This window comes from Pyrus communis, chromosome 13, assembly GCF_041283825.1.
Source record: "Pyrus communis isolate YQ-2024b chromosome 13, ASM4128382v1, whole genome shotgun sequence".
Classification (NCBI taxonomy): Eukaryota; Viridiplantae; Streptophyta; class Magnoliopsida; order Rosales; family Rosaceae; genus Pyrus; species Pyrus communis.
In genome coordinates, this window is record NC_142577.1 from 15217464 (window position 1) to 15289552 (window position 72089).

At 35.8% G+C, this 72089-nt stretch overlaps 2 protein-coding genes, 2 long non-coding RNA genes and 1 pseudogene across 4 annotated transcripts; 3 read left to right on the forward strand and 2 right to left on the reverse strand.

Annotated features, from left to right (window-relative positions):
• Positions 1 to 1374: 1374 nt before the first annotated feature.
• Positions 1375 to 1968, forward strand: LOC137735918 (S-protein homolog 21-like). Its single transcript, XM_068475271.2, has one exon. The coding sequence runs from the start codon at positions 1447 to 1449 to the stop codon at positions 1870 to 1872; it is 426 nt and encodes a 141-aa protein (XP_068331372.1). The 5' UTR covers positions 1375 to 1446; the 3' UTR covers positions 1873 to 1968.
• Positions 1969 to 8947: 6979 nt separating this feature from the next.
• LOC148691824 (uncharacterized) lies at positions 8948 to 9684 on the forward strand. The gene is made up of 2 exons (XR_015954679.1): positions 8948 to 9082; positions 9239 to 9684. It is a non-coding gene; the product is annotated as an uncharacterized LOC148691824 (long non-coding RNA).
• LOC148691825 (uncharacterized) lies at positions 9086 to 11154 on the reverse strand. The gene is made up of 2 exons (XR_015954678.1): positions 10402 to 11154; positions 9086 to 10045 (listed from the first exon to the last, which is right to left on the reverse strand). It is a non-coding gene; the product is annotated as an uncharacterized LOC148691825 (long non-coding RNA).
• Positions 11155 to 18450: 7296 nt separating this feature from the next.
• LOC137742973 (uncharacterized) lies at positions 18451 to 22471 on the reverse strand. Its single transcript, XM_068482899.2, has 2 exons — positions 18615 to 22471; positions 18451 to 18502 (listed from the first exon to the last, which is right to left on the reverse strand). Exons 1-2 carry the CDS (start codon positions 22469 to 22471, stop codon positions 18451 to 18453), a joined length of 3909 nt encoding a protein of 1302 aa, XP_068339000.2.
• Positions 22472 to 26665: 4194 nt separating this feature from the next.
• LOC148691826 (uncharacterized) lies at positions 26666 to 29241 on the forward strand (annotated as a pseudogene).
• The last annotated feature ends 42848 nt before the right edge of the window (positions 29242 to 72089 follow it).

Here is a 72089-nt window from a genome sequence, read left to right on the forward strand (position 1 = left end):
AAAGTGTATACTAGTTATCTTAAATTACAGTCATTTTCTTTCTAATGAATATAATTTCTCCTGGTCCATTGTTATTATCAAACTGGTGCGTACCAATCTTTCATTAAATAATTACTTTATGTAGTGTATATTCATGCAAAAGTTAATTAAAAAAAAAAAGTTGTTTTATTAACACCCCACATCTTTATGAACACACCCCACATCTAAAATGTGCCTTTAAAATTCCAGCTTTGTCCTCCATTTTTCTGAAGCCACCCCATCCCCATAAACAAATGACGGCAGAAAAACTAGCTTGATGGCCATAGGCCACTCATATAAGAGGTATCCGTCATCAATATCAGCATAGCCAAAGACCCCCCATGTCGCGGAAGTTGACAGCCAAGACCGACTCTCTAACAGACCGAGAATTGCCCATCACTCTTGATTCACACACCTCATCTCCCAATTCCCTATTACCTACCGACGAGTGGCTGGTGATTCGATATATATATATATATATACATATATGGAGAGAGAGAGAGAGAGAGAGAGAGAGAGCATGGCGAGTGGGTGGGATTTTTGCCCAGACACTGTGGTGGTTGAAAGCCGGCATAAGGGTGTGGATGGGGTTTATTTTGGATTTCAAAATTTAATTCAAATCAAGGTAAAAACTGAAATTTAATTGAAAAATAAAATAAAATTATGGGGTGTATTCATATGATTGTAGGGTGTTAATAGAATTACCCATAAAAAAATGTATACTCATGCTACTGCAAGTTAATTATATCTACATTAAGTGTATATTCATGCACCAATTATTGTAAGAAAACAAAAATAAGAAACTAAAAGAACAGCATAAAGGTGAGGTGATGAAGGTGGGTGGTAGTGGCGAAAAGGTGGCGGCAACCACTGTATGTGGTGGCTGTGATGATGTTATATGGTGGTTGTGGTGGTGGTCATGGTGGCAACGGTGACAAGGATATGTGGTGGTAACATGTGTTGGTGATTGCCACACATGGTTGAGTTTTTTTTTTTTTTTTTTTTTTTTTTTTTTTTTTTTTTTAATTCTCACACATGTTTCATGTAAATTTGAAAATAACACGTATTTACATGAAATTTAAACTTGGGAACTGGAGGTTCCAAATTCCAATTTTTTTTTTTCATGCGAAAATCTCAAATTTTATGTGTATATATGAATCCAAACAAGAAAATTATGCATGACAATTTATAAATTCTGATTTTTATCTAAATTCTAAGTTTATTTCTCTTATTCAAACATAATTATGGCAGTAAAAAAATTCTCGTCTATCTGTATATATGGTAATAACTATAAAGTAGGTTAGGCATACCATTATAACGTTACCATTCCACGGTAGTGAAAAGTATTTTTTTTTGGTTTAAGGCCACCTTTTAAAGACTGGTTTCGATTTCATTCTATAATTTCCATCATACCTGCACACTCAAGACATGAAGACCCTCACTAGCATTCTGCTTCTTTGTGTTCTTGCATTCTTCGTAATCTGCATGTCAATAGAACCCCATAACTTCTACGGTACCGAATACAACGTTCGAGTCATCAACGGCTTCACGAACAACTCGTCCCTGCCGTTGGTGATTTGGTGTGCATCACAGCACAGTGACCTTGGTGGACGTGCACTTCAGGAGCATGAAGATTTTAGCTGGAGCCTGAGGACCAATCTCTGGGGCACTACTGACCGTTTCAAATGTACCATGAAATGGGACCGAATAAGGAGGAGTTTTGAGGCGTTTAAGGCCCCGAGGGATTTTCAGAGGTGCGGTCCTTTTAGGAAGTGTTCTTGGTTAGTCAGAGAAGACGGGTTTTATTTCAGCAATGATGAAGTAAGTTGGAAAAAAGATTTTTCATGGTTGTAAGGTATTATTTGTATTTGAGAGCAGTAATTTTTATAATTAACAAACTGCATGGAGCTAGTACTTCAATAATATAAAGGGTATTTGTTTCTGGGTTTCTTTTATCTTATTCTCTTCGATATTTACATGTTACTTTGCCAAGACACAGAGGAAACCTCGTTTGCTTTGTGTAAGTTTGGAGCCCTAGAATGCCAGAATCAGTAATCTGGGTCTTTTGCTAATCTCGGAAATGATTTTGCACAGAGTTTTTTCCCCCGTACACGACTTTTTTTTTTTTTTTTTTGGAAGGACGACTTTTCTTTATCCATTAATTCTTCTTTCCTTATTTAATCCAAAAAATATAATTAAAAAAAAAACTTGTATACAAAGAAAAAATGTGTATGCGAAAATTGTTAGAAGTTTTCATGTAATTGATTTTATACTTACTATCGTAATTCCTAGATTGACGGATTCCTTATTGTGCAACAATAACTCTTGTATATATCGTTAGCATATCAATAGAATTATTCAGTTGTGCCAAATACAATTTCTACAAAAATCACTTCCTTAATTATATGTTAGCTAGGGAGGAGTTGAATTATTTTGTGTTTGAAATGATTAGTGGAAATTTGGTTCGATTATAAGTTTATTTTTCTTAAGAGTAATGTAAAAAAAATAGTACTCTTTTTCGCACAAAATTGCAATTAAAGATGGAGTATGATTCACTTCCTCCTAAATCCATCATCCTTCCAATCTTCTCCTATTTGAATGGTCACGATTAAACATCAACATCTGGTGTTTGTTTATTTATAGAAAGAGAAAGAAAAAAAGGGAAAGTGAAAGAGGAGGGGACTAGAGTGAAAGGAATTTGGAAGGGAAAAAATTCCACTACGTCTTTTTGGGACTAGAAAGTACTTCTAGTCGTAAGCGCTCAGTCTATTGGTGTTATTAATTATTAAAAAAAATCCATTTTTTTAATTAAGAATCCAAATTCATCTTCTTCTACTCTTTATATTCCCCTATAAAACATTTTTAAAACCAGAAACATTTTTAAACTTTTCTACCAAATATAGTCAGAAGCATTTTTCTCTGTTAGAAATTGTTTTTAATCTTTCAAGAAACAATCCCAAACAAGTCATTGAAATATAAACTAATCGTCCTCTTATAATCACTGCAAGTGTTAGCAGCGCAACTCCAGTTGTTGATTTTCATTGCACGTGAACTCTCAGTCATATAAGCAAGAAATAATTTTGTACAATATACTATGGTACTGCTGGATTAATGAGCGTCATCATCATATGGCTATGTATCGATTCAAAACCGTGTGGCCTGGCTTTAGTGGTAGAATAGACTATCTCTAACCGAAGAGTCCAGAGGGCCAAAAATAGTTTAAAAATCGTCTCCAATCGAGAGTTGGGGCAAATGGCTTGTGGACCCCACTAGACAAAAAAGGGCCAACTGATTAGGCCAAGAGAGCCAGCCATATAGCCCCGGACTGGGCCATAAATTTGAAACCAACGGCTAGCTAATGTCAGCGTGATGCCAGCTAAAAACGGTTAGCTAACGTCAATTATCGTTATTTGAATTTTTTTTTTTTTGGCCAAAATTTTTTGAAAAATATATTTAATTATAGGCTCAGAAAGTATGTTTGGATGTTCTTTTTATAGGCCTTAGAGCTTGCTCAAATCTCTTTCACAGTCGATGTGGAACTCCCACCACTTCTATTTTTTTTTTTTATACTTCCTCTCCCACAGCTGATGTGGGACATGCCCACCCATTTCCATTTTTTTTTTCTACTTCCTCTCCTACAGCGGTGGGACTCTCCCATCCCCTTCCTTTTTTATTTTTTTATTTTTTTATACTCTATATTCACATTTGACTTGAAATATATAAGTTGTATTTTTTAAAATTTACTTGAAGTTATTAAATTTAAGTTGTATTTTTTAAATTTAAGTTGTAGTTTTTAAATTTAAATAATAAATCATGTTTGGTCTTATGGCTCCTTGGCCCTCCGTTGGAGACAGTTTTTTATGATAAAGCTAAAACGAGCCCTATGGCCATTTGGCCATCGGTTGGAGATGGTAAGAAATATGACACTGCACTATTCATTAAAATCTTAATTTCTTAGAGGACCAGAGGATTAAAACGAACCATTTGACCCTCCTTCAGATGAAGATGGTCTAAGTCTATCCGCCCCTCCCACCAAATTGCATGCATCACTTATCAGTGCAATAATACAAGTAACTACAAACATTTGGCATCTTCGATCCCAATGACGTATCTTTCAAAGATATGATGTACACAGTTCATGTCTTGCACTATATAAAATATATCAGTTGTTCCCTTCACAGTATATTTCCACTCCCATAACATAATTCGAGTTGATTTTCTTGCATGCTTGGGATATAGGATGAGATATTAAGTTCCGGTATCGAATCGAAATATTAAAAACCTTATCGATTGAGTACTCATCTCAATAATACAGGCTTCTTCTCCCAAAAAAAGTATAATAATATAGATATATACGTATGATATTATCCAGTATTGAAGTAATCATCAACCCATAATCGATTGTGATGGTTCCAAAAATTGAACGAGGTCCTATTTTGTCAATACGTGAGAGAAAGAAGCTTGTAGGCGTGTCATTTTAGAGGCTGTCAACAAACAGTATTTGTGCAGTAATTTTGAGGTGTTTCGCGAGATCGGACTTCTAAACAACAAAATTGAGCATCAAATAAGACTCCCGTTTTTAGATTCTTTTAATACCTTGATGACCGAGGACATTTAAATTTTTTTTTGGTTAGCGCGCTTGCCTAAAACATAACAATGAAAGGAATGAATCAAAAAATGTTTCAATTAATTCTTCCATAACTGAAGGAAGAGTACAGTACACTTGAAATGTAAAGAAAAGTATAAAACTAGCAAGATTCTGAGAGGAAAGATAATGCTAAATCAGACCAGTTATATATGGAATCAAATTAGATCAGTAAAGAAACGTTGGACCTCGGGGCTGGCAACTTAGTTGGAATTAACATAAACTATAATCATACTAAAAGGTAAGTTAAAGAGCTTTTGGGTTGAGATGAATGGCTGTTTCTAAGTTAGAACTTAAATTTTTAGCCCGTAACCTCAACCATTGGAATTGGCCTTAGTAGGCCTGAGTTTAATTTACGCTCCAAAACAGATTGGTTACTCTTAATAAGCTCAAAGATAGATGTGATAACACAATAGTACCTTTCCAAAAATAGAATGATAATTATATTGCTTAGAGATAATTTAAAAGAATTTATACAAGGCTTATTATATTAATACCTCACAAATTGTTGAATAAACCTCACATATTTAATACAATCCACATTTACTTTTTCACTTAAAAATTATCTTAATACACCCTACGTACTTTCCAATAATACCCCACACCCTACATTCTCAATATACACCTTATATTTTGTACATGCATCCCGCATCTGATCTAGCAGACCCTTCGACAACACTTTACTGACTGCGCATTCATTACTATTGTGCATCGTATAACATCTGTTATTGATAGTGACATGGTTCTGCTTCTAAGTCACAGTTAGTATTGCCATATGAATCCATTCAACTTTCCTAATGATCCTCATAGTTCTTTACTATGATGTATTTTTTATCGTGTTGCAAGTCTTATTGAGGAATATGATTCTCTTGCAAGATTGCTAGAAAACAAATCATATGTGGGTTTGTTTTCAATTCCACCATTAAAACTCATCTCGTCTGTTTTTAATATTTGGTGTGGTAATTTAGGTGTTTAAATCTTTATGTAATCTTTGTGATCCCTAAAAGATAACTATGAATATAGATGTTTAAATAATGCAACAAACGCAAGATTAAATAATTATCGATGTTGTCGAAATCACTAAAACAAGGAAAAATACAAAGTCTTACCTCATGTGAAGCTTACGAAACATCAATTTCATGTTCCATTCGTCAAAAACATTTTTTCTCAATCAACATGTTTGTAGTTTCGTTGGTTGGGATTTTGTTCAACAATAGATGGTGGGAGGGTTTTGATAATTGAGAAGATAAATAATATGCTAAAACTTATTTAGAATTAAAAAACAAAAAAAAAAAAAAAAAAAAAAAACCTAATAAGGTCAAAATTGTTGTTGCATAGTGGGGTAAATAAGTAATTTAATATTAAATTTTAATGTGGGGTGCTAGTATAAAAAACCGTATACAAGATTTTAGATTTTTTGTTTTATTTTCGTTTAGTTAGAAGATTTTTGCAGTGTTTATTTCCTGTTATTTTGTTTTACATCAATATTCAAATAGTTTCTGTAGATTTAGACATATACTATTAATATCAGTAACATGACATGTCCTCAATAAAAGTTAAAGGAAAACATAAACAAGCGAAATATAGTACTTCAAAAACAAAAAGGAAATAACATAGAAAGGAATATGATTGAAAAGCTAAGCACCTAAACCACATGCAGTTTAGGTGCAACATGACTGCCTTCAACATGATTGTTCAAGAGGTGAAAGACATCCTCAATAGTAAGCAAATTGATTTGCGAAATAAAACTCTATTTTGGCCCTTAATAAAGCCATTCTGTGAGGGACATTTGAAAATGAAAGTATAATTCAAAGGTAAGAATTGAATTAGGAAAGAAACACTTCAACGCACTGTTTGAATCCAAAGGCAAAAAGAAAGCACAAAAGGGAAATTGCGTTATAGGGTTAGCATTCAAATGGTAAAAATAGAACAAGTATTAGATGTGGCTAATCAAAATAGACATTTGAAAAGCAAAGTATAATTCAAAGGTAAGAATTGAATCAAGTACAGACACTTCAACTCAGTGTCTGAATCGAAAGGCAAAAACAGAAGCACAAAATGGAAACTGCATTACAGTGTCTGCATTCACATGGTAAAACATAACCAATATTAGATGTGGCTAATCAAATAAACATTTGAAAAGTAAAGTATAATTCAAAGGTAAGAATTGAATTAGGAAATAGACACTTCAATGCAGTGTCTAAATGATGACTCTTAAAGAACTTTTTTCTCTCAACCCTAGCCGTTCCCTTTTCTTGCACAGAACCCCCCAAAGCTAATTGCTCGCCGCTGACTCCTTCTTCTTTGGTTGGGGTCGGTAGGCAACCTTCTCTCTTCCTCCTTTTCCTTTTTCCCTCTAGCCCACTAATTCATCCCTCAAATCATTTCCTTCCATTCGTCCTGGTGTGTGTATATATATATCTCTCTTTCTCTCTCTCTATCTCTCTCTCTCTCTCTCTCTCTCTCTCTCTCTCTCTCTCTCTCTCTCTTTTTTCCTTTCCTTCCAATTTTGTTTCTTTCCCTTGTCTCCAGTAGCATCTATTATCCTTTGGTGGTGTGCTCTGAGCTTTTGTCTCAGTTTGAGATTTTGTCTAAATTTTGCTCTGAGTTTATTATGCATCTTTCCTCCCTAGTTGTTGTTCCTCTTCACGAATCCTCTAACATCACCCTTGGTAACTTGTTTCATTGGATGGCTCTTTCAAGTTTCTCATTTGGAGGAGTACTCTGGCGTTTGGTGGCTTTTAAAATGCTTTTTACACTATTTGGTAGGATTATAGGAGTACTCACTGCGCGGGTGGCTTGGCCACCCTTATTTTCCGTTCATCCATTTGGTTCCTTGGTTCGTCTTTTTATGGTGTTGGCGTTGTGAAGATGCTGCAACTAGCTTGGAAGATGCAACATATTTCCTTTTTTTAGATCTAGGGTTACAATTGGAGTTTTCTCTTGTTTGGCCTATCTTCTTTCTTTTCTTATCGTTGTATTTTCTATTATGTTGGATTGTGCTTTTACTTGTTTGTTTTGGGCTGCCTTTCTTTTGTGCTATCCATCTCTTGTACTAGCCTTCTTTATTAATGAATTTTATAATGTTTGACCCAAAAAAAAAAAAAAAATTGTAGTGTCTAAATCCAAAAGCAAAAACAGAAGCACAAAACGAAAACTGCATTACATTGTCAGCATTCAAATGGTAAAAACAGAACTAACATTAGATGTGGTGTGGCTAATCAAAATAGACATTTGAAGAGCAAAGTCTAACTCAAAGGTAAGAATTGAATCAGGAAATAGACACTTCAATGCAATGTCTGAATCCAAAGGCAAAAATTGAAGCACAAAGCAAAAACTGCATTATAGTGTCTGCATTCAAATGGTAAAAACAGAACCACTTTTGTTTTTGGTTTGGATGATGTTGAATCGGGAGAGAATGAAGTACGTAAGGATGAAAGAAGAGATAAGATAAGGAATGAAATAAAATGAAGAGAGAAGGGTATAATAGTTATTATTTAACAAGCTTAAACCCATGTGACATGATTTATTGGCCTATGTATAATTATTATAAATATTTCATTGATTATGTCAAAAAAAAAAATGACGATTGATGTATGGGTAATTAATAAAGATTTTATTGACCTTTGACTAAATATCCTTAATTATATTGGAGGTTTAAAGTCTACTTTGGGCTTTGAAATGCTTTTGGGATAAACCGGGACATTGGGCCCAAGACAAATTAAACTAATTAAGTAGTGGCCCAAAAGGCCCATATGATTGCTATGGCCGGTTGGGTTGGACCTAGTGTTAGTGGGTTTTGTTCTTATTTTATTTTCACAAATGGAGTGCAAAACAAACTCATGTGACAGTGCAAGTCAAAAGATTTAAAGTGAAGGTTCTCTTGGAAGTTTAAGGATGTAATCTTCTTTCACTTCACTTTCTTTGCATTTAATAGTTCTCTTCATTCTGTTTTCTCCCCGTGTATTGGTACTCAAAAGAAACAACTTGTACAGAAACATAAAGAGAAAAAGGAAGAAAGAGAGAAAGAGAGAAACACCATCGCCACCACCAAACCTTCCACCTATCCCTCCCTATAATAGGATAAATTTTTCATTGTGACCGGAACACAAGTGGTACGTCATGTATTTTTATTTAAGTGGTGGTAAATTTTATTTTTAAAGTTATTAACTTTTTAATACACATGTCCCACCATTCGTGTGGGGACAAGTGATGATCACACTGAAAAATCTCTCCTATAATAAAGCAAGTGGGTACTAGCATGTCACACTTGCTCTATCCTACACTCACCACACACAAGGAGGTGTCGAAATATTAAGGGGTATCGACTTTGGTGCATAAAGGAGAAGCTACACAAGCTGGAGCAAGGAGAAAGAAGTTGGAGGAGTTAAATGCTTAGCTTCAAAGCTAGATGCAAAGGTATAACTTATAATCTGCCATTTAATATTAAAGTAAATGAATATACCAACCATAGGACCAAGATCTTGAAGAGGGTTTTGTAGCGCTTTAGTTTGCTTCCGCCCTTTTTGTTTACGTGCATGTTAATCTACTTGAATTTTATCTTATGCATGCCAGTTAGATTCACTCCTACAAACCCTTTACAAGCCAACTTCTTGTGTTGGTTTCCGTGGTGGCTGGGCACTCCTTGGCCGTTTTGGTTGAGCCACCTCGTATGCTCAATTGCAAGGCAAATTCGATCCGTCTTGATTCGGCGGTGGTGTGGAACTATTGCGGACCTATAGCTTGATCTGTGGCCAATAAGCCTTCCATGGTTGCAGTTGCAGCGGGTCTCCTTACTCAGGTTGAGGTACTGCAGATCGTTCGAGGGTACGGTGACGCTGTTGTTGATCAGAAGGAGCTGCCCTGTTTTTTGTAGTGGTGATGAGCCGTCGGTGGTTTTCTTATTGGCTTTGTTGTAATTTGCTTCGTTTGTGCCACCTAGAAGTTGTGTGTTCTCACTTTTGTGATGGCTCTGCATGTTGCTCGGTCTAGGATTTGTCATTACTAATCTATTGTGGTAGGTTTGCACTGCTGGTTTTTGTGTGCTATATTGGTGTGGTGGGTAATGGCGGAACCAGTGCAGAGGCATTGGGCTCCCTTGAGCCCAATAGATTTATAAGTTATCCCTTTAAAAAAATATTTGACCCCTTTAATAAAAAAATATTTGACCCTTTTAATAAACTTTCAATTTTCCAGTCCTACCCTCTTTTATCAGAAAAGTGACTTTTCCCAGAACCCATTTCTCACGCTATTAGAAAAGTGACTTTTCTTATAACCCAGTCCACACCAAAACCCAACGCACACTAGAACCCAACGATCTCTCTTGTTCTCCAGGTTGCATTCTTTCGGCTTGACGTCCTTCCTCTAGTAAGTTTCTCTAATCTGAAATTTCATTATTTATTTGTTTGAGTTTTTAAATTTGGAGATGGGAGAATTTGAGTGAAAGAGGGGTGGGAAATTTGAAACCATCATAAGAAAAATTGAATCAATTCACTCGTGTTAATTAATACCTGTATTGTAATTCTAAACCAAAATGAATGATAACAATATAAGATTTTAACATACGATGATGAGGTTGCAGCAGGAGAAAGATAAGGCAATCAAATGGAAAATAAAGGAATAAGACAAATTCAATCACATGTAAAATGAAATCTGAATTGCACAATAGAATGGATTGGGGAAGGAGGAGGTCTGGGTATTAGACGTAATATATTTCATAAACAACTGAAAATACTAACCTGAAAAAATCCATAAATTATGCTCAATTGATATGGTACTTGAAGTCAACATGGCATGTAGGAAACTGATTCTGCAAAGTGATGCCGCAAACTGATTCTACAGAGTGATGCTGCAAACTATCTGATGGACCTTTATCCTTAACAGCCTTATCTTAATGGCTGTCAACTAACTCCATTTCCTAACAACCTTATCTTAATGGCTAAGCTAACAATCTTATTTTAATAGCTAAGTTAAGATTTAATCTGGTAGACCTTCTTTATCCTTAACAGCCTCCTTCCGTGCGGATAGAGAAAGACTCTTTCGGGTTGACAGAAGCTCTTGGTAGGGGTGGTGGGCGATTGTATTGACGGTAAAAGTGGTCGTGGTGGAGGAAAGGACGAATACTAGAGAAGTGTTGGTAATCAAGACGGAGAATTGTTGATCCCCTCGCAAGGCCAAATGGGCCCTTTTTAGTGTACCGCACGCATCGAGTGTTTCCAGCCCGTCTTAGTCTTAGCCTTAGGGGATGCAAACTTGTCTGGTCTGGCTAGGGATTAATTAAGCAAGACATATCCATCACATATTACATCGGTGCTGCTACTAAGGTTAATGTTAATTTCTAATGGCCCCCGGTTTATGGGATGGCTTTTGCTTGAATAAGTTTTCTAATAACCTAGCTTATGGGGGGAAATGAAAATGACGGTCATCAGTGTTTTTGTGGATTAATTTAACAGAAAACTAGATTTTAATCCTTAAATAAAATAAAATTTTAAAATATGTCTTATACAAGATTAAAAATTAATTTATTTTACTCCATAAAATCTTTTAATTAATGTCACCATACGCAATCAATGGTTTTTTTTTTTTTTGTTTACATATTTTGTTATTTATTTATTTTATAATTATATGGTGTCCATGAATTAAATTTTGTAAAAAATCTTTATACATTTTAATACTCATTTGAAATTAAAATGAATTAGCTTTATTTCTTGAGATTTTACATCACCAATTTAGGGTAAGTATCTCGTATAAGAAAATATTTTGTTATGAACTCTTCGATACACTTACATTTTTGCATATTTTCTTAAGTCGAGTCATACCTAGTTGCAAGATCCAAAACTTCAAAATCAGTATCCATCGATAGTAAAACTTGTTTTTCTCTATAAAGCTATTAGGGTTTTAACCAGAATGAACGTAGAATATACAAGGAGTCATGGTAGGGTTTAATCATAGTGTGTGGTTTATTGATAAATTTTAGTTTTATTATTAGTTTTAAAATTTAAGTTGGGTGTAGAAAGATGTTACATGGTTTTAAATAAACTTTCTCATTCTAAGTTCGAATGACCCTCGTGGCTTTTGGTTTAATGAGTTTTGTAATGAACTAGATTATGGAAGAAAATGGAATTGACGGTCATCATTGTTTTTGTGAATTAATTTAATATTTATGCCTTGAATATATTTGTCGCCGATAAATTAGATTTAGAATTCATTCTTTGATTCCCTAGTGTTCTCCTTAATTACGACATGCATGGTACTTGCCCTTAATAGTCTCTTTACGGTTTATTTGTTTGATTTTGACAAGTATAGCACCATCCCTCATTCCCTCTTAAATTAAGGTAATGAATGACAGGAAAAATGATCTCACTCTCTCTACTGTAGGAATAGGAGTAGGCGAATGATATATATATATATATATATATATATATATATATATATATATATATTGTGCGATGATAATTCACAAATATTGCTCGGGATTCTGGAGGCAGACGAAATGAATTACAGAAGTGACATGAAATGAGATACATCACAGAGGAATGTTTCTGACGTATTGAAGATTTAAGTCGAAACGGGCAGCAATAATAAAGCTTTGCAGATTTGAGCTCATGATCCACCGTTTTGAAGATAACATCGACATAGCCGTGACTTCTGGAATTTTCAACCAAATTTCACCTTTACAATGTTTTATCAGGGTTTTAATGTTTAAGGACTCTTTTGGTATTTTATTTATTTGTTTACTTCTTTTATTTGAACTCCTAGATTTTCTAGGGCTCAAAGACATAATTATAAATAGGACTTTAAAGTGTTTGTTATATTATCAATAATTTTTCAGGTTTTTTCATACCTTCACGTGCATTATAGTTAACTTGTTTTTTCGGATTTATCTTTTGATCTTATTCTCTTTGTCACGTTAACATTGAATTAAAGTGTGATTATGTAAATCTTAGATTATATTTGATACTAGTTATTCTTCGCTGTGCTGTTAAGACTTATATTTCTTGGAGGAGCAAGATTCTTCCCTCCCTTATTAGTATATAAATAAATGCATTGTGTAGGGAATAACACATCCTTTACACAACCTTGCAAACACATCTCTCTCTACTCTGTCTTTGCCGTGCCTCCTCTCTCCCCCTTGTTAGATTAAATAAGCCACAACATGTGCACGTTATTAGCATGCTCCTCTGCTGCGCAAAGGAATCTGATGTGGAAATCATTCATCTTCAATGATGGGTGTATTACATTTCAATTATTCTTAATTGATTAAATTTCGATTTTTTTAAAATTGATTTATATACTTTTATTGATTCGATTTTATTTTATTTTATTTTTGTGTTGAACATGATACAAGCTTTCGACATGGAAAGCGAAAATTGAAGATAGAACCCAATTCACAATATTCATCATGCAATCTAGGTTCTTCCAAAACAACGGTGTTTATCTCGATATTTTTTCAACCTTGATTGTGAACCTTCACCATAATGTATGACCTAACTTTATGTTTTACGAATTTTAGATATTACATAAATTGTATATACATTATAGTTATAATATTGCTAGTATGTGAATTAAATATGTGTGAATAAAGAAAAGAAAAAGAAAGAAAAAAAGGATGTTGAAACCCTAGAACTCGTAATGGGCTTAGATGCCCTAATCTACTTTAGACTGGGCCTGATCTACAAATCCCCAGCTTGAGCATGCAGCTCGCATTGGAGCCGCTAAGCCGAAGCTTGCGCTAACCCAGACAAAAGGGTCCTAAATTACTTCTTGTTCATGTCGTCTTCTTCGTCCACCTTGTCGCCTTTGGGCGATTTTTCGTCGAGATATATCATCTCCGTCCACGTCGACTACTATATGAATTAAAATTGTGTGAATAAAGAAAAAGAAAGAAAAAAGAGAAAGTTAGTTAGTGCAACCACGCACACTGTTTTGTGTAAACGCATCTATTTTACTAAATTCATACCTAAGAATGTACATTTAACAACCCTCTCAGGTCCACCCAACCTGATTGAAGGAGATGGAAAGACTCGTATAATATTGCCCAATGGCGCTATTTTGACCATTCAAGAGGCACTTTATTCTCCACGTTCCGGAAAAACGTCCGTTCATGTATTTAGTGAATTCTTTTTATTTTATTTTTTATAAATGTTAGTGAATAAATGGGCAGGAGTCGGAGAACTCAGAGTCCCATTTGAAGGCACGCCTAGTGCCTTCAAATTCTCAAGGCTAGTTGCATGAAATGGTACTCTGCGAATCTGAAAGTCCTAGGATGGGTACTAATTTTAATCTAAAAATGTAACTAAATTTCAACTTAAAGCTAAAGCAATTTAAGGTTTAAGTTAATCAGTTATGTAAACTAATCCCTACACAAATAGTCAAAATAAATATAACAAGTACGCACATGATGTAGGATTTAACGAGGCAAAACCCACCACTGGGAAAATCCTCGGGCTACCAAGCCAGGAAACACTAAGAAAGAAAGAATACATAAAGACTTACAAGAACTCAACAACTAGACAATCATACTAGTTGGCAGCTTTGTCTTCGCGCTTTGCTACTCGATCTTTCTTCAGTCTTCGATTTGAAGTAGCACGACACTAACACGATCGTCAATCACCTTTTCCTCGAACTTTGCAAGATACTAACTCGATCATGCATAATGTTTATATGATGAAGTGTTTGGTTGAAAAAATCAATCAATTATGAAAATCACAAGGCACATTTTCATAATTGATATTCAATAAAAACCGAATGAAAATCAGCATGAAAAAAAATATTTTCTCTTTAAAAACACATGCTATTCAAACCACAAGATGGTAGCCACTGAAAAGTTAATTTAAGATTAATGCACTGAAAGTAATGTTTTCTCTTTTAAAAACCCAAAGTTGCTGCCAATCTATCTTCCAAGAAAAACATGCATATGCGGCATCTCTTTGAAACAATTTCAAAGCTTCCTTATAAATTCTCAATGCACGGGAACCAATTTGAACTGATAAGATTTCATAACTAATCATAGGTTTTAGCTAAATTGACAATCCTTTTAAAACCACAAATCCTAGATACACACGGCAACAACTTTTTCTTTTTAAAACAATGACAACCATGCAATCCATTTAGTTGGATGCAATCAGATAAGTCTTTTAAAAATACAATCAATTTATCTTGAAAGTAGTTTTAATAAAAGACCTATCTCAAATACAATATCATGAGATATAGATGAATGTAATTGGATGCATGCATGCAAACATACCTGAATGTGTATCTTGTTCACGTAACATCTTCTCATCAAAAGAGTAAGAGACCTCCTAGACTTAAACAATTACAATTGAAAATATATAACAAGTCTAAGCTATTACAGACTCATGCATTTTGTCAAGAATTGCCAATATTGGTCTAACAATCTCCCGCTTTGGCATTTCCTTGACAAAACCCTCAAATACAATATTTTAAAAATTTAAAACTTATGCATTGAAGTCTGTAATTTGCACACATTAAACAAAACACCCGTGACGTACAAAAGATAGATGTTGCATGTTTATTAAGAAATAAGGATAATCATTCAACTATCTTTCATCGTCCAAAAGAGAAAAATAAAAAGAAGCTTTATTATGAAATAATGAAATAAAGATAATCATTCAAACATGATGTATCATCCAAATAATAAACTAAAAGAAACCCTCACTAACTAAAACATTATTCTAGCAAAAAAAAAAAAATCACTCCCCTTAACTACTAACTAAAATCTCTCCCCCTAACTATAGTCTCTCCCCCTTTTTGTCATAGGAAAAGCCAAATTAATCATGCTTAGGCAACGATTCGTCATCGGTAACCCAGTAGAGATCTTCCTCAGGATCTTCCTCTATATCATCGTCTGAAGTAGGAGTTGGCAGCGGTGTGCGTTCCAGAATTAGTGGACATGGAGTATGAGAAGGTGGTGGAACACTAGCAGGACGGAAGTCAGACTCATCATCAGAGGATGAAATATGAATGAGAGGAGTAAGCATGTGATTGGGGATACGATGGATACATTGCTCCAATTGAGAAAGTCGATGACTAAGATCCATGATAGAAATCTTAATGAATTGCTCCAACTGAGAGAACTGTTTGCTGAGATCAAGAAGACGCTTGAAACCCTCAGTGGGACAATCAGCAGAAAAAGTTGAAGAAGCAGGTGGGGACGAAAACAATCTGCGAGTCACATACCGTGTGCGGGGAGAAGAGAAGGAAGGAATAATGCTCGGAGTTGTGCCTTTCAAAGCAGGAGAACGTGCAGACTTGCGTGATGAAACCATGATGAAAAAATTGTATGGAAAACAAAAGTAAGGACGACAGCAAAGGAAGATGGAGGCCACGTTATAAATAACAAACGAGGAGGAGATGTTCGACTGACAATGAACAAAGGAAAAGCACGGGAATAAAAAGACCAAACCAAAATAGAAGTCCAAGTTCAACCCAACTTAAAAGACCAAAGAGATAAGCGGAAAAAAAATAAATAAATAAAATAATAGAAAGATGAAAACGACTCATTATTTAGAAATCAAAGGGGATAAAGCAAAGAAAGAGAAAAAATAAAAACAAACAAAACGTCAGACTCATGCTAAATCCTAAAGAACATTATCTAGAAGTCAAAAGGAAAAAAGCAAACAAAAAACGTTTTTTTTTTTTTTTTTTTTTTTTTGTAATGTCCACTGAAACATAATACAAACGAAAGAAAGCCAAAATAGTCAGGACTATAGAGATGCAATATGATTAAACAAGCCAACTCAAGAGCAACCCCTAACCTCACAAGGAATATTCTCAATGTTCACTCAAGGTGTTTGGGGTGAAGTGTTTACAGTCAAAAAAAATCATTATGTGAATACCCTACCATAGGCTTGCAGAGCAATCTCATCTCCACACATCAACAAATTACCCTCAAGAGATGAAAATAGGTTCTTACGAAGGGTGATAGCAGGGTGTAGGTACGGGATTAAGAAAAAAAATAGGGAGGAGATAAGTCCAAGAAGCTATAGAATCCTGTCGAAATAAAACGGAAGAGAGGTGGAGACAGAGAGAACCACTAGAGCAATAGAGAGTGCTTTGCACATTTAATATATTTGTGGTCTTCAAGTACAAGAATACCTTTGAGTGGCTTCAGAGATAAACAATTGCCAAATGTGTTATACACACGAATCTTGATTTTTCACCCTTTTTTTTTTTTTTTTTTTTTTTTTTTGAGATAGCTTTTCTTGACTTGGAAAGATTCTGCCAGCACAAGTTTTGCTCTGCAATGGGAAACAGTCTTGGACTCTCGCCTAAAAAATTTATTCAACTGGCTTGGATTGTGGGGAGACCAAGGGTATAAGAAGTGAAGCAGGGAAGATAAACTGAAGGAGAAATCCAATAATGCGGAAAAATAATAAAGCACTGGGGCATAAGAAAAAAATCGTAATGCTTATTTTCATCTCAAAAGAAGAGTAAAGAGCGATGCAAAGCCTCGAGAGATCGCAAAGCAAGTTCTAGAGAGTTAAAAATCACATAAGATAGAGCACACAGAAACGAGTAAAAGTGTATGAAAAATGCATACACGAACTAGAGGCTCAAAAGCTCACAGGGTGCAGAGGTGCAGGTAAGAAGTCAAGTTTAATCAGAAAACATACATATAGTATCAACCACCAAAGCAAAAACATATTATGTATAGCACAAAGCAGAGAATGCAGTGGACAAAAGTTTGGTAGACTAACAAGACTTGGACTTCTTTTACTTTGATGTTTAAGAAAAAATTAATAACTAAGGGAGAAAAAGAAAAAAAGGAAAAAAAAAAATGGAAACCAATGAAGTTTAGAGAATACGACATATTCCCAATGCCTTTCGAAGAGTTTCAAAACGATGAGTGTCGAGAGGCTTAGTAAACAAGTCTGCAAGTTGATGTTCAGTGGCAATGAACTCCAATATTAAAACCTTCTCTTCAACCAGAACACGAATAAAATGGTGACGAATTTCAATATGTTTGGTATGAGAATGTTGAACTGGATTCTTGGAAATGTTTATAGCACTAGTATTGTCACAGAAAATAGAGAAGGTGCCTTGATTAATGCCATAATCACAAATCATTTGCTTCATCCAAAGTAGTTGGGTACAACAGCTACCAGCAGCGATGTATTCAGCTTCGGCAGTGGATAAGGAAACGCAATTTTGTTTCTTACTATGCCAAGCGACCAGATTGTTTCCAACATAGAAACATCCTCCAGAAGTACTTTTCCGATCATCAACATTTCCAGCCCAATCGGCGTCTGAAAATCCAGCAATTTCAGAATTGGTTTCAAAAGAATAATGTAAACCAAAATCAACCGTGCCACGTACATACCTGATGATTCTTTTGACAGCTTCCAAATGCGATTCTTTTGGATCAGCTTGATATCGTGCACAGGCACCAACACTATAAGAGATATCAGGCCTACTAGCAGTAAGATACAACAAACTTCCAATCATACTCCTATAGAGGGATTGATCAACACTTTTTCCATTTGGATCCTTGTGAAGTTTTGTGGTTGTTGCCATGGGATTGGAGACTGGTTTTGCTGAATCTAAACCAAACTTCTTAACCAGCTCACTTGCATATTTTGTCTGAAAGACAAGAATACCGTTTTCAACTTGTTTGACCTGTAATCCTAAGAAAAAATTCAATTCCCCACACATACTCATTTCGAATTCGTTCTGCATAACTTCATTGAATTCTTTGACAAGTATGTCAGATGTTGAGCCAAATACTATGTCATCCACATACACTTGAGCTATCATCACATCCTTGTTTATTCTTTTAACGAACAAGGTTTTGTCAACAGCTCCTCTTGTATATCCTTTCTTTAACAAATGGGTTGAGAGTTTTTCATACCATGCTCTAGGAGCTTGTTTCAAACCGTACAAAGCTTTCTTCAATCGATACACATGATCAGGATGTTTTGGGTCAACAAACCCCTTTGGTTGCTCCACGTATACTTCTTCTTGAAGTACTCTGTTTAAAAAGGCACTCTTGACATCCATTTGATATAATTTAAAACGCAAATGACATGCAAAAGCAAGTAACAACCTAATGGACTCCAATCTCGCAACGGGAGCAAATGTCTCGTCAAAATCCAAACCTTCTACCTGAGTGTATCCTTGAGCAACTAGACGAGCTTTATTTCTCGTTATAATACCATGTTCATCGGTTTTGTTTCGAAAAACCCATTTTGTTCCTATAACATTTGTTTCTTTGGGTCTGGAAACAAGATACCATACATCATTTCTAACAAATTGATTGAGTTCCTCCTGCATGGCCATTATCCAATCATCATCTAAAAGAGCTTCCTTGGCATTTTTTGGCTCAATCTTTGATATGTAGCACGTGAAGTTTACTACAGCAGTAGTTTTGCTTCTTGTTAGTATGGTATCTTCCACGTTGCCAATAATGTCGGACTTGGAGTGATATTTTTGCACTTGCTTGTGTCCTTTTCTCAACGCTTTTGTTGAGTCAACATTTTGGTGCACTTCAACCTGAGTAGTGGATGACTCATCGATTAATTTACTTTGAAGGAATTCTTCATCTGAAGTAGGTTGTTCAATACTTAAGGAGGAGTCATTCACAACAACATTAATGGACTCCATGACATTTTTAGTTCTTTTGTTGAACACTCTATATGCTCTACTAGTGAGAGAGTATCCTAGAAAAATTCCAATATCACTTCGTGAATCGAATTTTGCTAACATTTCCCTATCTCTATAAATGTAGCATATACTTCCAAACACTCTCAAATGCTTCACATTTGGTTTCTTTCCTTTCCAAATCTCATATGGTGTGCACTTTGTACCAGGTCGAAGATAGACTCTATTTACAGTATAGCAAGCGGTGCTGACTGCTTCAGCCCAAAAATGACTTGTCAAACGAGCGCTAGTCAGCATGACACGACTCATGTCAAGCAACACACGATTTTTCCGTTCAACAACTCCGTTTTGTTGAGGAGTGATTGGAGCAGAAAAATTATGAGCAATTCCTTTTTCATCACAAAACTCAGAAAATGATGTGTTTTCAAATTCAGTTCCGTGATCGGTTCTGAGTTTTATCACACGATCATTTGAAGCAACTCTATCATTTTGAATTCTATTCAACAAGCCACAAAATGCTTTGAACGCATCAGATTTCTCACGCAAGAATGCAACCCAAGTAAAACGTGAGAAATCATCCACCAAGACAAGAATATATTTCTTTCCCCCAATACTTTCGGTCTGTACCGGTCCAACCAAGTCCATGTGCATCAGCTCCAAAGGTCGTGAGGTTGAGATGTAGTTTGTTGACTTGTGTGAACTCTTTGTTTGCTTTCCCACTTGACATTCTCCACAAATTCCAAGTTCTCCAGCCAACATTGGTAAACCTCTCACATATTCCTTCTTGGAAAGCTTGATCATATCCTTACAATTCATATGGCCTAATCTTTTATGCCATAAATCCAAAACATCATCAGTTGCTTTGTTGCATATATTTGGCACATGTGATTCATTTGCATTCACACAATAACAATTGTCTTTAGACCTTTTTCCTTCAAAAATGTCTATCCCGCTAGCAACTTTCACACAACATTTCAATTTATTGAACAATACTTCAACATCATCATCATCACAAATTTGACTGATGCTAATTAGGTTAGCTTTAAGTCCATCAACTAACATGACATCTTTTAAGCATGGAATTCCTAGAGTTTTGATTTCTCCTTTTCCAACAATCCTTGCTCTTTTTCCATCTCCGAAAGTGATTGCTCCATTTTTACAATCCTCGGTGAAGGTTGTGAACCATCCTTTGTGTCCAGTCATATGCCTCGAGCAGCCACTGTCGAGATACCAAGTATCAGACTGACAAGTTGAGAGGGCAGTAAAAGCCACCAAACATGTAAGATTGTCTTCATCAGATGATGGTGACATCTTATCCAATAAGCAAACTTGAGTCTCCTTTCTTCTCCATACTTGTTTTAAGTTTGGAGTGATGGAATTGAGCATTCTTTTTGAAATCCTATTCATTCGCTTCGGATTAGCAACAAATCTCATTTTGAGATTTGATTTTCTAGACATCCAATGGGTGGTGTGCTTAGTTCGATCTTCCTTTCGAAGTTTGTTACATCTAGGTCTGATATGTCCTATTTTTCCACAGAAGTGGCAAGTAGGAATGAAGGTTTTTGACCTAATGAAATTTCTTGGATCAACAAAAGTGCTCACAGAATTTGGCTTATTTGTAGTGGTACACGAATTTCCAAAGGGTTCATCACTACTTTCTTTTCTGCTTGGTTCTTGTAAAGCTTTGACAAATTTAGTAACAGAGGAGGAAGAACTTCCAGTCACATTAAAATCAAAACCTAAACCACTTCTATCACCTGAATTTTTTCCATAGCTTAACATTTTGTCAATTTTTCTTGATCCAATACTAAACTCTTCGACCTTCTTTTTCATGCCTCTTAATTCATTTTCAAGAATTTCATTGTCAGATACGAGCATATGTAGTTTTTCCAACATTGACTCTCGTAGCTTCTCTGCATGCTCCATTTGAGATTGATGCTCAATCTCTACTTCCTTCTTCTCGCTTTCAAGTTGCACAAGTTTATTTTTCAGTTCATCATTTTCTTTCTTCACTTTCATGGTGATATCATAAAGTGCAGTATACTTTTGTAAGACTTCTATGGAATCAGGTTCTTCAACTACCGAGTCATCAGTCTCATATCCATCCAAGATTCCAACAAACGCAACCACTTCATCATCATCTTCAGATGCCGTGTCCTTCTCTGAATCGCTGTCACTCCAAGTGGAGGTTAACGCCTTGTTCTTTTCATCCTTCAGCTTTTTAAGAGTATTAGCACATTCATGAGCATGATGTCCATACCCTTGACATTCAAAACACTTGTCTCTGTCATTTGAACTTTTCTTTTCACCAAGTTTGACAAACTTAGAAGAATTTCCATGAGAAAAATCTCGAGAACGAGGAACTTTGGAATTTGAATCAAAATTATTTCGATTTTCACGTCCTCTGGAACTTCTAAGTTTCAAAAATTTTCTAGCTTGTTTGGTGAGAAGAGCAAATTCATCTTGAGTCAGGTTTTCAAATGAATCCTCATTCACTTTTTCATTATTGACTTTGAAGGCTACATTTTTTCCTTTCTTGACTTCGGTAAAGTCAGACTCATATGTTTGTAATGACCCAATCAATTGTTCCAACTTGTAGGTGTTTAAATCTTTCGATTCTTCTATAGCTGTCCTTTTCGCATGAAACCTAGAAGGAAGAGACCTTAGAATTTTCTTAACAACTCTATGTTCTGGAATGCTGTCACCAAGATTGTGACAACCATTGACAATTACACTAAGTTTAGCATAAAAGTCAGAAAAACTCTCATCATCTAGCATTTTGATATTTTCAAATTGTGTGATGAGATTTTGAAGCTTGGATTCTTTGACAGTGGAGTTACCTTCATGAGTAACTTCAAGAATATCCCAAGCTTCTTTCGCCGTTGAGCATTTACTGATGTAGTTAAATTGCTCAGGCGAAACGGCAGTGAACAACGCATTCAATGCTCTTTGATTGAATGTGCTAGAGTTGCGTTCATCTTCACGCCATACCTTTCTAGGCTTAAGCATAGAAATAGTAACAGAAGACTGTCCTTCGCCTTTGGTTTCTTCAACTGTTGGAGGTTCCCAGTCTTCTTCAACCACAAGCCACACTCTATTGTCAAGCGCCCAGAGAAATGATTTCATCTTTGCCTTCCATGCAGCGTAGTTGTCGCCATCAAAATGTGGCGGGTAAGAAACTGAACCCATAGACCGATTCATCCTAGACTACCCACGGATCTCACTAGATATTTTTAGTGACCTGGTCTGGTGCCAATTGAAAGTCCTAGGATGGGTACTAATTTTAATCTAAAAATGTAACTAAATTTCAACTTAAAGCTAAAGCAATTTAAGGTTTAAGTTAATCAGTTATGTAAACTAATCCCTACACAAATAGTCAAAATAAATATAACAAGTACGCACATGATGTAGGATTTAACGAGGCAAAACCCACCACTGGGAAAATCCTCAGGCTACCAAGCCAGGAAACACTAAGAAAGAAAGAATACATAAAGACTTACAAGAACTCATCAACTAGACAATCATACTAGTTGGCAGCTTTGTCTTCGCGCTTTGCTACTCGATCTTTCTTCAGTCTTCGATTTGAAGTGGCACGACACTAACACAATCGTCAATCACCTTTTCCTCGAACTTTGCAAGATACTAACTCGATCATGCATAATGTTTATATGATGAAGTGTTTGGTTGAAAAAATCAATCAATTACGAAAATCACAAGACACATTTTCATAATTGATATTCAATAAAAACCGAATGAAAATCAGCATGAAAAAAAATATTTTCTCTTTAAAAACACATGCTATTCAAACCACAAGATGGCAGCCACTGAAAAGTTAATTTAAGATTAATGCACTGGAAGTAATGTTTTCTCTTTTAAAAACCCAAAGTTGCTGCCAATCTATCTTCCAAGAAAAACATGCATATGCGGCATCTCTTTGAAACAATTTCAAAGCTTCCTTATAAATCCTCAATGCACGGGAACCAATTTGAACTGATAAGATTTCATAACTAATCATAGGTTTTAGCTAAATTGACAATCCTTTTAAAACCACAAATCCTAGATACACACGGCAACAACTTTTTCTTTTTAAAACAATGACAACCATGCAATCCATTTAGTTGGATGCAATCAGATAAGTCTTTTGAAAATGCAATCAATTTATCTTGAAAGTAGTTTTAATAAAAGACCTATTTCAAATACAATATCATGAGATATAGATGAATGTAATTGGATGCATGCATGCAAACATACCTGAATGTGTATCTTGTTCACATAACATCTTCTCATCAAAAGAGTAAGAGACCTCCTAGACTTAAACAATTACAATTGAAAATATATAACAAGTCTAAGCTATTACAGACTCATGCATTTTGTCAAGAATTGCCAATATTGGTCTAACAGAATCTGATAAGGACTATAGAGATACTTTCAGTTGCTCTATTAAAAGAAAAAAAAAATGAAGAGAGCTCTATGTGCTATTTTCTTCAGCTTCTTGTTCTTCTTGGCACTCCATGGAATGGAAAATAGATGCTAGCTAGAGTGCAGAGAGATCATCTTTCTATACACAAATTTTCATAACATTCGGGTTCAATTAAAGTTTGACAACAAAAAATACAATTAAAGTGAATTTTTTCATCAACCAGGGGACATAATTAAAAATTAAAACTTGAAACCTAGTCCGATATTGGAAATTGAATTTGCAATATTTTGTTATTGAAAACTTGGAATAATTTCTAGCTTTATATTTCAGTCACTTTTGGTATGGTTTCAAAGTTGGAAACTCATTTTACACGTCCAACCTGTGCATGACAAATGCTGCCTTCTTAGTATTGCCCAATCCTTCAATTTCTTAGAGACTACTAATCCTATTTAATAACCATGATTGATGCATGGGCACGTGAACGGCAAACTTTAGAGCGTCTCTATTAGGCTCTTCAAATGAGTTTGCAAATAGAATTTAAGGTAAAGTACAAAAAGCTACCTTAATTATTGGTGTCACAACATTTTCATACCTCATCTTACGAATTTGTGCCAATGTTATACCTTCCGTTAGCTTGGCGTGAATTTCTCAGTTAAATGCTGACGTGGCTTGATTCAAAGCCCACTTTCTATTAAAAAAATTACTAAAATACTATTAAAAACTAAAAAAAAAATCATTTAATATTTTTAAAATATTAAAATAATAAAAAAAATAAAAAACAAAAAACAAAACATTTCGTCCCTTTCCCTCCCTCCATCCCTCCCCCATCTACCTACTGCAAGCCTGCAACCCAGAGGAAAAAAAAAAAAAAAAAAAAAAAAACTTCATCCCTTCCCACCCCCTCCCCTCCTTCCCTCCCTCATCTACCTGCTGCAAGCCTGCAACCCAGAAAACAAAAGGAAAAAAAAAAAAAAAAAAAAAACTTCATCCCTTCCCCCCATCCCCCCTGCGTCCTTCCTTCTTCTTCCCCATCCCCCCACCCCCTCTTTTCCCCCTCCCCCACCCGAGCCCCTACTTGCAACCAAAAAAAAAAAAAAAAAAAAAATCCTAGTTCGTCTTCCCCTCGCATCCACCTTCCGCACCCACCCTTGAACTGGGTTGGGTTTTTTTATTTTTATTTTTTTCTTCTTCTTCTTCTCCTCCTTCCTTTTTCTTCTTTGAGGGGTTGGTGGTTGATGGGTTTTCAAATATATATATATATATATATATTTTTTTTTGGTTGAATCACACAGGGAAGAAGATGGGGAGAGAGAGAGAGAAGGAGGGAGGGGGATGGATGGGACGAAAGGTTTTGATTTTTTTGATTTTTTGATTTTTTTTGTTTTTTAACTTTTCTTTATTATTTAAATATTTAAATATATTAAATGATTTTTTAAATATTTTTTTAATTTTTTAATAGAAAGTGGGGTCTGGATCAAACCACGTCAGCATTTAACTAACAAATTAACGGCAGGCTAACGGAAGGTATAACATTGGCACAAATTCGTAAGATGAGGTATGACATTGTCAATTTTAAAAGATGAGGTATGAAAGTGTTGTGACACCAATAGTTGAGGTAGTTTTTTGTATTTTATCCTAGAATTTAAGGAGGATTTCAAAAAAGAGAGTTTTAACGAAAAGCCTACGGTATTGTTCAATTTAACGAAAAATCACATTTTTACACTAAAAAGTCAATCCTGGTACTATTCACTTTACCCTTTATTTTGTCCTTATCATTAAAACTCAAAGTTCTCAAGCCATTTTCATTAGTTTTCCTTTCAAAAAATCAACTCCAATCATACTCCTTGTCCATCTCTTACGGATTCGTTCAGGAGCTCTTTCTAGATATAAGGAGAAAGGAGTATAGTAACTCAAGTCTCTCGCACACTATTTTATAATATTCGCTTGATAATTATGCCAAAAACATGATGTGATGGAAAGTCTATGAGAGCTTCACTTTTGAAAGTCTTCCTAGCAATACATAGTTAGTCAATAAAAAGTATCCATACTAAAATACAAACGAGTAGCACAAATTCGGCTCCATCCATTTCAGTTAGTCAATAGTGCTAATTGATCTAATCATACTCCCAATACAATTGTGCAACTATGGAGCATGCCATGTCGAATAATCTACTCAAGCTAAGCTCTAAACAGTCCGAAGTAAAATACAACATTAAATAAATCTTTGGTTTGAGCAGTAAATGTAACAGAAAAAGGGACAAATCTTAGCAGATGGTGCTACTGTTACGGTTGATAAAGTAACCCATGCCACTGTCCTAAGAAAAGCTGCAACTACCTTGAACAGAAGCCGAGTTGAGTGGCTTCTCACTCACTCATCTTTCAAATGGCATCAATAAATCGGATGTCAAAAGAAAGGGAATTGATCTGCCACACATTTATGTTTGCGTATTCCTCCAAACATTGTTTCCGTTGGGCTTCGCTATATCCCTGTTCCAATTAAACATTCCACATGGCTTGAGACGAAATAGATAGAATTTTGGACAGGAATACCAAGATTTTTCATTTTTTGATATATATATTTTGAATTTCTACTACTCTGATTTATATGATTATGTTCTTATCACTTCGAAGTTTGTACTAGTGGTTTGACATGATAAGCAGTGCAGTTATTTTCACTTATATAGGTTGGCATTCAGTCATTTATCTGAACATCGACCACAAGATGCTTGGCAAAGTTGGGTTGCAAAAACTCATCGATCACAAGATGCACAAGATGCTTGGCAAACCAAGTTGGATTGCATAAACTCATCGATCACAAGATGCTTGGCAAAGTTGAGTTGCAAACACTAACCTTCCTAGAAATCAAGGTTAGTGAATGTGCATAGCTCACATCCTGCTTGCCAGTTGTCTCAGACTCATCTCGCAACAGTGAATAGAGATCACCGATAGTACTTGAAGTCAACATGGCATGTAGGAAACTGATTCTGTAGAGTGATGCAGCAAACTGATTCTGTAGAGTGATGCTGCAAACTGATGCTGCGGATTGATATTGCAAACTGATTATGCAGATTAATTGTGGGGTTTATCTTAAGGTTTGTCGGGTTTGTATTGGTCTACGATTATATGAACTTTGCTTCTGTTAATTTGATCAAATTTATATTATGTTGTTGACTCTTTTTGGTATTATTTAAAACAGTTATGGAGAGGTATTTTAAGAGAAAATCAACCGAAGATAACCTCTCACCCTCTACAACGGATATTCCTGAAAGTTTAAATGAAAATAACATAAAAAGTATACTGGCAAATCGTCCAAGAGATCCTGGGCTTCAACTTCGAATATTAGAGATCAAGTCTGAAGAGCTTATTTACAAAGTGAATTGGTTTAACCTCGAACCCATCAATTTCCATATACATCATTTGTAGGAGTACAACGCCGTTTCAATCCGAAATGGTTCGATGATTTTTCTACTTGGTTGGAGTATAGCATATCCAAAAATAATGTTTTTTTGTCGAAGCTGTTATTTCTTCAAGCTAGAGATTCTGGAGCAAGCCGGCAATGACAATTTTACTAGCAAAGGGTTTCATAGTTGGAAGAAAAAATGTCCACTTTGAGTTCATGTTGGAGGTCCTAATAATGCTCACAACCAAGCTTTACTTCATTGTGAAGCTTTAATGAATCAGAATCAACATATTAAAACAATTGTCCACAAGCAGTCGGATCAAGCATGTATTGATTATCGCACTCGTTTGAATGCATCAATTGATTGCATTCACATTTTATTGCGACAAGGTCTTGCTTTTCACGGTCAAGATGAAAGTGAAGATTCAAGCAATAAGGGTAATTTTCTTGAGCTTTTGAAGTTTCTTGCAGATCATAATGAGGGTATTAAAGATGTGGTGTTTAAAAATGCTCCCGAAAATCTCAAGTTAACATCACCTGAAATTCAAAAAGATCTTGTGTATGCAGCAACATGTGAAACCACTAATGCTATCATGTTTGATATTGGTGATGATGTTTTCTTTTTTGTTTTGGTTGATGAATCGCGTGATATATCAGTCAAGGAGCAAATGGTAGTTGTACTTCGCTATGTGAATACCAACGGACAAGTAGTTGAAAGATTTATGGGCATAAAGCATGTTCGTAATACCATTGTTTTTTCACTTAAAGAGGCAATTGATCAGTTTTTCTCTATAAATGGATTAAGCATATCTAGATTGCAAGGACAAGATTATGATGGGGCTGGCAATATGCAAGGGGAGTTTAATGGCCTTAAGACACTTATTTTGAAAGAAAATGAAAGCGCATTTTATATTCATTGCTTTGCACATCAACTTCAACTTGCTCTTGTAGCCGTGGCAAAAAATCATACTCAAATTGGCTCTTTTTTCTGCTTGGTTAATAATGTTGTTACTATTGTTGGAGCATCATGTAAACGTCAAGACATGGTTAGAGAAAGACAACAAGCCAAAGTTATGGAAGCTATTCAAAATTATGAGCTTCCAAGTGGGCAAGGCTTGAACCAAGAAACTTGTCTTAAACGTGCAAGTGATACACGTTGGGGCTCACACTATAGTACCTTGGTAAGCTTGATTAATATGTTCTCTTTTGTAATTGAGGTGCTTGAGATGATTGTAGATGATGGTGTAAGTCTTGATCAAAGAGGTGAAGCAGATATTTTGTTGAATCTTTTGCAATGATTTTGTCTCTAGTCTTTTTCTGATGAAAGAAATATTGGGAATCACAAATGTGTTGTCATATGCATTGCAAAAGAAAGATCTTGATATAGTGAGTGCTATGGCTTTAGTCAAAGCATGTAAGCAACAACTACAAGTAATGAGGGATAATGGATGGGATGCTTGGCTTGATAAAGTTTCTTCTTTTTGTGGCAAGTATGATATTGATATTCCTGATATGAATGATATCTTTGTAGCTTGAGGGAGGTCACGGCGTAGAGTTGAAAATTTGACAAACCTTCATCACTACCATGTTGATCTCTTTATTGATGTTATTGACAAGCAACTTCAAGAGTTGAACAGTCGTTTTAATGAGACAAGTACAAAGTTGCTTCTTTGTGTAGCATGCTTAAGCCCAGATGACACATTCTCAGCTTTTGACATTGAAAAGTTAGTTTGACTTGCTCAATTTGATCCAAAAGATTTTTCTGATATGGAGCTCACACTTCTTGAAGATGAATTGAAGAATTATATTTTTGATATGCGTTTGCATAATGAATTTTCAGCATTGAAAGGAATTAATAGCCTTGCACCAAAGGTGGTGGAGACAAAGAGGGATAGACAATATCCCTTGGTGTACTTGCTAGTGAAATTAGCATTGATTTTACCTGTTGCAATTGCTTTAGTTGAAAGATCTTTTTCGGTGATGAAAATTATGAAGAATCTACATCGTAATAGGATGGGTGATCAATGGTTGAATGATAGTTTGGTTGTGTAGATTGAGAAAGAGGTATATGATTCTATTAATAATGATGTTGTAATACGATGTTTCCAAAATATGAGAACATGTCGTGGACAATTATAAATGAAAGTGCATCGATTTTTGAAAGCTATTTTTTGATCCCATTGTCTTAAATTCCTGGCTCCGCCATTGGTGGTGGCTATACAGGGAATTTACTAGTTTGTTGTGCTTTACTCTCTCAAGATCAAGGTTTTGGTCAATGGACAAATACACCTAGTTTGGCACCATTTCTGTAATTGTGTTGTAACCATGTCTTAAATTTTAATGGGATAGCACTATCCCTTCGGGTCAAAAAACAAAAAGAATATTTTTGTATTGTAAACATTCATTACTAAATTTCTGGTATTGGCATAAAATTAATCCGAGAATAATGTCTAATACAGTTAGGGTAATGCTAAAGAGACCATCTATTTGAACCATATTTTGTATATGACATGATATAGCAGTTGTTGGTTGAATTCATTATTTAAATCATTAAAAAAAAAGTATTCAACCATCAACCACCATATTATGTGCTTCATAAAATATGGTTTGAAAATATGGTCTCCTAATATTTTCTACACAGTTAATTTGGCTAGTTGGTTTTGTTGTTGTAATTAACTTTTGAGTAATGATAAGAGACTACATTATTCTTGTTTGCTAAAAAGAAAAACACACTAAGCTACCAAAAAAGACAGAAGCAGTTATAAGAAAAAACCCGGACGTTGCAGATAATGCTCTTTCAATAAAAGCATCTTATCTTTTTCTTTATATCACAATTTATTACCATTGTCTTCATTATTAGACTTTTTTCTTTGTTTTTGTTTGCCAGAGTTTATTAGATTTAAAATACGAGGATGCTCCATGCATCGGTTAATCCGAAGAATCCAGTAGAACATGGCTCTATTTCGCAATTCAGCCTTGTTGCTTACTGCCTTGTTCATTGCTACATGGGAGGGACCTGCAATTGTGATTAGCACAAAAGCGAGCTTGGGAACATTAAGAGAACCTCATGACGGCATACATCTGGAGAAAACAGTGGTCTGGATTTACAACAACTTAGGTCCAGGGCTAGACCTTACTATCCACTGCAAATCCAAGAATGACGATCTTGGAACTCATGTCATACCGTACCAGAGTAACTACCAGTCGAGCTTCCACGTTAATTTCTGGGAAACAACACTTTTCTTCTGCGGATTGAGTTGGCAAGAAGGATCGGAGCTTTTGACATATTTGTAGCCATGCGGGATGAGTATACATGTCCGTACCAGTGCAATTGGATAGCTTACACAGACGGCATGCATGGCTTAAAAGAAGGAACTCAAAAGGACCGTGACATAGTGTATACCTGGGAAAAACCACCAAAGTTATGCCCAAACATATTCATGAAAACTGAAAGCTACATATGCTTACCCAAGCTCAAATCTTCTTGTACTTGATGCAATTATACATATGTAATCAGGGACAAGTTAAAAACAACATATATGGCCTGGGTTCATTTGACCTCAAAGTTTTGCAGACTGAACTTAGTTTGGCTTTTCTTTTTTCATTATTTTCCTTTAAATTTTCTTAAAAAAATAAAATTTATATTTGTAATGAGTTGATAGGTCACTATGGCTAGTCAATTCAAGAAGAATATCATCAAATTGATAATACAAATCCTAATAAGGACATCAATTTTTCTTTCAATTTCTTTCATTACTTAATTTAGTGTAGGTAAATAAACAATTACATATTTTCCCTAGATCAAAGATCATTTCTTTGTCTAGCATTACATAAATTGAAGTAATCCTCCTCTTCAACTGAAGTCAACAAAATAATTTTCTTCTCTTCAACAAAACTCAATGTCGCTAAGATATTCTTCACTGACCTCTTCTTAAAAGTACAAAACGTCAATTTTAATTTTCAAAATATTTTATGACCTCAAAGTTCTAATGTGTTTATCCCTTATTTCATCATAATATGCATGTCATGTATTATGGCTATATATAATATATGCTTGTATGTGCTAAATATAATAGTATTTGTCTTCCTCTTCACAACAGTAACTTTACAAAAAAACCCCGAATCTGGAAAGTGAAGTCTCCCACCAAATTTGATGCCCCGTTGAAATGCCACCACCACCAAAAAGTAGGGCCGTGTTTTGGTGAATAGAAACCTATGGCCCAATTATATAGTTTTTCCAATTTTTTAATCGCAATTTTTACCATGCAGACTGGTCGTGTTGTGGTCAATAGTTAATATTGTATTGTGATTGAGATGTGCAGGTGTGGGTATACGAAAAAAATTCCACAATTAGAGAAGTCCTTACGTTATGCTAAGATGACTGATCCGGAAGTCAGCCCGCAAATTCTCTGGTCGAAAACAACCAAGAAGCAGCCCACCTTTTGGCAGCTCAAGATGTACATCATCGAGAGCAGGGAGGTATGTCTATGCGGTGGAAAACAAACAAGAAGCAGCCCATTTTTGAGCAGCTCAAGATGTATTTCACCGAGAGCAGGGAGGTATGACTCTGTATGAAGGTGTATGAGTGGTTTATGAATGTTTAAGTACGATTATGAGTGGAGAGATTATATTCTGATGGCTTTTATATTAACTGAAAACATGTGAGAATTCGGCACATTTTGCCAACTGAGGTGAAGAAGAAGCAAGCCTAATGGACGCGTAGAATGACGGGAATATTCTTATGCACGACAAACTAACCCCCAACACGAATGATGTTGGTCAGTTAAAACTGGAGATAAATCAGTTGAAGATTTCTTTGGCACGAATGGCACATGAGGACAAATAGGAGAGGAAAATGTGGAGAAAGATCGATGAGTTGTCTGTGTTAAAGCAATCAACCCCATCTCATTAAAAGACCTACACAAATCTAGAATAAAGAATTCTAGAACATTCACTAAGGTTGGTTAGCTAGATTATCCAAGTTAAAGTAGTACTTTGTAGAAATGACTAGAATGTTGTTTCTTAAGTTGGTGGAAGAGTCTAGAAGAATGGTGAGGTTTCCACCAACATGCAAGATTAGTGTAGATAATTCTAGCTAAGGAAGTTAGTGGAATTATCTAGATATCTCTAGCATAGTGTGTCCATGCTTCTCCAAGGTTCCATCCATGCCTATAAAAGGAGAAGGCATCCACACTATTTGTATCAACAAAACAAAACAAATAAAAAAAAAAAAAAAACAAACTGAGCAAGCTTGTAAGCAAGCAAGCAAGTGAGAGTGAGAAGAAAGAATAGTCTTGTAAGAGTGTGAGTGTTCCAGAGTTTGTCTCTAAAAAGTGAGTGAGTGTCATAGCTTCTCAAGAGTGTCTTTGATAGTTTGTGTTGTAATATTTTGTTTGTGTAATACAAGTAATTTGTTTACTTGTATTGTCTCTCCAACACTTGTGCTAGAGTTGTGTACTCCAAGTTTTTTTATCCCAACAGTCTGCTGTCGTGGAAGAAGTAAGAAAAGGAGGTAAGACAAAAGCGATTAAGAAGTGCATGGAAAAAGAAGAAGAAGCGAGGATGAAGGTTAGTAAGAAAGGAGGCATGTTGAAAGTATGGAAGTGAACAAGGGAGAAAGTGAGGAATAAACAGAGGCATAAGCAGAGGAGGAAGAAAGGAATGATTAAGATTCCGAAGGAAGAAAGTCAGGAAGTGGGAGAGAAAGATGGTGAGGTCAGAGAGAAGGGCATTGATTTGGTGAATCCGAAAATGGAAGAAAAAGTAAAGGGTTTGGAGTTGGGGGATGAGACAATTGATTGGGGCATTCCTATAGTTATTTGTACAGCATCTTGATTTGTTGGGAGAATCACTGTCGAAGGGGTATGAAGAAGATGGTTCTGATGATGATAATGACGAAGTGGTATTCACTTCTTAGGGGAGCATTTGGGAACGAAAAGGAATGTCTATTTGACAAGGGCGATGGCCAAAGCTTAGACACAGGGAAATAATAAAAAAAAGAAACGCGAAGTGACTATAGATTACACGGTAACCTCACCAAATGTTAGAAGCTTGATGTTGATCAGCCCTTGGAGGACATGGTGCAAGAAGATGGCCCCAGCAAAAATCTAGATCAACAATGCGTGGTTGAAGTAATGGAGTTCTTCTATAATTTCAGTAAGGAGATGGAGAATGAGATCGAGTTTTTCTATCATTTCAGCCCTTGGAGTTTTTCTATCTGTTTAAAGAAAAGTTAAAAATATTTGTTAAAAAAAAAAAAGTTAAAAAAATTTAAAACTTGAAAACGAAATATCAAACAACTCAATGAACACACAAAATTGGTATATTTAACATACACACTTTCTAATATAAGTGCGACTACATATAATCGTAGGTCTTACCATTATTAAAGATCGTCAACAAGTGTATTAGTTTTGTGTTTACATAATTTTTATGGTTAAATTTTTATTTGATAATTAATTTTGTGTTTACATAATTTTATGGTTTAATTTTTATTTGATAATTACCCCAGGACGCATGAGTCATGCCTGCATGGACGCCATTTTTCATCCAAAACATGACAACCATTCAATGTGGCTGGCTAAAAGCATTGCTTCTGATACAAATTAATTAAGAATGAACGTACAAAAATTCATACGTCAATATGCGTGGGTAAAATTAATATATGGGATGATGAATTGCCTTTAGCAAACACCGTACCCAGATCTTCACTTACCAAAGAAATTCCCAAACATGATGAGCCATCTCAGAAGGTATCTCTTCCTGCAACTGCTGCTGCTCCTTGTCCTCCTCAGTGCTACGATTGAGGCCGGGGTTCTACCGAGGGCGCATGTACGTATCATCAACAATTTACGCCCTGACCTGAACCTCACAATTCATTGTAAATCCAAAAACGCAGATTTAGGCACCCATTTAATCTTGTACGAACAAAATTTCGAGTTCGACTTTAGCCTCAACTTCTGGGGGACTACCCTATACTTTTGTAGTATGGCTTGGAAATATTCACTCTAGTATTTCGATATTTATATACAGGACAGGGATCAGATACTATGTAAAGTATGCGTCTGGAGCATAAGGGCGACTGGGCCGTGTATGTGCAATTACAAGACTGGTAAGTATGACAACTGCTTTGGATGGAATCCACCCTTGACGTTGAATTAAACATAATTATGTGTCTCTGTTATGTTGCCTTCAAGTTGTAGTTCTAAGATAGGGTTTTATGGAGAGGTTTAATTCACAATAATTACCTTCCCCTTCTTGGATATGATTTGGAATAATTAATAAAGTCTCCAATTATATTATGGTCTTTTCATTCACTTATTTAATTCTTACTTATTTCACTTTCCTTTGATTTTTTATGTGGAAGAGTAGCACCAACAGAAATGTGCTATAGGCCCTCGGATACTACTTGCATCCCAATGTAAAGAATGTATCAATCTCAACTCGCTTGTAGACAATGCATCTCGTTCTGTAAACTTTGGGTAATGCTAAGGAGATCAGATTCTTATACCAAATTGTGCAAACCAAATGATGTGATTGTTGATAATTGAATTATTAATTAAGTGTCGATTAACGTACTTATTTCCTATTGATGACAAATCATTTGGTCTGCAAATTTGATTTAAAATTTTGATATTCTTAATATTACTCTATATTTTATAATTTGAACCGTTCAATATATTAATCTTCATTTAGCAACAATTCGTTTAAAATTTATTCGAACAGAGATCCTTTATGTTTCCACTACCACCCTAAAAGATTAACATATATTTGTAGGAATCGTCTTCATATGAAGATTGTGGGACCAAATTAATCCTTAACAAATCAGTCCACTACCACCCTAAACTTGGGAAACTAGAGCTACAATCATGCAAGCAAGATGTTGCATTATGCAGTTATCATGTCATAGTCCAATAATCATGTTGTGTTATCCAACATTTCACATACAAATGTTGCGTTATCCAACATTTCACATACAAAGATATACGGAGGAGAGGTACAGAGTCACTTCAAATTATACTGTAATAATCTCAAACACTTACTAACTTGAGTGTTAAGAGTATTTTTTGCAAGTAGAACCTCATTGATACTAAGCAAGGATGGTCACATGTGTGATTCTAAGCGTGGTTACAAATTTACTTGTTGGAAATTGGAGGATCTAAAATTTTTTCGTCCAACAAAAATTAAAAAATTGAACGGTTATCTAAAGCTCCCTTTTAATTATATGAGACTCCCCATCCTTACCAGTAACTTGTGTTTATCCCAATTCAATATTAATATTTGGTGTGCAGTCAGTTAGACTACTATAATCAAGGCTAAGCATCCAATGCAGTTAAGGAACTTATTTTTTGGAAAGCCTATTCAACTTCAAGTTTCCATACCTCCTGCACCTCCTAGCGCAGCAAAGCATGTAATAACTCATCCCTGATTTTATAGTTTTATAAATTTTAAAGGTGTGATTTTATGAAAATGTTCCTAGATGTGAGATTGTTGATTTTTGTTGACCGTCATTTTGTGACATGTATGAGCTATTATTTTACCGTATTCTCGAAGTGCTCAACAGTACGAAAGTGTAGGCGCAAGCGGAATTGAATTTGGAGTTACGGCGAAAATTCTACGAAACTACGAATGTGATGGGCATTTCAGTAATTTCATGTCGCGAGAGATATTTTTTGGTTTTTGTCTTTTATGGGATTGGAGTGTGAGCCGAGTAGGACTAGGGATGGTAATTTAATCCGTCAAATCCGATCCCCGCAAGTAACCGATCCGAATGGTTTGGTTTCGGGCATAAAATTTCGGGTATTTTACAGTTATGGATAACCACCAAGTAAATTTTTCGGTTTCGGATTCGGTTATGGTTATTGGGGTATCCAGCCCAAACCCATACTCGAAACCCAACCGTTTGATCTATGAATAAAAATATATAAATATTTATTATATGAAAAGCGGTTGTTAATAATCATGCATTATTAAATATGAAATGAATTATTTACTTTTATATCATTAATAATAGGAATTATATGCTTATAATTTTCAAGAGTGTAAATGTTTTCTTAGTAATTTAAATTTTTAATATTACTTTCTAGATGCATTGTATCAATTGTATTAATAATAGCAATTTATTTAATATCGTTTATTTAATACTCTTCATTTAGTTAATAATATAAATAAATATACAAATATCATAATGGGGAAAACCGTTCCCCGATAAAAAATCCATCACTCGACAGGTTCTGTTATGGGGAAAACTCGTTCGGGGACTCTACGGGTTTGGGTTTGAATTCGGGAAAAATAAACAGGATCGGGTATGGGGATGGCACATCCGAACCCAATCCGCCCCGTTGCCATCCCTAAATGGGACCCACACCCCACTTTTTTCCCTCACTCCCATGTCCCTTTCAGATGTTCTCGACCTCTCCCTTGCTGCCACCTTAGTTCTCTCTCTTTAAGTCTTTCTATTTTCTCTATCTTCTCTCTCACTCTAAAACTCTCTTCCTCTGCAACCATCAGTGCTGAGACCCAAAAAGCACCTTGCTTTGCCACTCCAACAAGCACTGCCACCACAACCCAACTCACCACCTCGTCCTATCTTTATCCCTTAACCCATAACTAAAGACAAAACCGTGGAAAACCGTCAAATCGAATTGAGGAGCTCCGACATTAAACGAGATGTTCGACGAATTCATGATGTTATTCCGACTTAGGTAAGGATCAAGAATGCTCAAAACCCTTATTTACTAACTTTTTGGTATGAGTTATGAGTTCCCTGTGTGTTTTGACGATGAATTGATACAAAGACACCTCAGGGAAATATTCCTCAGTTTTCTATCTAACCATCTGAGCCTTTGCAGGCCATTTTCGGCCAACTCCAGTCACGGCTCAACACCATCTTGGTATACTCTTGTTCCTTATCTCTCTATCTTCATTTTGGCTTTTGAATTGTAGAAAATGGTTGAGTTACACGTTATAGCCCCTTGAAAGTTTTCGGCCTCCTCCTACAAATTATGGCCTTCTTCTTCGTTGGGTCTGGTGGGTTCAACCAGCGAGCCTAAATGGGTCGACCCGACCCAATACATAAAAAAAAAAATTTGACTTGGCCCATTTTCGAAATGGATTCAGAGTATTCTCTAGAATTCCTTGCGTTGACTTTTTCGAAATCTTCTTGGGACCCTCCAAGGCTAATTTTGACACTCCGAATCCGTTTTTGGCATTCATTTAGTGAAATTCCAAAGTTCTAACGTAGTTGACCAGCTTGGTGGCTTAGTTGACTTTTTGGTTGATCGTTGGCTTTTTACAAAAATTATCCTGGACCTTTCTTAGGGTATTTCGACGGGTTGATTTCGAATCCGCCGTCCATTTCTTTAAATTCAAACATTTTAATTGAGTTTTACTAATGGGTCTCTATTATGCTTAGGTACGATTATTAGCATTTACAATTCGTATTTTCTCGTTCGAATGGCTGCGATCTCACAAGTATCTATGAGTGGATCTTTTCTTTTAGGGAAGTGTTATTGGTACTCCAAAAATCTGATTCTACCCTCCTCACAAGTGTATTTTTCTTTCCAAATATGAAAAGTTTGTAGTGTAGAATGAGATTTTTGGAGTGCCAATAACAATTCTTCTTTTATATAGTATAAATATTTGTTTAGTTTCCATATATATAATTGTTAATGAATTTTCTACGTGACGCCATAATTAATTTAACATTTATAAGAAATGTTGTAATGATAAGAATTAGGAGATCATTATAAATCCTACAGGATGCCTTAATTATAGTTACGGTTATGAATAGTATTATATTGATTGGAATTATCAAATTAATGTGGCATGATCATATATACATTATTTGCTAATATGTGCTACACTAGTGTTGGTACTCACCTGGGCTAGGGCCAGACTTCACATGTATGTTCACATCGCACCGTGCGCTCACTTTGGATCCATTGTAGGTGTCAGTCCTATCTTAGATTGACATAGGTAGTTAGGACTCGTATGTGATGCGCCAGTCTTCACGTGACTGTACTATTAGAGCGTAAATCATTATTACATCCATACCTGTTCATATTAGAATATCTCTGCATGAACTTGTGTGTCAGCATGTGTTGATAAGCACATGATATGATATGTTTGTTTATACGAGATTATGTGACTATTGAATGTTATATGTTTATTTACAAAATGTTGTGAAGTTTTGCATTCTCGAGATATTGCCGTTTACGGTAAGAATTTCCATGTTATACGTAGTATGCTACTTTTTAGAAACTATACTTGTTTTATGGCGAGGGGTTGTTACATTTTCGAAAAGTTTTTACAAAGTTTTATTTTTAGACACACTCACCCTTGTTTTTCACCCCTTCAGGTTTTAGTGGCAGAGCTTCTATGTCTACGAGGATTCTGGGCAAATGTTAGAATAGGAGATTATCTTCGATTGTATAATTCTCATTCTACTTTTATTGTACTTTACTTATGCTTTGACATCACGTGTGAAATGAGTTCATTACTTTTATTGTACTTTACTTGTGTTCTGACATCGTGTGTGAAATTGGTTCATTCCCGCTCACATGCTCACTCTTGCAATTTAGGCACTTTTAGGTTTAAATTTATTCACATTTTTCACCTCACTACACTTTATAGCTTCGTCACCTTCCGGGTGTCAATCAGCACAGTTCAATTAGGAGTCCAGGTGGACATACTGGGTTAGGGTGTGTCACAGTAGGTGTGGGGTCATTTGTGGATAACCTAGAGCTGGCACGTGAACTTTTCTTCGCCATTGACGAGACGCCTCCTGAGAGATAAAATAAACCTTTTATACCATTCTTCTGGCGATGATTAGACGCCTTTTGATGAAAGTACCGCGTATTTCTATCCCCATCCCAAAACCAGACTACTTTGGAGCGTTGTTTCTAGTGAGACTCCTCCTGAGAGATAAAGATTCAAGTTTCCTATGAAGAGTACTGCCACGATCCCATTCCACAAAATCCGAGGGGTGTTGGAAAACATAAATAGATCCCATGCCTGTTTATAAGCAAGGGACTTACAAATCTAATTACATATTGGACCTAAGTGGATAGCCAAACTACTATAGTATTTACAACATTTTTCTTTTTGTTTTCTTATTTACTAGAGTGAGAATAAAATTTTAGTTGGATGTAAAGAGATAATTTTTTTGTTTAATTCAAAATTTCCTTACATGGCGACAAATGTATAGTAACATATTTAATATATCGTCGTTTTATAAGAATAATGTCTTATGTGTTGTAGTCCTATTAGATTAGGAATGTGATTATGTAAATCCTAGAATATCTTGGAATATCTCTTATATTCCTATTAAGAGTTGTATTTCTAAAAGGATAAGGAATTAACCTTCCCTTCTAGTATAAATAAAGGCACAATGGGGTGGAATAGAACACACCCACAATTACACATCTCTCTCTTCTTCTCTCTATGACACACCTTTCTCTCTCTATATGGCCTCCATAATTATTCAGTAAATTATGTCTCCAACACATTGACGCTGCGCTAAAGAGAGTTTATTCTTCAATCAGGGGAGTATTGCGTTTTAATTATTCTTTTTATGATTAATTTATTATTTTATTGAATTGATATACGTGCTATTGATTCAATTTAATTTTTCTATGTTGAACGTGATACAACGCATTGGAGATGCAATTCTGGCATTCCGAGAAGGATCTTCTACAAATTCAAAGGTTTTTATTGTTTTCTGCCAATCAGGTACACTTAAAATAAAGTAAGATATTTGAAACGACCTTGAAGCATGAAAACATTCCCTATGATGCATGAACCCCCCTATTTTTATATTTTCCTTCCGATATATATATATATATATATCGTATTTGTTTCATATATTTTGTCAATATATATATTTGTTCATACAATACGCAATTGTACTATGTGGAATTTATGAATCAAAGAATCAATATAAATTAAAAGCAATTAGGGTTTTTCAAACCCTAAGAATTTAGGGAAAAAATTCGTAATCTAATAGGACCACAACACATAAGACATTGGCAACCTGAAACTGGGTTGGTTTTACCCTTATGCCTACTTGGGCTTCCTTTTTGCTTTAGCCCGCATACCAGCCCGTCCTGGGTTGCACAACATGCAGCTTGCTTTGAATGTTATTGGGCTGCCAATTGCAGCTTACCCAAACCCAATTTAGGCTTAATTTGTTTGTGTGGCCTGCAGCCAACATTAAATAATTAATGGGCCTTGACAAATTTTATTTTTCTTCTACGATTGACCCCGGTTGGGCCGATTTATTGAATTAATTAAAAGTGACTTGCAGTCCATTAATCTGATAATGAATCTAAAATTATTGACCTGAAGATCACTTTTGGACATTAACGATTCAATAATTTATTTTTACACTTTCAACCGTTGACATACTTTTGTGGTCCCGAAGCTCTCACACTTGAGTTCCTGAAGAACCTCAAATCCACTACACTTAAATCAACATATTGCATTATGTGTTCTTGTAGGAACCTCTCTTTTATGAACTAAATGTTCATAAACTAAATTGAACCTATAGTTTCAAATTTAGTGCCTTTGAAACCCGAAGTTTTCATAAAACAATACACCCATGAAAACTCAACGTTTTTCATGAAAACCATGTCTTAGAACTCAAAAGTTCTAACTTTGATGCTTATGGATGATTCATTCCCATAGCACCAATCACAATCTTGTTCCCTCCAAATTCAATGGATTGTCAAACCGTCACAAGTTCGATTTCCCTTATTTGGACATTTCTAACGTAAACCACTCTATGTGGGGTACAAGACGTGAATCTCCACTTGACTATCAAGAAGCTGAGAAACCATTGTAACCAACAATGGCATGGAAAAGATGAATAAGCCTTTGCATGATCTTCATTCGAAGACTTATACTCGAAGCATTATAAACGGAAATACCTCTCGAACGAGGATTCCATGGCTCTTAAGCTTGCTCTTATGGAGCTCATGAAAAGCATTACCTGAAGCACACCATGATTACATCCATGAATGAGTACAAATATGAAGTTTATAAATCTAATCAAATTTTAACTAGAGAATACTTTTCTCATCCTTCCATGTTTCTAACTCGCCCCTGAAGCAGTAGTGTAGAAAGCGGAAGTTTACCAAATTCTTGGATCTAATTACTACCATAACATACGGTAGAATCAGGGCCTGCCAAGGTGTGGCATTATGCCCAAAGCATGATCCTTGGCACCTAAGACCTAAAACTTCAAGAATAAGGGATAGTATTCCTAAACCTTAGCCTTGCAAAATCTACTTCCGTCTTGATGGAATAGATCATTGGTTATGCACTTGTTCATACCCCTACCAATGTTGCTAAGGAGTACCATTCTAGTATTCAATACGCGAGACAAATTTTGCTCCACCGAACACCGTTGGAAGAGAAGAATTTTGAAATGAATGGCCTTGTTGGCCGAATCCACCCTAGTAACTTTGGTTTACTTTGTGAACATTTTTCCATTTTCTTGGATTCAAGTTTGGTGCATGTTTTACATATGGATAATCTTATTGATACTGTTCTTGAATATGAGTTAATTGAATCATGTTTCTTAATACATGTGACCAATTCAATTAAACGCGTGATTAGGTAAGAATGTGGAAAAGTTAGTTGTCTGGACGTACCACGCACACTAACTTTACACCTAAATCACATCTCTAACAACGACTTTAGGTCTATCCAACCTAATTAAGAACATTGGAACGCTCCTCGTTGTATAAATGGTACTGCATCACCATTTAAAGGACCTAAATTCTCCCTGTCGTTGAGTTTTCAAGGATATTCAAGATGACAATGATCATCAATGAAACGACTGAAGAAAATAGAGTGAAATATCTTTGCACCACCTCCAAAAATGAGTCACACCATATGTGGTCGGCCTGGAACCTGGTGATTGAGCAGTTACTTGCTTTAGCACGACCTTTTAAGACACTTAGGTCAAACAATGATGCTACAACGCATCTTCTTACCCGAAGTAAGGATCTTGTGCGTACAAGAACACTTTGCCAAAACTCGCTCGTTTTGAGAAATTTATTTTTTATATCATCCTTTGCAAAGATACGAAACGACTCCATTTTCATAGTGGATTCAAGGGAATATATGTGGACTAATCCAACCAAAATGCGGACCATATAAATACTTATGGCTTTGGTTGATGAATCGACAAACTGGTCACATGTTTGTCTACACATTGCTGCTAAACCTCATGGCCGATTAAGTGCTCACCACCCTACTTATCCCTTAAGGTCCGGGAGACTGGATAATGTCGGAGAGTTTATATCGACGGTTTTCGATAAAGTATTGCATGTGTTTTGGGTTTATAATTAAACATTGAATTCCCATGTTTACCCCAAATAGCCTCGCCTAGTGATCATAAAGCGCAATTTCAATGATGGCCCGGATTTTGGTAAACGTAACAAGTTTTTGGTTTCTGCCTAGGGCTATGCAATCTTATACGCAACTATGTTGGTCCACTTTGAGGCCCATTTCCACCCAACCTATTTGACATTACAGTTGGTTACTGGGTACGAACTTGATGATTTTCGTATTTACGCATTTGGGTGTGCATTTCATGTGCCAAGTTGTGCCGTCGCAACATACCAATATGGGTCCTCAAAGAAGGATATGAATCTTTGTCGATTATGATTCTCCTTCACACTAGCTCTCTTCGAGCCCTTGCATGCGATCTTTTTACCAATTATTTGCGGGTTGTCACTTTAATGAGAAAGTCTTCCAGCCGTTAGGGGGAGATAAGGATGTCAACTTTCCTATAGAACGGCGCGAATTTGCGTGGACGTTGCCCACTATGTCTCATCTCGATCCCTGTACTGTACAAGTGTGATAAGCAAATGCGATGAATTCTAACTTTCAGAATGTTGCCCCAGATGCATTCCTCTGATCTAGCTAAAGTGACGAGATCATATACCAACTGCAAACATGCTTGTAAGGATAGACGTACGTAACGGACGTCGAGTCAACATCCCTAGAGGGTGTGCCATCTCTATCGGACGGTTTGGACGGCCTGTTAGACAGTTCGGTACACCGGCGGATAGCCAATGAATCTGTCTTGGCCTGGAGGATGATAGATCACTTAGTTCATAGGATTCACTTCCCTAGAAGAGGAAGGCACGACACAACAATGAATCTATACTTGATCGTTGTCTCAAATCATTTCCATCTCATGAGATTAATCCAGATTACTCCTGAGACTTGAAGTTTTTCGTCCAGTATACTAGTTTGGATGAGCTAAATAGAATTGAAATGAGATTACCATCGATGATGTTTTCACTTATATGGTAGCTACCAACATAAATGAAAAGCGATGATATCAAATTGTGTTTCGTTAATTAAGTGACAACATAGAACTGATTGGACAACTAAAGTTACAATCCAGGTCAAATTTCTTACCAAAGTGTGTTTAGACCTGTCATTCCTACACTACTCAAGGTAACCCCGTTGTGTTACAAGTGGGAAAGGAAGCGTTATAAGATGAATGAAATAGTGCAATTTGATGCACGCCTTACGGCGCAAGGTTTCTCTTAAAACGTTCTGTGACGTATAGCAGCATTATGAAATGTGGTCAGTGTTTTCTCCATAGGGATATAGATACGGAGATTGACATGTAAGTTCCCACAGAATTACATGGACTAGTTCAAATAGTTCAAAAACCATGGAACACCATTTTAACTTGTTTGAGGCATTCACTTACAATCCAAAGGATGTGGTATACCCGTCTAAGTGATTATTTTATCAGTCATGGATGAATTATGCCCTTGCGTGTTATACTATGAAGTCTTATTCCGAATTGCTAGAGTTACAGTTTATGTCGTTGACATGCATCTCACTAAGACTCTGGAAGAGCTTGAGAAAACTGGCTCGCACTTGAAGATGGAATTTGAGATGAAGGATCTTGGAAAAACTCAATTATGACTTGACCTGAAATTGAAGCATTGTTTTAACGATATTTTGGTACACCAATCAAACTACACCCCGAATGTGTCACCTTTGAGTATACCTTTGATCGTCCATACGTTATATGCAAATGAGACCCTTGAAGAGGTTATGGAATCTAAAATGCCATACCTAAAGTTCAACTTTGCGCTTCGTTGTAGTTAGCTCATCGTACTTAGACAAGACATCTCCTTTGTTGTTGATCTGTTGGCAAAGATGCAGCACCATGTCTACACGCAACCACTAAATTGGTATTAAAGACATATCCTGAAGGTACCACGAGGGCAAATCCCAACGTATCTTGAGCGGATCCAACCCCCTGATCCTTGAAATGATGCCATCTTGTTTGTTATGTTGATGCTAGTTACTTATGAAACCCGCATAAGGCAAAATCCCCAAATGGTTATGTCTTTACCATTAGGGATATCGCAATATCTTGGAGGTCCACGATATAACCTTAGTTGCAAAATCTTCGAATCATTCCATGACTCACCTCACTTCATTACGCCATAAGTGAGACATGGTTAAGAGTTCTTATTAAGCATATTCGACGTACTTGCTATTTTTCATCCATTGTTGATTCCCAACAACGATCCATGAAGATTATGCTGCATGTATCCACCCGACCAAGACATGATACATCAACGAAGTCAACGCCAAGATATATTACGTCTACATCTACATCAGCAAAGCATGAGGAGATTGAAGTCATGCAAGTCGATCCCAGACAATCTTGCCAACCTCTACACGACGTCACTGCCAAAGTCAACCTTCCAAAAGCTTGTCCGAGGAATTGGTATGCCTAACTATCATGTGCAATACTTGTAGTTCTCATTTGAAAGTTATGTCAAACTTAGGGGGAATATCAAGAAGTATACTCACTTGATCTTAATGTACTATTTTTCCCTACGATTAAGAGCATTTTTTCCACTGTATGTTTGCTACCTAACTAGGTTTTAACGAGGCACCCATCCTGGGCTGATCATACCTTTGTAAGCTTTTCAACTTGCGTCCAAAAGACGTATAGTTTGACTTAATGCAACTTCTCACTTTTCTCCTTAATCTATGGGTTTTATCCTATAAGGAGGTTTTGTGAGTTTTACCTTTTTATGCATTCTTTCGTTGATCTGAGACTCACATTCGCTCATTATGCCAACGACTTCATCGCTGAAGACCTGATGCGCCATTTACCTGAGTATTTACACACTCAAGGGGAAGTGTTGCAGTACTATTAGATTAGGAATGTGATTGTGTAAATCCTAGTATATCTTGGAATATCTCTTATATTCCAATTAAGAGTTGATTACCTATTAAGAGTTCTAATCCTAAAAGGGTAAGGAATTAACCTTCCCTACTACTATAAATAAAGGCACAATGGGGTGGAATAGAACACACCTCAATTACACATCTCTCTCTTCTTCTCTCTATGCCTCACTTTTCTCTCTCTATATGGCTGCCATAATTATTCAGTAAATTATGCCTACAACATTATGTATATTGTCTTATGTATTTTGAATACCTAATAATTGCAAGTCAAAAAATTCAAAGTGATATTGCCAAAGGAGTCTCACTTAGCCCAGTCCATAGTATTTAATTAGCAGCTTGGGAGGCTCAAGCCGTATTAAGCGCGATTACGATAGACGGGCTACGGATACGTGGACATGGCCCCCTGAACTAGAAGTCCAATGCACCATCAAGCCTCTGGAAAGTTTACGCAATCTAAAGATTTTAGAATATAACATTCAAACTTGGGCTTTGCATCATTCTTAGGAATAATCGAAGGGCGGTTTGAAAATTGTCCGAGAGGTAGCTTTGAATTCCGACCTTAAGTACAATTACTTCTATCCCAGATTAGCATACTAAGTCAATTACGTTCTGCAACATCAAATGCCTAAGCAAGTCCTAAAGAGGCATCCAAGCTAGGAAATCCTCAAGAAGAATTTAATTCCAAAGGGGATATCATACATGGAAGCGACTTAGCCAAGGCAGCTAAGTGTAGTTCGATTGAAAATGCTCAGATCCAACACATATAGTCTAATAAAAGGATTCCAAAGGTGTTTCCAACGCACATGTAAGCGACCAAGTTTTTGACGAACTTTTCTCTAAGATTCACTAGAGACAGACATGTAAATCAGACTAGAAAAGAAGCCCCTTCTTGGTAGCACATTGCAATCTATAAAATCCTTTGACCCAGAATGGGGCAAGGTGAACAAACATATAGACATAAGGTCATGATCTAACAAATCCAACAAAAGAATCAAGAAATCTGGAAGACATTACAGGTACGATTAGATGATAGTCTGATCAATGCAACATTAAAAGCATGGGGCAAAAGATTTTTCACGAGCTTAATACCTGGTGTTGGAGTAAGGTTGTACTCAGACTATTGCACTGAAAAACTTTATAAACACTAAGATTGGGAGGTGATGTCTTTTTGAATCAACGTCACCTAGGAGTACTCGAGCTCTATCCCGAGCCTAAAAACTTATCCATGTTTTGCTTCAGTACTCATCACTCTGAGGTTTGCTTACTTCAGAAAGATTGACGGACTAAAGTACAATCCAAAACGTCAAGCAAATGATGAAAAGTCCTAAGTACTACCCTAACAAGCTTAAAGATATAAGAACTAGTTCATCAGAAGCACACTCAACATGTAAAAGTATTAATTCGTCCTGAAGGAAAAACCAAGAAAACCCAAGTCCACAACCGGGGCAAATTTTTCAGAGTATAGAAGCAACAAGTCCCCTTCCTGGCCAAATAGACCATAAAAGTAAATCTACAATTACATCAAAAGTAGTTACGACATCAGCAAACTTACCTTCTTCTGCAGCGCACGAACCTTCACGGGGAGCCTCAGGGTCCACAAGAGCAATCTCTTCCCGTGTCGCTTCCTTAGACACTTCCATCTCTGCAGCTTGCCCTGCCAACTAAGAAGGAACTAACAAGTTTACCTTCCAAATCTCCACTAATTTGCGATTGGCATCCCATCCGTTACGATGATCATGTCTAGCAAAACCCACGATGTAGCCCCGAATATGGCCTTCATAATACCTCAACGCCTATTCGACCTCGAACATTGCACAGATCTCGACCAACTCCACCTCATTATCGTCCATAGCTTGCTAAATGGCTTCAATGTGAAATCATTCCCTCAGGTCTGCCTCCTGCCGGATTCTATCCAGATCAAACTGAAGAATGACTCGATAGGTGTCCCATGTGTTCCGCTTTACCGCTAGCGTTTTCTTTGCATCTTCCTTAGCCTTTAGCACCTACGCAAACTCCGCTTGAAGTTTAGACATCATTCCTTTTCTCCTCATTATGCATATGCTCGACCTTTTTTATTCGTACAACGCCCCATAAGGTTCCGTCTCTCTCTTTTTAGCCAAAAGCTTCTCCAACTCTGTACTTTTCTCATGGAATTGTCTATCTAGCTTGATTTTTGCTGCCTAGCTCAATATAAGCTGCCTCCAACTTATAGATATTTTTCGTCTGGTTTTAGAATGCAGCGTCCGTCCAAGCATTTGTCTGATTGGACATGTTCGTGAAAAATTAAGACCAAAGAAAGGAATGCCAAATCATTGAAACAATGAGAATGACTTACCGCATATCGACCCTGGTAATAATTCCTCACCAAGTGGTTAGAATCTACAATCACCTCCTCAAAATTAGTGGGAGAAATAGTCAAACGAATCAAAGCTCGAGCATGATTCACACTATGGAGACCACTTGCATTAAAAGGAAGCACTTCATAATTGCAGACATGCTTGTTTACCAGTGGAGAATGAGTTCCCCTTGCGGCTATGTCAGAAGAACTCAACGCTTCGACAGACGATGGTAGTATAATATAAAGTTGCCCTTTGGCCTTCTCATCAAATACCCTCTACATACATGTAAATTAAGAGTCCAACCTTTTAATTTCCTTCGTTGTACTGTACCCATAATTATAATTATGTGAATATAATTCCACTAATTAGACATGATAATAGAGTGTTAAATTATCAAAGACGTGAGATATGAAAGAGCATAAACCTCTTCATATTCCTTCAGTTTATTTTATTAAAATAATTTTATATTTAGTGAAATAATCAAGAATGCTACTATAAATATAAACCATTATGCACCAAACAATAATACAGAAAAATCCAAGCACTTGGCTGCTCTTCTCTTACAGGTTAATCAGTCTTTCTTGTTATACCTTAGTTATTCGACTTGCATGGCATATGTCCCACATGAAAAAATGAGTCCACGTTTTACAAATGCCCTTCAATTCATGCTGCTTATACTAGTTGTTCTAACAACATCAGTTCAGGCTGGTCTACTTTCTAAAGTAACTATTCAAATCACAAACGCGTTGGGACCGAACACAGACCTCACAGTTCATTGCAAGTCCAAGGACGATGATCTCGGTTATCACATACTTCATCCCGGAGACAGCTTTGCGTTTAAGTTTAAGCCAAACATTTGGGGGACTACACTGTTTTTTTGCAGCTTTGAGTGGCCAGGAGAATTTCATTATTATGATGTCTTCAGAGCAGACAGGGATGGTTGTGGAAAATGTTATTGGACTGCCTATTTTCTTGGCATTTGTTCTCACGATCACAAGTGTATTCAATGGCAGGATCGGGCCGGTTCTAACCCTAGGCCATTAATTCCATAGCTTGCTTATAAATGTTTTTTTTTTTTTTTTTAATAACAAGTAAAGCTTATAAATTCTTATTTTTGCCATATAATGAATTTGGTTTTGATGTAAACGCAATGAAATTGTGTGATGGCTTCTATTTTCTGCATTGCATGTAACTCCTTAAACCCCAACAATTGGCAGAGCCAAGAAAGTTAACATGATAAAGAAGCGTCTGTGTCTCGAGGTTCGAATTTACAGGAATGGAGTTTTGAACTTTGATGCCAAGAGGTGCACGCACTACTTTTGTCAATTGGTATAACCGCACAGTTGCAATAGATCAGTTCAATTTACTCAAGTTTAGATTTTGATTTCAATTCACATTGAGGTGCTGGATGGTTGACTGCATATTAGATTTGAAGCTAGAAGCTTTAGGCTGAAGCCCTAGCCCACTCTTTTAGTTTCACACTATTTAAAAGAAAATAATAATAATAAATGCTTAAATTGATTTACATTTTTATTTACAACTATGAATTCAAATTACAAATTTTACATAACTTGTGCTTTTTCTTTTATTTCTCCACAAGCAATATTTGGACAAGCAACACGACCTTCACTTAAACAGTTAAGTTTAAGTCCCTTGTAGGTTTCCGACCAAAAGCATGCAAAATGTCTACTCATTGCTAAAACCAAAATCATCGTGTCAATTATTTTTCTTTCTATATCTAGAATAAATCTTTCCTTCTATTTAACATTTTCGAGTAACTCTAAAGTTGGGTAGATTAAAGTAAATTATTTGAGTTACTAAATTCTAAGAATGTGTCACATACTTTCATATGTAGGCGTGAACAGATTATAAACTCAAACTACACACTTAGATAAGAAAATAAAGAATTAATTTCATGCGTTTACTACTTTTCGATATCCGTAAATAAGGTATTCCGCAGTGGTTTACATGACTTGAATTCTCATATATAAGAATCACGTTTCATAATTGTATTCTTAACAGTGTTGTTGTATTGATGTGAATTTAATAGTTGTAGCTCAATATTATAATCATAAAATTGGACTCACAGTCCATTGTCCATACATTACGCTCAACAATCGGACTTACTCTTATTTAAGCTCAAACTTTTTGGCTTACTATGTGAGTTTGCTACTATTTTATAAGGGTTAAACTCAAAATTTCGTTCACAAAAATCAAAATAAAATAAAATCAAAATTTCTGATCAAATGTGGATGGCCTAATAAAATAAGGATAATAATTGTATCCTCTGAGTAATGTTCATACATCACTTTTTGCAAATACGGTATCTTCACTCTATAAATTTTATAATCGAAACAGTTCAATTTCTTAATCTTCACTTGGTAATTATCCTTTACTGTCACACCTCGACCTGGAATATCCACCTAAACTCTAAATCAAGCTATGCTGGCCGACACTAAGAGGCTGTCGAAACCATAAAGTGTAGTGACGTGGAAAATGTGAGTGAATTTAAACCTTAAAGTGCGTAAATACAAGAGTGGCCATGTGAGCGGAAATCAACCAATTTTACACGTGATGTCTGAGCATAAGTAACATGAGGAATAAGAATATACCATAAAGAGGTCAAGCCATCATCGAAGAGGGCCGCAAAAAGCCTACAAAGCTCAGGTTCTTGCCAAAAAACTGGAGAGTGTTTCCCCCAAGTTGATTTCTGTGTAAAAGCTACCCAAAACTCGCGAGTAAGCTAGAAATCAGAAACTAAGAAAAAATGGAGGGATGCGAGTCCTTACTGAGGTCGAGAAGTGAAAGGGATCGCCTGTTCCTCGTCAGCGTTCTTGTGCAGCGAGCACCGAGAGAGGGAGAGAGTGTGTGCAAGTTTGAGACGAGGAGTAAAGGGGAAGGTGCATGGCGAGGTGGTGGTCATTGGTGGCGGTGGAGTTCGTCGGAGCGGCGAGGGTGTGTCAGTCTCGACGCCATTGTTTGCAGAGGAAGAAAGCTGAGCGAGATAAGAGGGAGATGAGATGAGGTGGTAGCACGAGAGAGAGAGAGAGAGAGAGGTCCGGGAGTGTAGGAAAAAGAAGACAAATGGCAGCAATGGAGATGAGAGCTTGTGATGTTCGGGCCCCACGGGCCAAAATAAATTATTAAAATAACAAAAATATCCTACCAAAAATTATTAAAATAATAAAATTATTATAAGAAATATATAAAATATAAAATAGTATTTTTACAAGAGTATTTTTCAGATTTGTAATTCTGTAAAATCTTCATTGTAACTTCGATTTTGATTTTGTTTGCGTCTATGCTTCGTACTGTTGAGTACTTCGAAAATACGATAAAATAATAGCTCATGCACGTCATGAAATAACGGTCAATGAAAGTCAATAACCTCACCTCTATGGGCATTTTCATCAATTCACTCCTTTAAAATTAATAAAATCGTAAAATTAAAGATGTGTTGTTACATTTACAAAAATAAAAAATAAATCATTGAAATCAGAGGTGATTTAGTTATCCAAATATATGAAATAAATGGACAGTTCATAACTTCAAATTAATATGTTACTTAATAGTCACACCATTGATTTATAAGAAAAACGAATTTAAAACTTTGAATCTTAAAAAAAAAAATTAAAAATTAAAAAAAATTAAAAAAAAAAAAAAAAAAAAAGAAACCAACCAATAATTTTATTTAATGGTTAGGACAAACCCAACATCAAACCAACCCAATAAAACTAGCCCAAGCAATGAGTTTCCGAATTTACCCTGACAGTAACACTTTCCCCCGTTTGTTTGGTCCGTTTGTGTTTCCTTTTCTCTCTGTTATTTTCTCGTTGACGGTGGGGACGCCACGCTCGTGATCCACAAGGAAGTCAAGGACGAGCAAGAGTTCGAGAAGTTCGGGACAGTCCCGACCAATCTTCCATTGATATCCAGAAGTTCCAGCTGGCTTTGACCATCATCGGAGATGGCTTGATGATAGACTCAAAGTAACCCATATTTGTATAAAGGACTATGTTCTTGTTTGGGGTTAATAGGAGGCCAACATGCTGCTAATGGCTGATTTAAAAATCTCAATTTCGTCTTTTGCTATTGCCTTGTAGGTATTTGGATCCATGTATGGGTACTTCGTCAATGTGTTGGTACCGGATACGATCTCTGCATCCATTGAAATAATCTAAACTTATTTTCTCGATGGACTTTGGATTCTTTGCATTGATTGCTTCGTTCACTAGCTATTGAGATCCATAATTATATACTGCTTTTATGTGCAGGTCTTAATTTTGCTGATTTGCTTCTTTGTTTTTGTTGTTCTTTTTTATTAAGATTTAAGCCCGAATTTTTAGTTAGGTATGTGAATCGAATTAAGAAATTTAAGAATTTGTGTACTATCCTGATGTGAGAATTACTTGACACACAAATTAAACCCTATTGATGACAATTGTAGTAATGATGCAAGTAGAGATCGTTCTAGACCGGGGATTAACTAGGGATGCTAATCAATGTGAAACTGACTCAAAAACGTAAAAACATAATGTAGAACACTAAACTAGACTCAAAGAATGCCAAACTAGAGTTTAAAACACTTAAACAAACCAAAAGACTCAAAACAACACAGAAGCACTCAAAACTGCCTTAAAATCACTTTCTGGGCAGTTTTGAGCACAAACACTAGTTTGGACGAAAACATGTTGTCACTTGATTCAAGACACTTAAAAACACAAATTAACTTGATTTCTAACTATTCTAACATTTCAAAATAAATGGGGGATTGATTTTGACGAAATTGAATTTAAAACAGAGACTTGTAAACAAACTTCAAACAAAACAGATTGTGATGAAATAGAATGATGAGAAACTAGTTAGAGGGTTCCTTATCCACACATGAACATATGCATATAATTTGATTCCCAGTTATGACTTCAACAAACAATGAATGACAATGCTCCAAGTTAATTAGGTCCGCTTAAATTAACTTTCAGATTTCCCTAGATTCATTGGATTGAATAGAATACGCATTACAACCAAATTATTCCTCATCAAAGTCCCTAACTATGGAATACGCATGATAGAGACATTCAACAAAGATCATTAAGTTCAACGGAAATCATAAACATCGACTAGGCATTCATAACTATGGAATACGCATGTTAATCCAGCCTAGGGTTTACTTAAACACAATCGTGACTAGCGATCTTTACTACTCATGAATATAAGTGCATAACGATTAGGTGAAATTCCCTTATATCCTAGCATCAAGTTTAGGCATGCAAATTAAGTGTCGACCCTCAACCCACATACATAAACAAGTTCTTAATCAAAACAGAAAAGTAAACCGCATCTAAAGTTCATGAATTCATAACTGGAGTAAATCAAATCATAACCAACATATGTCCATGGCTTCAAATTTGCCTCTAACTAAAAAGAAATTAGTTCCACATGTTTAACATAATTGAACAGCAAGTTAAATTAAACATGAAAACAGAACCAAAAGAAGAAAGAACTCCAAACACTCCAATAGTTGTAGATTGCATGTGCAAGGTTTCTTCCTTCCTTTGGACTGCACGGCATTACTCCTCCTCTCCTTCAATGGTGGCGGCACAAGGTGGTTATGGTGGTTGAATGGTTGCTTGGATGGAAGGTTACGGCAAAGGTGGTAAAAGTGGCTGGAATTATGTGGCTAGATGAATGGACGAAAATTGGGTGAATGAGTGATCCCCCCTAGTGCCTTGCTGCAAAGCCTTATTTATAGGGCTAGGAAAGGTTTATGTGGAAAATATGGAAGAGAATGCTTTTTCACCTCCCCTTTCTCTACAAGATGACAAGGATATATATACATGAAACACTTAAGGGATACAAGTGTGTAGCTTGGACAAGGTAGGAGACAAGGTAGGACGGCTTGTTGTGTAGCTTGGACAAGCTAGGACGGTTTGGACAAGGTAGGAGACAAGGTAGGACGGCTAGGAGACAAGGTAGGACGGCTTGTGACAAGCTAGGACGGCTTGGACAAGGTAGGAGACAAGGAAGGACGGCTAGGAGACAAGGTAGGACGGCTAGGAGACAAGGTAGGACGGATTGGTCTTCCAATACAAAAATTAGGCAGAAATTAGGCACCATGTGTGAATAGATAAAGCCTTCTAGAAATAAGGTTTTTAGGCCCCCTTGCAGCTCCCTAACTGAATTCAAGCCTTCAAATTCGTCCATCCTCATGCTTCCATGCTTGCACTATCCAATCTTGGCCCAAAAATGCTCTAGAATGCTCCAAATTGATTCTTTTTGCATACTTTGACACTAAAACCTGAAATTGCACGAAAATAACTTTAAACACTATAATTAACATAGTTTAGCTAATTAAATGCAAGAAAACAAGCTAACTAAGTCGTATAAATATGCTCCTATCATATCCTCCTTTTCTTTCATTTTTTGTTATTTAATTTATTTTTTAGGAAAATTAATGAAAATAGTTTGAAAACTTTTAGTTTTAATAAAGACCATGTTATAAGTTTTGTTTAATGATTAGTACAAGGCCCATATTAAAGTAGTCCAACTAAAAAACGGCTCAACTATATTAAATTATGATTTGTCGATTTTATCCCTAACTTTTTTAGATAGATTCCAGATTTTTGTCGTTAATGAATAAATGGCCCAACTATAAGTTTTCATTATTTGTTTCTCCAAAAAAATAAATTTGAAATCTGCATGATATTCAATAATAACGACGGGTCACTGTTTTTGGATTTTAAGTAACACTGTTTCTAGAATCTAAGTTATTGTTTTTGGAATGTAAGTTAGAAAAGAAATAGTGAAATTCATTATATTTGGATTCAAAGCAAAATAAGCACCATATTTCTTAAATATAATCAACTGATGCATGAAAGAAAAGAAACAGTCAAAGGTTAAAACATAGACTGTTTCTGGAATTAAATCACAATTTCTGGAATCTAAGTCACTGTTTCTGAAATTTAAGTCATTGTTTCTGGAATTTAAGTCATTGTTTCTGGAATTTAAGTCACTGTTTCTGGAATCAAGTCATTGTTTTCGGAACCTAAGTCACTGTTTCTGAAATTTAAATCACTGTTTCTGAAATTTAAGTTATTGTTTCTGGATTTTGGTTCTTTTCTTTCCAGATACTGCGTTTGTTTGTGCACAGACAAAACAAAACATTGTAGCTGAGTTTTTTTTTTTTTTTTTTTTTCATAAACAGTGTTATGTTTTGGTTTCTCCAGAAATAGTTTTATGTTTTGGTTCCTTTTTTTTCCATACACTTTTTCTTCGGTTTTTGCCATTAAACTTCTTTGAACTTGTTTCGGTTGATTTGTTCCGATGAATGCTTCATTTTTCAAATTTGATTTGAACTTTGATTTGGTTGTTTTTGAAATTGGGGAATTACCAGGCAATTGGCAGTTAGATGATGAAGAAGATCCCCTGCTGCGAGGACATGATTTTGTTGCAAGTGACAATGGGCAATCATCAAGAAAGAAGAAGAAAGCTTCATTTAAAGAGAAGTCAAGTAAGAAGGGAAAAGAAAATGGGGAGGTGGGAAAAAAGAACAAATATGAAGAAAATGGCTCAAGGCAAGAGAAGAGTAGGCATGAGGAAAGTGGCTCAAGGAAAGACGAAGGGAAAAAGAAGATGAGGAGGCGGAGACATTCCCAAGATAGTGCCAATAGTTTTGGTCCTTATGGTGGTGCATGGACTCGGTAGAATATTTGTTGGCCTATGGACAACAGTTTTGGATGATTTTTTTATTAAACTTTGAGCTCTTTTGGTTAAATAACATTTTGGGATGGTTTTTGGTTAAATATTTGTTGGCTCAAGCCCTTTTCATTAAAGCTTCCTTATTTTTTATCAACTTTATCACTTGATTTGTAGGAATATTAGGTGTTACAGCAACTCCACCGTTGCTAAGGCCCCCTAGGGCTATTCACTATTTAATCTACCCAGTGAATAGTAACTGCCCTTAATGAACAGAACTGCTTTTTGCATCTTCACCTACACTGAATGCCCCTGTCAATAGGCAATAAAACATTAGTATTTTTTTTATTTACAAAATAATTTTATTTGTAATTTCAAATAAGATTTTTAATCGTTCTCATTGCGCCATGTGTCATTATCCGAAAAGACAATTATTGGTGATGGATTTTGATAAGAGTTTTATCCAATGCCACCGTGCCACGTGTTGTTACCTTTTCAAAATTGTTGAGGATAGATTTCCGACAAGATTTTTAACCAATCATGTCGTGTCATGTGTCACAATCTGTTTACAATCTTTGATGATAGATTTCGATCAGATTTTTAAAGAATGACGGCATGCCATGTGGTATTATTTACAACCTAATCCTTTCTGAATCCTCCATATAATCCACTATCCATCCTCAGAAATCTCACACCAATTTTCTCAAGATCTTTATCATTATTCATAGTTTCTACTTCCTTCACCAAAATCAAAATTTGTATCATTATTCATAGTTTGTGCTTCCTTCTTACAATGTTTTCTTCTTCAAGGATGATGTGGGAAATCGATCAGCAAGAGGAAGAATTGTTTAACCAATCAGAAAGAATGTTCAATCTCCAAGTGGCCCAAAATGAGTTAGAAAAGGATGAGGAGCGTAGAAGGATAGATGACAAAGCAAGAATGGCCAAAGCCACACATTCCTGTCGACTCATCCAAGCTGTGGCTCAGATCTGCAGGCCCAGCTATTCGGAAAACCTTGATAGAAGCAAGCAACAACGAGGTACGGAGCTCTCAGACGATTATTTTGTCCGTAACAGTGCATTCCTTGATACATACTTTAGAAGTCGTTTTATAATGAAATGACATTTGTTCAACAAAATGATAATTATTGTTTGTAACCATGATTATTACTTTGTGGAAAAGAATGATGTTTTTGGTGTTATGAGTCTCCTTCCTGAGCAAAAAATTAATGTTGCCTTGCAGATGCTTGCATATGGAGCATCTACAGACCAAGTGGATGTGATAGCGAGGATGAGGAAATCAACCATTCTTGAGTCACTTATGAGGTTTTGTGAAGCAATCAAATCTATCTACACTGCAGAGTACCTCCGGAGACCTACTAGATGGACTTGCAAAGGCTTCTGAAGAAGGCCGAGATGCGAGGTTTTCTTAGGATGATTGGAAGCATTGACTATATGCACTGGACCTAGAAAAACTGTCCAAGTGCATGGCAAGGCGCTCATAGGAACAGAAAATGAGCAAAAAGTATCATTTGTTCAACAACATCTTCAACAAGCGACCAATTCGTACTTGCATCATTAGTTATTTTGTTGGAACAAAATTGAATTCGTACTTGCATCATTAGTTATTTTGTTGGAACAAAATTGGATTGAAACTTTGTGGTTGAAACTAGTTGACAAAATATGAAATTATGGTGTAAGGTAGAAGATAATGAGAAGGTGTTTATGGAAAAGTAAAATCAATTTTTTTTTTTTAATTTTTTTTAATTTTTTATTCACATAATTAATCTCTACTATTGGATTACAAAAAAAAAAAATTGAATTCCAAAGCTCCAGATTATGCCACGTGACACAACGGTAAGATTTCTAAATTTTAAACTGTTTTTTTTTTTTAATTTATAAAGCCAAATAACATGGACCGTTGATCTCAAATCCAACGGCTGAAATTAAATAAGGTTTTTAAATTTTTTTACCATTGGAAATCCAACAATCCATAAATTGTTGTCGTTGAAATCTAACAAACATGGGGAAGCCACGTTGCCTCCCAAACGGTAGCATTTCTGAAACATGTCGCGGGCCCTAGGTCTAAAACCTTGTCGGACAATGCATGCCCACACATGCTTGAAGCGCATGCGCCTAAAGCAAAAAATATATAAAACATGGCTGACGTCGCCCGGACGTTAACCTTGCATCACGTGGCCTTCGGGCTCTCGGGCCGGCTACTCGTGCGAAGCCTTTCCCTCGGGCCCGCTCAGGCTCAATCACTAGCACACATTGGACCTTATTGCTTAGGCTATCTAGCCCTGTTTGAGAGCCAGTCCATCAAGTTATTGCCCACGATGGAACTGCTCTTAGGTCTTAATCCTTCAATTTAATTTATTTTAATCTTGACTCGTAGTGGAAGCTATTCAGAATTATTATTATATTTGTGTTGGTTCTTACAGAACTTAACCCTGTAATGCTCTAACTTATTTAGCTTTTCAATTTTGTTTATACAATATCAAGGTTGTTGTTGTAGCTGCTTATGCTGTGGTTGAACCAACACAGCTCACTATGACGTGAAGTTGTTCATCCTTTGTAGCTTTGATGATGTTCTAGTTTTTGGATTTTTATTGTGGTGGATAGGAATGACTCAAACCGTGTTGTTCTTATGTTTGAACGGCTATTGCCTGTGAGACCAGATTTCTCTCTTTGGTTCACCTTCAACAACCAATTTTATGCAGCTTATTTGGTGTAAATAAGTTGTTGTTTAATTTATTTAATTCTACTATTTTAAGTGTGGTAAAATCAATTACCTTGAAATCAAGTTTGTCATGAAAATTGGAGTGGTAGGAACACTTTCTTTGCTTATAGTATTCAGATAAGATAACAGTGCTTGAAGTGGGGATTAAGTTCTTAGCTCTTAAAGAAACTGAGGTTGAGCAGCTTGAGGAGGCTAAGATTCAACTGATTCTTCAGTTGGAGGAGATGAAATTCGATTAGGTAGCTCATCATATGGAGCATGCACTACCTCAGTAGGTGGTAGATCTTCCAACTTAGGAGTACTGTCACTTGGGCAATGTGTTGCATAATCACCAAATTGTTGTCTTTTTGACAGAGGACGACTCGTGTTTTTTTAATAGATGGCTTCCTTATCCCAAGAGTGCGATTATGGGATTCCAAAATTGGCATTTTGATTGTTTATAAGAAACTCTTGGGTTTTCTGCTTAGGAAACTCACTACACTAGCATAAGAATCGATCAAGATAAGTATTTATGAAATCGAGTACAACTTGATTAAGAGCATTGGAACACTCCTCGTTGTATGAATAGTACTGCATCACCATTTAAGGGACCTTAAATTCTCCCTGTTGTTGAGTGTTTAAGGATATTCGAGATGACAATAATCATCAATGAAACCACTAAAGAAAATAGAGTGAAATATCTTTGCACCACCTCCAAAAATGAGCCTAAAACTTTGATTTGGGGCCAATGGGCTGTCCCCCAACTGGGAACACACCATATATGGCCGGCCTGAAGCCTGGTGATTGAGCAGTTTACTTGCTTTGGCACGACCTTTTGCGACACTTAAGTCAAAGAATAATGCTACGATGCATCTTCTTACCCGAAGTAAGGATCTTATGCCTACAAGCAGACTTTGCCAAAACTTGCTTGTTTTGGGAAATTAATTTTTTATATCATCCTTCGCAAAGATACTAAACGACTCCATTCTCACAGTGGATTCAAGGGAATAAATGTGGACTAATCCAACCAAAATGCGGACCATATAAATACTTATGGTTTTGGTTGATGAATTGACAAACTGGTCACATGTTTGTCCACACACATGATGCTAAACCTCATGGCCGATTAAGGGCTCACCACCTTACTTATCCTTTAAGGTCTAGGAGACTGGATAATGCCGAAGATTTTATATCGACAATTTTCGATAAAGTATTGCATGTATTTTGGGTTTATAATTGAACATCAATTCCCATGTTCACCCCAAATAGCCTCGCCTAGTGATCATAAATCGCAATTTAAATGATCGCCCAGATTTTGATGAACATTTTGGTGAACGTACCAAGTTTTCGGTTTCTGCCTAGGGCTATGCAATCTTGTATGCAACTATGTTGGTCTACCTTGAGGCCCATTTCCACCCAACCTATTTGACGTTACAGTTGGTTACTGGGTACGAACCTGATGATTTTCGCATTTACACATTTGGGTATGCATTTCATGTGCCAAGTTGCGCCGCCACAACATACCAATATGGATCCTCAAAGAAAGATGTGAATCTTTGTTAATTATGATTCGTCTTCACACTTGCTCTCTTCGAGCCCTTGCATGCGATCTCTTTACCGTTTATTTGCGGGTTGTCACTTTAATGAGACAGTTTTTTCGCCATTAAGGGGAGATAAAGACATCAACTTTCCTGTAGAATGACATGAATTTGCATAGACGTTGCCCACTATGTCTCATCTCGATCCCCATACCGCAGAAGTGTGATAAGTAAGTGCGATGAATTCTAGCCTAGCTTTCAAAATGTTGCCCCAGATGTATTCCTCTGATTTAGCTAAAGTGACGAGATCATATACCAGCTGCAAACATGCCTACAAGGATAGATGTACTTAACGGACGTCGAGTTAACATCACTGGAGGGTGTGCCCCCTCTGTAAAATGGTTTGGATGCCTGTGTTAAACAGTCTGGTACACTGGCAGATAGCCAATCAATATGTCTTGGCCTGAAGCATGACATATCACTTGGTTCGTAGGATTCACTTCCCTAGAAGAGGACGACACGACACAACAATAAATCCATACTTGATCATTGTCTTAAACCATTTCCATCTCATGAGATTAATCCAGATTACTCCCAAGACTTGAAGTTCTTGGTCCAGTATACTTGTTTGGATGAGCTAAATGGAAATGAAATGAGATTACCATCGATGATGTTTTCACTTATATGGTAGCTATCAACATAAACGAAAAGTGACGATATTGAACCATGTTTTGTTGATAAAGTGACAATATAGAACTAATTAGACAACTAAAGTTACAATCTAGGTCAAATTCTTTACCAAAGTGTGTTTGGACTTGTCGTTCCTACACTGCCCAAGGTAACCCTGTTATGTTACAAGTGGGAAAGGAAGCGTTATGAGATGAATGAAATAGTGCGATTTGATGCACGCCTTACTACGCAAGGTTTCTCTCAAAATGTCATATGATTGATAGCAGCATTATAAAATATGGTTAGTGTTTTCTCAAAATGTCATATGATTGATAGCAGCATTATGAAATATGTCACCTTTGATCGTCCAAACGTTATATGCAAATGAGACTCTTGAAGAGGTTATGGAATCCGACCAAGACATAATACATCAACAAAGTCAATGCCAAAACATATTGTGTCTACATCTACATCAGCAAAGCATCAGGAGCTTGAAGTCATGCAAGCCTATCCCAGACAATCTTGCCGACCTCTACACAACGTCACTGTTGAAGTCAACCTTCCAGAAGCTTGTCCAAGGAATTGGTATGCCTAACTATCATATGCAATGCTTGTAGTTCTCATTTGGAAGTTATGTCATACTCAGGGGGAATATCCAGAAGTATACTCACTTGATCTTAATGTACTCTTTTTCCCTACAATTAGGAGCATTTTTCCCACTGGGTTTTTGCTACCTAACTAGGTTTTAACGTGGCAATCATCCTGAGCTGATCATACCCTTATTAGCTTTTCCACTTGCATCCAAAAGACGTATAGTTTGACTTAACTCAACTTCTCACTTTTCTCCTTAGTCTATGGGTTTTATCCCACCTTGGGTTTTACCATAGCGAGGTTTTGTGAGTTTTACCTTTTTATGCATTCTTTCGTTGATATGAGACTCACATTCGCTCATTGTGTTGATGACTTCACCAACTGTACTTACTTCATTGCTAAAGACTTGATGCACCATTTACTTGAGTATTTACACACTTAAGAAGGAGTATTGCAGTCCTATTAGATTATAAATGTGATTGTGTAAATCCTAGTATATCTTGGAATATCTTTTATATTCCTACTAGGAGTTGATTACCGATTAAGAGTTGTAATCCTAAAAGGGTAAGGAATTAACCTTCCCTACTACTATAAATAAAGGCACAAAGGGGTGGAATAGAACACACCCACAATTACACATCTCGCTTTTCTTCTCTCTATGCCTCACCTTTCTTTCTCTATATGACCTCCATAATTATTCAGTAAATTATGCCTCCAACATTATGTATAGTATCTTATGTATTTTGAATACCTATTAATAATAAATGGAAATTCATTAATCACGAAAGAGACGTGTATATATAGGCTTCCATTGAAATTATCAAGTAAACAATTTTGCCTTTAAACAGTAAATAATCTAGTAAACCATTTCCTTTCTAGTAAACTTTCCAATTTGGTTGGCATAACATACACATGGAAAGCAGCTTATGTGACATCCCACATCGCCCTGGGAAGTGATCCTTAAATATATATTCCCATCCTTACCTAGCACGAGGCCTTTTGGAAGCTCACTGGCTTTGGGTTCCATGTGAACTCCGAAGTTAAACAAGAAGGGGGCTAGAGCAATCTTATGATTGGTGACCTACTGGGAAGTTGCTCGTGAGTTCCCAAAAACAAAACCATGAGGGCGTGGTCGGGGCCCAAAGCGGACAATATCGTGCTACAGTGGTGGAGCGGGGCCAAGAAGTGGTCCACCCCGGGCTGGAATGTGACAGTCCTTAGTGCAAATATTTGAAAAAAGAAGAGAATAATATAGATCTCTCTGGCATTTTTCTTCTAATAAACCAGTTTTCCCTTCTAATAAATTTTCCAATCTGGTGGCCTCTATTTATTGCCATATAGCTTATTTGGTTGGCATGGCATACACATGGAAAACATAATCTGAATATTCAGAGAATGATTTCTTGGAGAATTGGGAAATTAATTTACTCATTACAGATTCGGTGAACCACACCCATTCGTACATTGCATGTTACATTGAAACAACTAGGAAATGTTCACTCAAACCCTATATATGAAGTGACTCATTCTAACGTAGAGACTAACCCCTCTTGAGTCTTGAGTCTTGAATACCTCCAAAAAATGAGTCCGTCTTTTACTGCAACATGTGCTCTTCCGCTGATGCTGATGCTGCTAGTTGTTCATGTAACAACAATTGCCGAGGCATCTTACCCTCTTAAGAAAATAACGGTTCGAATCAACAATACTTTGGAAAACAACCAGGAACTTACAGTTCACTGTAAATCAGGGGACGATGATCTAGGCCCTCACAACCTCCTTCCTAAGAACACATATGAATTTAGTTTTAAACGAAACTTTTTGCAGCCGAGAACGCTATTCTTTTGCACCTTCCAATGGCCAGAGGATCAATTTAAAGTTCACTATTTCGACATCTACGACCAAAAAAGGGATGACTGCAGCAAGTGTTTCTGGGAGATTTATAAATTTGGCGCTTGTTTGTATGGCAACTGCAAAAGGTGGAATAATTCATGAGTAAATTGATGAGACTTTCTAGTACCCTCAAAAAGTTTTATAACGAAACTAAATCGATTAAGATACCATGTGATTTTAGTTCACCATGAATAATGAATAATCTCTTCTATTGCTTGATTTCTCTTTGTACTTTTCTTTAAGGGTAAAAATTTGCAAGGAAGATAAAGGTACTATTTAAGAAATATGTTAATTTTGGTTTTTAGTTTTTTATTTTTAGTTTTAGTTTTTAACTTTTACTTTCCTTTTTTTTTTTTTTTTTTGCTTTTTTTTTTGTCAATTTGGCTTTTACTTTTTTAGCCTATGCTTTTGGTCAGATTGATTGTTTAATTTATGATCCAATTGATGGTATGTTGAGCGTGAGATTCTTATTATATAGGTAATGCATAATGTATTTGTCATTTGCACCCCAATGACAACAAATCATCAATTTAATGAAAAATTAGATATTCAAAGAGACAAAAGATGTATATTGATACAGTTTCAAAATTCATGGTCCATTGTGAGAGAATTAGAATTTCGTGTAAAATGTAGTTAGTTTAAAAGTTAATATATATGCTTGTTCAATAAAAATTTAATGGGTTAGGATCAAGGGACAAATATTTTGACAAATATATTTACACTCCTTTTTAGCCATTAGATTTTATAACATTCAATGGTCTTGATTAAGAGTAATGTTGAAAATTTGAAATGTTAATGACATGGATGATGACGTGGATTATAATTAATAAATAAACAATTATATATTATGAATAAGAATCAACTAATAGATTTAAATTCAAAAGGAAAAAAAAAATCAAAACAACGTTGAAATCCCAGAATAGGGATTGGGCACGAACGTAAGAAGGAGAAGAGAAAATCTATCGTCTTCACTCCATGTTGATTTGATTCGATTGATACAAAATTAAGAATCACACAAAGCATATCAAGCTATCGCTCGATCTTTTGAATTATTTTGTTTGGTAAAGAAAACTAAACCCAAAAACCTAATTCTTCATTTCTGATATCTTTGAGTGATAAATTAGATTGTGGAAAACGATTTTTTCCCTCATTGACCAAGCGTAAGAAAAATGTGGACGGGAAAACATATGTCCCGATAAATGGTAATAACACATGGGTTTCTAGAGTAAAGAGATCAGTAAGGGATTTTTTTTTTACCAAAGATCAGGAAAAAAAGACCAGGAGAAGATCCATATGCGGCAGAGCAATGGAGTCTCCTACCCTCCCCCGATCTTCGAAGTTCGAACGCTTACGGTTCTTTTTTTTTTTTTTTTCCCTTCCAGTTTTTATTATTTTTAGTTTTATTTATTATTTATATTATTAATTATAATCTACGTCATTTAATGATCAAAACCCTTCACATCACCCTTAATCAATATCCTATGTTTTAAGGTTGACCCATTTTTGATAAAATTTCTGTTATCCAGTATTACGGTCTAGTGATTTTTTTCTTCAATTGTAAGTCGAAGATCTTATATTCGATTATCGTCAAATGTGAATTTAATTACATTATTGCTAGTCTATTGTAAAGGTAAACCACTCCCCTCTCCCTTAATGTAGATAATATCGTTTGTCTAAAAATAAAAAAATAAAATAAAAAAACTTTCCTGTAGATCAGGCAACAGTTTACCAAAACTGTCACTCTTACTAAAAGTACATAGCTTCATAACTCTACATAGATAGAACTCGGAAGTAAACTGTAAAAGTGAGTGAGTGAGAGAACACGACACAACTATTGAATAGATTAGGAATAAAAAATGAATCTAGTCACATTTAAGGGTGGATAAAGCATCACACTGCTAGCTGTACTCGGATTTTGTATATATTATTGCAGAAGCCCAGGGAAAGTTTAACCATCCTCGTCAGAATTGGAAAAGTAGATTCCTTAATCATCTTTCCAGTGCCAAAAAGATATGTACAAGGTATTTACCATTTCCTTTGTTGCAAATAATATGACGAAAAGTCTAAATCTAAATAATACAATCATCTGATTTACTAAAATTTAGGGATGTATTGCATCCATTTATAGTTTTATTTGTAATTGTGGTCAGGTTATGAATTCAGACTACACAATAACACGTAGATATGAAGATGAAATATTGCAAACAATCTCTTTACCGCTCATTTGCAGATTATCACTTCAATTAGATAGTCGTCTCGCTGCTATGGGAGATAAGAACGTCAATGTTTATGAAGAACGGCGCGAATTAGCGTGAATGTTGCCCACACTCATCTGGATTCATGTACCATACAAGTATGATGTGTTGGATTCATCCGATATAAATCAACCTTTAAGTGGTCTACTACATGTAATAGGAATGTAATATCGGAGAAATAATGTTGATTGTGATTCGATCTCTTAAAGATATTAATCCTATATCATGTGTCTTATATTGGAAATAGGATTGATGGAATCCTTAATTGACTATAATTATGATACTTAACTTAGAGGCTAAGAAAGTAAGTTTAGGTTTCCTTCATGGATGGAAACCCTAGCTTTTAGCCTATATATATAAACACCGGTCCTTATAAGCCCTAGAACACACAACATAATACTTCTCATAAAGTAGTTGTATTCGGCTAGGAGTTTATAGAAGATTTTGTTGTTGCCGTGCCCTTTCTCTCTCCTTGCTTGAGTACCGTGATTACAACGGGAATCAGGTTTGTCACTCCTTCTTTTGTGTTTTTAATTGTATAACCTTATAAGGCTAACAGTTGGTATCAGAGTCACTGGTTATATAATTAAAACCTATTAGGTTTAATGTTGGATTACATAATATTCTCATGAACTACATGTGTTTAATCCAAGTTGTGATTGCATATGCTTGGCAACACCACCATGCCGTACCTCCTTTGAAATGGGATCAGTATGTTTCCGCATATAATTGCATATGCTTGGCAACACCACCATGTTGTTTCAATCAGTACAATTGATGATTATTAATAGGTTATATAACCATTCGATTTTAGTCAAGAATTTTTAATAATTTTATGGCACGAATCCAAAAACAAAATTAATAAAGGATATAGCAGCAAATCGAGGCATTAATCCTTATATATAAATCATGGTATTATAACTATTTTACAATGGAAATCATGGGAGGTTTTTCTATTTCAAATATAGTTCAAAGGGGTTCCTTTTGACCAGCCATATTAAGCCATCGAGAATAGCTTGCGTTAGGGACACATGAAGTCACAAGTATAAAACCACGAACAAGACACTGAGAAGAATAACAGTTTCGTTCTATTTCAATTTTCATGCCAATGTTTTGGTTGGAATGATTTACCATGTGCCACTGATGATCTCAATTTTTGTAATCATGCTATATTTGTTCTGACCTTACTGAAGCCATCTACCAAAGCAAAATGGTTTGTTTCACTGACTCTGATTTTCATGATGGTTTATGGTATTTTGGTTGATATATAATTTGGGTTGATCCCTGAAAGCTTAAATTGGTAATAAGATAAAGATATACTTGCATGAGTGATGTGCTAATTATTGTAGAGCATGTACATAGATTGAATACCATGTTTCAGTTAATTATGTCATGAATATGGATCAAATTATTTTATGTTTGACGACTGTATAAAAATAGGCACATGATTTATGTGTTTGACTAAGAATTGAGATTATCAATTTTCAATCTGGTATATGTTAATATATTTCATTTCTATCAGGAAGAGCAACGATAAATTTAAGGCTTTGGAATTTATCTGAATTATTACTCCAGTAAAAGTACCGTTATGATATAATTTGGTTGCCATAAATTTCTATTACACATTCACTTATTTGTTCTCTACAAAATGGCTTGAGGTGATACTCCAATTTAACAAGAAATAATTGCATAAGTGTCGGCAAATGGCATATGCAGACATGCCAACAAGTATGTAAATGTCAAATCCATCTTGTTCGTTCGCGGCTAATTTTGTTAGTGCCACATGAGAGCAAACTTGCTGGAATCAAAAGCTCCAGCCGCAGGTTGTGTTGTGGGCGCGGGGGGAGGGGGGAGGGGGGAGGGGGGGGGGGGGGTGGTGGTTGGGGGGGGGGGGGTGGTCTTTTACTGCCACACGCGAGAACACCTTGTGTGAGGTGCGTCCTGGGTGGACAGGTGACAAGGGGACACTAACCACCCTTCAAATGCCTCACGGATTATTGCAGGTTCTGTTTTCCTTTTGCATTACATGATTATGTGTAGGAAATACATATACATACATATATATATATATATATAGACTGAATTAAATAGCCATGTCGTTGGTTGATGGTCGGAAATATCTAATATGGATTCAATAGTATGCAAACATGGAGCAAAATTGACATATGGCATGTTTTATTAAAGGGATTGGGCTGTCAAATATTGCTTTAAGCTTGCGATGATCTTATGTAAAGACACACGTGTAGATTAGTAATGCAGTATATTAGTACTTAAGTATGATTGGGGATTAATTCAAGTAAGGTTTATAATGATAACTCTAAGGAATTTGCATGACTAATCAAATTAGTTTTGTCTACAATTTTGCTTTCCTATCTCAGTATAGTCATTTAATTGTACATGACTAGTTAAGTATGAAATTGATGCATAACTTGTGGATTGACTGAGAGTGACAGAAAGCATCCAGTGACAAGGACAATAATACTAAATGAATGAGGTTTGTAGTAATTATGTGACAATTCTCATTTGTATTTTCATTTATTCTTATATGAGAATTATGGTGGTCATGTGATTATATATATGTTTACAAAGAAGTGGTGAACATATGAAGGTATGGGGTATGTAATCCATTCAAAGTATGTGACTTAATTGATAAGCATGAATTTCAAACATGTATTATTGTTTGCGGCTATTCCTATGCCTAAAGAATTTAAACAATAATTTGATTAGTAAATATTTATGTGCCATATGGGAAGAAGAAAAGAAACTTTTCAAGGCTAATGTAGGGCATATATTGGAGATGTTTTCTATGGAAGAAAATAATTTTGGTTGTTCCTTTTCTTTAATTTGGTATTTACAAAGCTAATGCATGATTTTAATGCTATGTTTAGTAGTTTTGTACTACGGAAAGAAATATATGAAAGGAAAGGACGTTTGATTTGAGTGATTTAGCTTTTAATTTAAAGGAATGTATTATTCTCTCACATTACATAAAGTATTTCTAATTGACTCATGATCAGTATTGACATTCTTGTGGTGAAAACTTGTTCTATATGTGATTAATCTCCTTCAAGTATGCTGTCAAGCTTTTTTTTTTTTTTTTTTTTTTTTTTTTTTTTTTTTTTTGAGATTAATTTAATGTCAAAGGGAGTCATGAAGGAATTAGTGCCATTTGTTGGCAAGACTCAAAGCTCGAATTAGGTTATAATAATTTTGTCACTTACAGTTAATTAATCCATGTGACTTCTTTTATTGTTTCAGGGCAGAGTTGATCAATGTCTTGTCAACTAGGCAAGCCGTAGAGGCTTAGTTGATGTTGGGACTATGGTTTTTGAGTTACTTCAATCTACATTGCATCTTAATTAGAATAAAAGTGATAATCTTCAGCCTGTAGGTGTGGATTGTTTCTTTTAAGTTTAATTATGATGGCATGGTATGGGTTTTATTTCATAAGAGTAGTGAAAGCTTCATCTGCCCATAGGTGTTGAAGTTTTTCATGAAGGTACTCTTGAGAAATAAAATCTAGTACTAGAAACTAGTTAACTTTCTGCTTATAGGTGTAAATTAACCTAGTTTCGTGAAGTTTATTGGGATAAAGTTTCATGCCATTAGTTACAAATATTTCCACAATGAGCCCCATAAAAGGTAGTGGTTTTAAGGCATGGAAATTGGTTGCATCATGACGTATTTTGTGTCTCTTCATAAGACTTGTTAATGCAAAGTATTGGACCCATGAAGGTTAATCAAGGATTGCTAAGGTACGCATTGTTTAAGTCTTATGCTTGTAAATCTTTTCAATTTGAACTATGATGTCGGTTTAGAGGATGAAATTTGACTACTTGAGTTTCGTTTGGACATCGAAATTGAAATGATATGAAATTGAATTTGTTATGGATGCATAAATTTATGATAGATGCATATAATTGTTTCTGGCAGATTGCGTGTCTTGATTTAAATCTGGTGAATGACACGTCTAATGGTCACCAAATAACCTGAGTTTTGGATATGTTCAACATATAGATGTCTACTATGTGTCTGAAAATTTTCGTAATTTTCTGCCATGTATTGTAATTATGGTGAATTTACTAGTAACCCATACTCGTACAGGCAGTTTTACTGGCAGATTGTGTTGGTCTTTTTGAGACGTGACTTTAGACTACTATTTTGACCCAAAACGGATCTATATTTTTATTTAGAGACTCGAGTCTTATTTCCTCTTCTTCCGGCAGCATTTCTCCTTTGAGCGGCATTTCCTCTTCTTCTTTTGTTTCGGCGGAACTTCCTCTCTAGGTTCTTTCTTGCAGCCTTATCCCTTTTTTGAATTCTTCTTCCGGATAACCTTTTGAAAAGCCGGGACCCGTGACATTTTGTACCCCAAAAAAAGGCGCTGCCAAGGAGCGCTACATCCCTTTCAATTGGCAAGAAGGGATTACTTGCTAACGCCTTACGGCTTCTACGTATTTTTGTCCTAGTCTGGGCATCCATATGTGTCAAACTTGGCTACCATGCGTTTGGTTGATCTGGTCTTTGATCAGTATAAATTTGGTAGCAATCAAGCTTGTAAATTAATTACGATAAATTCTGAAGTAAGTGTAACTCATTACTGAAATTCTGTTTGACAACTTTACGTTCGTTGTGATGTTTATTTATTATGTCCAAAATATAAAGCTATTTTATTTAGGTACATCTTTGAAAGAGTGTTTGCCCAAGTTGGAGAATTAGTGAATGAAAATTGGTCTTCACACTCGTTAACTTATTTGAAAGTATAAACTCTGAAAACTTAGTGGGAGTTGTTCGAAAATTTTGAGCATTAAGTGGACTTGCATGAATCTATTAAAGCGTTATTCTATCTTCCATGAATTTGTGTTGCTCGAATGTCTATACTATGTTTAAGTTGCACGAATGGATACTTGGTATATGCGTACATTTTTCTGCTATTTGCAATCATTTGGATTTCTTGGTTGATCATTTGTTTTGAGGCTCATAAGGACTTAGCATAAATGTGGACTTATTAATACATATAAGATGGTTGTTGGATGCATGTTTTTGTGTAACAGCATTAAATGCTTTCATCGCATTCATTGACTAAAGCAAAGCTATTCCCAAAGGCATATTTTCAAAAGTATGATTTAAGTATTGATTTGCAAATTAAGTAACGATGTTGGAGGTCAGTGGGAGCTTGAGTTTTGTATTAGCAATGCCTTACATTTGCAGATGACCTATAAGGTATGTATAGAATCCATGTATTCAGTTTAATCTTCAGTTGGATTCATTAAGTCACATTTTTGTGTGGTAGTCATTTATCTGATGAAATATATGTCAGATATCAAGTTGTTATCAAACTGCATACTAAATGGCATGGCTTGGTCTATGCGTCAGTTGTGAGGATTTCCATCTACCCGCACGTGTTGGAAATCACCATTAAAGTAACTGGTAAAGTGCATAGATTAGTGTCAAAAACTTGTTAATTCATCTGCTTATAAGTGTTGGATTAGTTTGTTTTACGAAGCTTTTGTGTATTTTACTTGGACATGTGCCTATGTGGTACTTTCAGTTGTGTCCGTTGGCTTCAAACATTGTATGTGTGCTTGTTATTGGTCTAATGAAAGTGATGTGTGATTGTTTTGAAATGTATTCACGCCTGCATGTTATGGTGGTTTCATTAGATGAAGGATATCTGCATTGGCAGATTTAAGGCTTCAAAGAAGCATAAAGTGTAACTTATGAGTTACAATAAGGTGGACCTGAGATGATATAAAGTAAGACATTTTGGTTAATTTAAAGTTTCATCTCTTGATCATAATTTGTGTTTCATGTGAATGAGGATCTTAGCATGTGTGATTATGAAGGTTCTGGATTGTGTCAACCCTACAACCTTGTTAGTTCCATGTTGAGAAATGCATTTGACAGAAACTGCATTAAGGACGATATGTAATCATTGTTACATGGCCACTAAAGAGACATTAGTCTCCAATCTCAAGTATAAACATGCATATTACATTTTGTAGACCAAGTGGGAGAATGTTGGATTCATCCAATATAAATCAACCTTTAAGTGGTCTACTACATGTAATAGGAATGTAATATTGGAGAAATAATGTTGATTGTGATTTGATCTCTTAAAGATATTAATCTTATATCATGTGTCTTATATTGGAAATAGGATTGATGGAATCCTTAATTGACTATAATTATGATACTTAACTTAGAGGCTAAGAAAGTAAGTTTAGGTTTCCTCTATGGATGGAAACCCTAGCTTTTAGCCTATATATATAAACATCGGTCCCTATAAGTCCTAGAACACACAACATAATACTTCCCATAGAGTAGTTGTATTCGGCTAGGAATTTATAGAAGATCCTGGTGTTGCCGTGGCCTTTTTTTTTCCTTGCTCGAGTACCATGATTACAATAGGAATCAGGTTTGTCACTCCTTCTTTTGTTTTTTTAATTGTATAACCTTATAAGGCTAACATGATGAGCAAGTGCTATGTATTCTAACTTTCAGAATGTTACTCCAAATGCATTTCTCTTATCTAGCTAAAGTGACAAGATCATTGACATACCTAACGGACGTCGAGTTAACATCTCCAAAGGGTGTGCCACTACTATTAGATGACCCAGTATACCAGTAACCAATCAATCTGTCCTTCACCTAAAACGTGACTATAATACCCTAATTATTTTTAATATGTTTTATAGTTATGAAATTCATATGAAGAGAAATGTGAAACCCCGTTCCTAGACATTATTATTAAATTATGTATTTTGTAGTCGTATTCGGAGTTACCATGTATTTATATTGACAACGTGTATTTGTTTGATAAGTGAAAAGGACAAAAATGCCCTTCTAAACAGAATTATACGAGGATGTAGTTTATCCTTACTTGTTTTGCCGTATTTTTGGCATATTTGGATAGAGCTTAATCTCATTAACATGTAGGCGAAAATCGTTCGTGCATCCGAGTTATAACGAAAGAGATATAAATGAGCAAATGTAAGGGCAAAATGGTCATTTGACTATTAATTTGGAAGGCTTTAGCAAA

What these genes read in the sequence shown, in the direction of transcription:
- LOC137742973 (XM_068482899.2), bottom strand. Translation starts at nt 22,471, where the DNA reads ATGGGTTCAGTTTCTTACCCGCCACATTTTGATGGCGACAACTACGCT. An exon ending in TACGTGGAGCAACCAAAGGG is followed by an intron (nt 18,503 to 18,614) that starts GTTTGTTGACCC and finishes CATTTGTTAAAG; the next exon opens with AAAGGATATACAAGAGGAGC.
- LOC137735918 (XM_068475271.2), top strand. Translation starts at nt 1,447, where the DNA reads ATGAAGACCCTCACTAGCATTCTGCTTCTTTGTGTTCTTGCATTCTTC.